The 72,089-nt window shown below is 40.2% G+C and overlaps 1 protein-coding gene across 1 annotated transcript; it reads right to left on the bottom strand.

The window, feature by feature from the left end:
* Positions 1-21,898: 21,898 nt before the first annotated feature.
* Positions 21,899-71,183, bottom strand: LOC122098180 (protocadherin Fat 4-like; the record flags this gene model as incomplete). The annotated part of the gene is made up of 12 exons (XM_042668673.1): positions 21,899-23,868; positions 25,306-25,567; positions 29,336-29,553; positions 30,855-30,979; positions 34,155-34,334; positions 35,360-35,445; positions 36,329-36,636; positions 42,116-42,220; positions 53,727-58,076; positions 60,033-60,283; positions 70,226-70,406; positions 71,093-71,183. Coding segments are annotated over 12 exons (8,016 nt in total), but the record flags the coding sequence as incomplete, so codon positions are not given.
* Between the last annotated feature and the right edge of the window lie 906 nt (positions 71,184-72,089).

The raw sequence follows: 72,089 nt of genomic DNA, 5'->3' as shown, positions 1-72,089 counted from the left end.
GTTTTTATGGTCAAGGTGTGTCTCTTTTTTAAAAATTAAGTTTTTTATTGTGAAAATACTGCACAAGGGGGTTATAGTTACATGAGCAAGGTAATGAGTACATTTCTTATCCAGCATTGTTGCATCCTCCTTTGTTTTTCTCCTACCATCCCTTCCCACCCACCTCCTCTGTCTCTTGAAGGCAATAGATAGAAGGATCTTGTTTTTTGATCCAACTAGACAGCCGATGTCCCTTAATTGGAGAATTAAGTCCATTAATATTGAGAGTTAGGACTGAGAAATATTTGGTAGTTCCTGCCATGTTATCCACCTTCTTGAGGGCTGTGCCAACTGGGTTCGTCCTGTAATTCTTGTAATCTTTGTTTAGGGGCTGTTTCTTGTCCTTTGTTGTACTCTTGTTAGTTTTCTATGTTTAGGACATCTTTAAGTATCTTTTGAAGGGCTGGAGCTCCCCTATGACCCAGAAATCCCACTTTGGGGCATTTACCCAAATGATCATAAACAAGGCTATACTAAATCTATCAGCACAACTGTGTTTATCGCAACATTATTTACAATACCTAGGATATGGAACCAATCCAGACATGCTTCAGCAGATGAATGGATTAAGAAAATGTGATACACACACACACACAATGAAATTCTATGCTTCCATCAGAAACAATGTCATTGCCCCATTCTTTAGGAAACAGAAAAAACTTGGAAAAAATTATATTAAGTGAACTAAGCCAGGCCCAAAGAAATATAGGTCCCATGGTTTCCCTTATTTACAATAACTAGTGTAAGTTGAGGACAAGCAGAAAAGGTCAAAAGCTATGTACATATGACCATATAAGATGATGTTAAGTGAAATGAACCCCAAGATAGGGATACACTTTTTTTCTTTTTTGCTATTGTTTTTAATGCTAAATGTACTATGTGATATTTTTGTTTGTCTTATAGGTTCTTCCTCCCACAGTATAAGCCCTGTTTTCACTGTATTTGATGTTGGTGCCCTGTATGTTTTATATACATTTTTCTAATTTGGGGAGAGGAAGGGAAATAACAAATGCTGAAACAAGGATACAGGTTGACCCATTTTAACAATGAGATGTACAAGACACTATGTAGAAAATGAACTTTACGATTTGGGAGGGTAAGGGGGAGTTGGGGAAGTGGGGAGGGAAGGGATGGTAGAGGAAAAGGAAAGGAGGAGGTAACAATGCTCAATAAGAAATGTACTCATTTCTTTACACATGTTACTGTAACCCCTCTGTACACTATTTTTACACAAAAAAACATTTAAAAAAGGAAAATGTGGTGTATATGTGTATATATATATATATATATATATATAATGGAATTATATGCTTCCATCAGAAAGAATGACATTGCCCCATTTGTAAGGAAATGGAAAGACTTGGAAAAAATTTTTCTAAGAGAAGTCACACCTAAAGAAGCATAAGCTGCATGCTTTCCCTCATTTGTAATAACTAGAATGTGCCCATAAATCTACAAGTATATCCAATGGGTAATAAAAGGACAAATAATTAAACCTGGACATAATTAAACAGTAATCTAAACATTCATACCGTGAGAACATAGGAGGATATTCTTAGAAGAAAATTACAAGGGCTCAATAGCTATGTGCCTATGACCATATGAAATGATATTTATCAAAATGAACTCCAAGAAATGGAAATAAGGTTTTTTATTATACTTTTTGCAGTTCCTTTTCTTTTTTTGTCTTCCTTTTTTTCTTTAGTTTATTCCCTTCTGTCATTGCTTTTTATTTCTGTACCCTATGTCTTGTATATAAGTTTGTTTTGAGGAGGTGAAGGAAAAGCACAGAAATAGTGGAACAAAGGGTAAACCAATTCAGCAGTGATCTCACTAGACACTCTGTTGGAAATGAACATTGGAGGGAGAGAAGCTGGGAGGGAAAAACTGGGATAGAATGAGAGAGGGGGGATGGCACTGTTCAAAAGGAAATGTACTCATTACCTGACTCATGTAACTGAAACCCCTCTGTGTATCACATTTACAGTAAAAAAAATTTTTTTAAGAATCAATGAAAGTTTGATATAAGATACTTCGCTGAGCACAGGCAGCCCACCTAGCCAAACTTCTAGCCCTGGTGTCACCAACAGCTAAGTTTTCAAAGAATCTGAGCATCCCTTCTCTGCCAGAGACTCCTTCCACTGATGAGAACATTCTAAGAAGGAAATGACTTCAAGATTTCCTTTCCTTTGGTTTTTAGAAAGCTGCAAATTGATTCCAGCTCATTTTAGGACCCAGCTTACCAACTTGTAGTAAATGACAGTCACTCAGCTTACCTGTTCCCACGACCGTTGAGCCTGAGGGAGCTGATAAATAAACTTGATGTGTTGAGCTCCACGAAGTGACATCGCAGCCTGTTTTTACTAATATTTCATTCAGTTCTTTGTGGAATGTGACTGGCAAAACCTATCATAAAGTCATGAATCTGACATTGTTAGCTTAATACACACAAATAGAAGCACTGCTACAAATGCACATGATGCTCTTATTTATGTAATCCATTAAGAAAACCAAGCATCTGGTTATTCTATATTTATCACCATATCTTGACAGATTTTTTTCAATTACTGTTAATTTGTGTGTGTGTGAGTGTGTGTGTGTGTGTGTTGTGTGTGCGTGCACACATGTGCACCTATTCTGGGCTTGAACTCCAGGCCTGGGTGCTGCCCCTGCAGGATATTTTGCTCAGGGCCAGAGCTTTACAACTTGAACTACTGCTCCACTTCTGGCCTTTTGGTAGTTACTAGGAGGAAAGAGTCTCAGGGACTTTCCTGCTTCAAATCTCTATCCTCAGATCTCAGTCTCCTGAATAGCTAAGATTACAGGCGTGAGACACCAGTGCTCGGCTACTGTTCATTTTTAACTCTGATTCTGAAGATTTGTTTGGCTTTTTTAAAATTGTAACTTACATTTTTGTTCAAAGAAATAGTTTATATATTGAAATGTATTTGGCACAGTGCATAAGGATTGTAAAGCTACATTATTTTACTTGTTGATGAATACTTTGCCAGTGTTGGTTTATTAATATTATTTTGAGTGCCAATGAAGAGGCTGGAATTCAATGTCTTGCAATCTCATGGGGATTAGTTGGTTGTCTAGGACTCTACTACGTATGCAATGCTTCCTTCTGGTCTCATATTTTGCTAATCTTACAGATTTTTCTGCCCAGCCAAGCTTGCTTCAAATCTTGTCTCAACTTCCTGAGTAGCTAGGATTTCAAGTATGAACCACCAGCACCCATATTGTACCAGGTTTTAAAGTATATTTTTGTGCTTTCAAAATGATATGTAAAAATATTTCCTCTTTTTGTGGGAATATTTTATATCAACTTGAGTTTTTCCAAAAAGTATTGTTTGTGTCTATGTTTAAAAATTTTGGCATTTGTTAAAGTGACCTTATTTCTTCAACAATGATCTAAAGGTCAAGAATTCTTTTTCATACTGTGACTGCTAAGTCATTACGAAGCTGCAAAAGCTCTGTTTAGGGGATTTCATCTTACAAACACAATATTTCACAAATCCATGTGAAATCAGGGTATGATAGCGAGAGTAGATACAAACTGTCAGGTGGTCACAGCATCATATATTGACTTGGTTTTCTCTTCAGTACTGTGGACCAAATCTGAGATGTTACATAAACAAGGCTTGTGTCCTACCACCATGCCATGTTCCTCTCCTTAAAAGTGGACTCCTTCGTAAGAGCAAAACTACCCTGGCGGTGATGCCTAATCAGCACTAATGAGGCAGAGGTGCAAGGAAGGAGAGTTCAAGGCCAGCCAGGGTTGGAGGCAAAACCCCAGACTGGATCCTCAGCATGGTCTAATAAAACAAAACAGAACTGTGAAACAAAACAAAAAGTGATTGTTTTCCATCTAAAGAGTATAATGATCAAGGAAAGGGAACAAATGAGGCAAAACCCCAGACTGGATCCTCAGCATGGTCTAATAAAACAAAACAGAACTGTGAAACAAAACAACAAGTGATTGTTTTCCATCTAAAGTGTATAATGATCAAGGAAAGGGAACAAATATCTGAAAAGTCAAATGAGGCCTGCCAGCAGGGTTCACATCTGTAACCCCAGCTATGCAGGAGGCTGAGATCTGAGGATCATGGTTTAAAGCCAGCTCAGGCAAAAAAGTCTGTGAGACTCTTATGCCCAATTAACCAATAAGAAGCCAGAAGTGGAAGTGTGGCTCAAGTGGTAGAGCTCTAGCTTGAGTAAAAAGCTAATGGACAGTGTCTAGGCCCCAAATTCAAGACCCAATACTGGCTCACACATGTATGTGTGCATTGCACAAGTGTGAGCACTCACATGTGTGTGCACACACAAATTAATGTGTCATAGGACTATTTTGCTATTTACCAAAAAACAATGTAATGTGTCCAAGTATGCATTTCAAATTAGTTTGATTTAAGCCAACCATATTCAACAGGCATGAATTTATCTTGAAAAAAAAGTGACTAAATACAGGTAAATTGGAAGAAGAAAGAAAGATCAATTGGCATTGGCATTATGATTAAATTGTCTTCTTCTGAATTCATAGTGATCTGGTGTGAAAAATAAAATTGAAAATCACCGAGAATTGTTATTCAAAAATATTTTCTCAATGGACTGGAAGTGTGACTCAAGTGGTAGAGCACCAGTCATGAGCACAGAAATGATTTCAGAAATTGACACCTTGAGTTCAAGCTCCAGTACAGGCATAAGAACAACTTTTTTTTTTGTCAAAACATCACTGTGCTTTTGCTGTTTTTATTGGCACAGTGGTAGTGGGTTTGAACTCAGGACTTCACACCCATTGTCTGGACTGGCAATCTATCACTCAAGCCACCAGCGTGGCTGCTCTCTGCTCACTGACTAGAGATAGAGGTCAGCAGACTTTGCTGTCAGGTTAGGTTTGAACCCCAGGCCTCTGGACCTCAGCCTCCTAAGTAGCTGATAATACAGATGTGAGCCACTAAGCTAGAAGTTAACTTTTTGAGCCTCTTTGTTGTAAGGCTTAAATTCCTTGAACTTTTAAATAACAAATACAATTAGTTAATTTAAATCCCATTTTATGGAGGCACAATCTCTACTACAAGATTCTTTGGTGAGTTGGTGACTACTCTGTCATTCATGGAGTCACTGGGGAAATTAGTATATCAGGGAAAAAAAAGAAATTCTGTAATTTTGATTCTTCACCAAGGAAAAGTCTGAACATTATGACAGTTCAGAGAAAATTCAAGTCCATGAGGAGCCATAATCTCTTGCTCTGTCTGAATTAATTGTTCAGTTCAGAAAATCAGTTTCTTCTGCTCCAGCCTAAGTGTACTTACTAAATTTTGGAAGTAGTACAAGTATTATTACTTCACATAAAACATAGGCAGCTAATTAGCCTCTGTTGAATATTTTAATATGTTCCTCTGTAATACTGTTTTTAATGACAGAAATAAATTAAACTTATATTACAGGAAGAAGGAGAATCTACAGTCTGTTGCTTTTCAATTGTTGCCCAAGGAAATTTAACAATCTCCCATGGATTCACAGACAGAATTAATAATTCAGTGGGCAGATGGCTATGTGGACCATTGAAAAATGCTGAAAAAATCATTCTCATTCTCTCTCATCTATTGGGAGGCAAAAGTAGAATTACAAGTCTATGCTAACCCTGAATTATTTTCCTCATAGGCCAGGATGATGTAGTAGAACAAACTAATACATGAAGATAATTTAATGTATTATTCTGTAATTATTCTACCTCTTCTTTTTTTTCTTGATTTTATTTTGCAGTTTTATTTATTATTTTGTACCAGTACTGGGGATTGAATTCAGGGCTCTTATTCTCTCTGGACTTTTTTACTGAAGGCTAGTACTGTACCACTTGAGTTATAGCTCCACTTGTAGCTTGTTTTTTTGCTGATTACTTGAAGACATACATCTCATGTATTTTTCAGCACATGCTGTCTCTGAACCCCAATCCTTACACTTTAACCTCCTGTATAGCTACGATTTCATAATGAACCACAAATGCCGGGCTTAATTTGTTTATTTTTACATTTTTTTCTTCATTATCTTTAAGTCTTTGTATAGGGGATTTGATTTCAGCTGCTAGTTTGTGACTACAATGCATCTTGATCAACATTATCCCTCCCATCGTTCTTCCTTGTCTCACCCAACCCACCCATCCCTCCAGTTACCTGGTTCCATTTTCATATATGTACATTGAATAGTTTGACTGAATACTCCCTTCCTTCTCTCCTGTCTTCCCACTTCCCTCCCCATGACGTCCTCCCCTCTTTACAATTCAGGTCCCAGCTTTCTGATGTTCATTCTGTGAACTGTAAGTTGGTTGTTCAAAGAAAAAGGAATACTGCATGCTTGTCAATGTGTGTGTGTGTACATATGCATACAGTCCTGAGTATATTGTCACATATGTTTATAACTTAGATCCAACATCCATATATGGGAGAAAAACGCTTGGCCTTTGTCAATCTGGGTCTGACTGATGTCATTTAACATAGTTCTTTAAGGATTCATACATTTCCCTGCAAGTGGTGCAGTGTTCTTCTTGATGGATAAGCAAAATTCCACTGTGTGTGTAAGTATGCATGTGCACATATTTACATACACATATATGTACATGTGCCTACACACATATGTGAACATGTGCTAGCATATGCATGCATGCATTTTGTGCACACATATGCATCCACACATGTATATGTAATATTCATACACTTACACGTTTCTCACATTTCTTGATTTGTTCATCTATTGCAAGAAATTTTGGTAGGCAATCTTAGACTCTGAAAAGTTACATTCTGAATAACTCATATCTCTATTTCATTGGTTTTTTAGCATGGGTCAGCTGTCAGTAGGTCTGCTGGTGACAAATGTCCCTGTGACCCTAGGGATCCACAGTGGCTCAGTCATACTAGCCTTTGCTTCTGTCCTGTGCCAGCTCTTCACATGGCAGCACGATGATAGTGAATGATAGTGAATCTAGATGATTCTCACCCAGATTCTCCTCAAGAGCACAACACACACTTTTAACTGATCAGGGTGTCCCTGGCCATATATTAGATGCCAAAGGGATGATAAGTTACACTGCTGTAGTCGAAGTCCCCACCAGAGGCTACAGCAAAAGATAACATCATGTATAGTTCAATCCCTGACATATTTGCCTAAAACCAATTTGCAATATTTTTTATGATCCTGGAATGCAAAACGAGGAAGAATGACTAAGTAGGTGACTCTGACCAAGGTATATTTTATACCTCCACAAGCATGTTCAGAGGAAGTCTCATTCTACAACTAATTGATGACAATAAAAACAGTCTATGAGGCTGGGAAGGTGGCTCAGTGATAGAGCAATCGCCTTGCATGCTCAAGGCCCTGGGTTCAATTCCTCAGCACCACATAAGAAAAAAGCCAGAAGTGGCGCTGTGGCTCAAGTGGTAGAGTGCTAGCCTTGAGCTGAAGAACTGAGGGACAGCGCCCAGGCCCAGAGTTCAGGCCCCACGACCGGAACACCCCCCCCCCCCCCAAAAAAAAAACAGTCTATGATCTTGACATGAAGTAAGCTATTCAGAAAGCTGTTGAGTAGATATGGCAAATCAATAAAGAAATATTTAACTGATCATTTTTTAAAACCACCTACATATTCTCATATCTCTGAGTTAGGCAAAATTTCTTAAGAATGGGGTGCCAGTGGCTCCAACCTATAATCACAGCTCCTCAGGAGATGGAGCTTTGGAAGATCCTACTTTGAGGCCAGACTGGGCAGAGAAATCTTGCTAGACCTCATTGCCAAAAACGCAGGGCAGAGAGTATGGGACCCAAGTGGTGGAGTGTGAGAACAAGGCACTGAATTCAAACCCCAGACCAAGCAAAAGAAAAAAAAAGAACTGGATATAATCATTCACATATCTGTAATGTCTAACATAGGGGCAGAGTATGTGTGCACGTGCATGTGTGTGCATGTGTATGTGGTGTGTGTTGGTCCTGGAGCTGGAAATCATCAAGGCCTGTGCACTGTCCCTGAGCTTTTTTGCTCAAGAATGGTGTTCCACCATGTGAACCATATCTTCACTTCTGGCTTTTCTTGGTAGTTCATTGGAGAAAAGAGTCTCACAGATTTTCTTTCCCCAGGCTGGCTTCACATTATGATTCTCACAAATCAGCCTCCTAATTAGATAGGATTACAGGTGTGAGCCACTGTGCCCAGATGGACAGATATTTTGACAAAATTATTCTACATTCAAGCTTGTTTCAAAACACTGGCATGTTATGCTTGTAAAGTAAATTGGTTTACTTGCTCTTCTGATTGTACACTCAGCAACATAGATAAATTTGCAGATAAATCACCTAAATGAATTTATGCATTATTTATAAGTTTGGAAATATAGAAAAAGGTATTCTTATTATTGAATTAAGGAAGTACTCAGAATTTCATTTCTGATTAATTCCTGTAATATCACTGGCAACATTTTAAGAACATCTTTCTGTTTACTAATTCTAAGTATTCCCAAAGCAGAACAATATTGTTCCAAGTATGAAGTCATCACTACAGCCAACAAATATACCATGCAGAAAACCCAAGAATAGAGAATCGTTTTACCGCTCAAAAAGTATGGCTGGCAACAAGCTATCACCAAAGTAAGGATGGAATTCCAGTAACACTCTTAGCCAGGAAGAAACTTCTGCCAATCTACATGTGACTACACATGTTAGAAGAAGAACAAAGTAGCTGGGCACCAGTGGCTCATGCCTGTAATTATAGCTATCAGGAGGCTGAGATCTAAGGATTATGTTCAAACTCACTCCAGGCAGAAAAGTCTATGAGATTCCAATTAACCACCAGAAAATGGGAACAGAGTGTGTGTGTGTGTGTGTGTGTGTGTGTGTGTGAGAGAGAGAGAGAGAGAGAGAGAGAGAGAGAGAGAGAGAGAAAGAGAGAGTGTGGTTGTGTGTGTGTGTATGTCTACTTTCTTGAATTGCTAAAATATAAACCTCATCTCCAAAATACTAACAAAAGCCAGACTGTAATGTGTGGCCCAAGTGAAAGAGCACCACCTAAGCAAGCAGTTCCACACCTTGATCGCTTATGGTTAGTGCTGATCCATTTGAGCCAAATCTAGGCTTAATTTTTTCTGGTTATTTTAGAGAAGGATTCTCACAGACTTTTCTGTCATGATTGGCTTTTAACTTTGATCCTCTGAATCTCAGCCTCTTGAGTAGCTAGTATTAAAGGGATGAGTTTCTTATACCTGGAGATATGTGTGTTTAAATTAAAAGCAAATACATGACAGTTGTTAGTTTTCTTTTCTCAAAAGCCATAGTAAACCTTGGTCTCTATACTATTTTTATCTGCTTTCTTTTTCTTTTTTTTCTTTACATTCTAAACTCCAAGCATTTATATTTTTAGTCAAAAACAATAAGAAAATAGACAGTCATTGCTGGTTTTTGTTTGTTCATTTGTTTGTCTTTTCTTAATTTAGTCCTAACAGTGTGAAAATTGCTATGTAGCCCAGGTTGACCTCAGATGATTGACATAGTAGTTTTGTTTTTTGGATGCTGAGATTACAAGAATGTGCCACTATGTCTGGCACAGATATTTTGAAATACCCTCTTGCTGTTATTCATAGAGACTATATATTATGTAGCTTGAACAGTAAAGCACACTACCAATTATCCATTTTCTATTTTAACCTTTCTCTTTACACACATAAAATGTCCCAAACAAGAATATGCAAATTGTTACTTTGAAGCAAATTCTAAATAGATGTCTTAAATTATTCTCTTCTAAAATGAGAAATGATTTCTGTATTCTCTGAAAATATTGTATGTGTGTGTGTGTGTGTGTGTGTGTGTGTGTGTGTGTGTGTGTGTGTGTGTGCATGCACGAATGCACGTGCCATTACTGAGGCTTTAACTCAGAGCTTTGGTGCAGTCCCAATGCTTTTTTTGCTCAAAGCTAGTGCTCTGTCACTTGTGCCACAGCCCCACTTCTAATTTTTGCTGGTTAATTGGAGATAAGAGTATTATAGACTTTTCTTCCCTTGCTGACTTCAAACAATCCTCAGATCTCAGCCTCCTGAGTAGCTAGCATTTTAGGCATTAGTCAGCTGGCAATATGAGGATTTGTAAAGCTTACACTTAACGAAGGTATTAACTAGATTCTCCAGAAATCATTATGTTTTTGAACCCCCTCACCATTTCTGCATTGAACTTTTCTAGCTGCTACCTACAAAAAAAATCATTTTACCATAAGAGAAGGCTTAACTGTAGAACATTAAACAAATGCTTAAGCAAATGAGTAACAGGAAACTGAAAAGTGTTTTGACAGAAGGGAAAGGGAAGTTTAAGGGTGAAAAGACAGATGAATGGTAAGAAGAATGGGAGAATAGTTATTTTATTCAATATACATATGTGAACATGGAAACGGGCAAAGGGATGGGTGAGGTGGGAAGAGATGGAGGGCACAATGAAAGAGGTGACTTTGCTCAAGATGCCTTGTACTCATAAACTGATGTGTTGAACTGATACCTCCTTGTACAACTATTTAATAATCTTTAACAATATATAAGAATGTGTATTTAGTAAGAAATATTTGGAACTATAAACTCATTAGCTCAAATCCAAGAAGTCAGTAGGATATCTCAGGATTTAGATGGAAACCCCTAAGCTTCTCCCTTCAGAACAGAAATCCAGACCTCAGGCAGAGACCAACATAGTTGCTCATTAAATGTTCTGGAAGAATGGTTGGCTCCATCATCCTTATTGGTAAAGGACTTGATTGCCTAAGAGGCCCTTTATGTTCTAAGAAGTTTACATAAATTAGGGTATTTAATCTTCAGCTTCTCTAGAGTGGATGGGATTATCACTATTGTGGAACTCCTGAAGGACCAGAAGCCAGGATGGAATGGCCAAAAAGAACTGATTCATGATCAGCTTGCTAAGTAAGAAGAAAGAGAAGGTAGAAGTCATGCAGCTGAGACATGGTATGGGAAAATAGTAAAGATACACCATGTTAATATCAGTAGACATACATTAAGTACCATGTAACTGGGGGGAGACAAGCATTACTGGCCTGAAAATCAGGCCAGTAGTAAAGTTGACCTTAAACTCATGTAGGCTTTGTTCACGTTCTATTCTTTGTCTGTGATGACTTTGATAGCTGATGGGCATAGGTATAATTTCTTACATAGGTGGATGTTTTGATAGTTCTCTAGTATACAAAAGTTAAGTGTTTCATGAAAATTCAATGAGCATGTGAAAGAAAGATTCCTAGAATTTGTTCTTCAAAATATAAATCATCTCAATTTATGCTTCTTGTATTTTTGTAGGCATTACTCCATGAGTCTTATTAATCCTCATATCTCTTAAATTCTAATCTTCATCCATGATAATAATTTTTATTTGTTTGTTTGTTTGTAGTGCCAGTCTTGGGACTTAAACTCAGCCTGGGCGCTGTCCTTGAGCTCTTTTGCTAGCACTCTACCACTTGAGCCACAGCTCCAGCTTTTTGGGTGGTTAATTGAAGATGGAGTCTCATGAACTACCCTGCCCAGGCTCTAAGCCTCCTGAGTAACTAGGATTACAGGCATGAGCTGCTACTCAGCTCTTTTTCATAATTGATGAGATAGAAAAGAACACTGAATATGGTGTTAGCAACCTATTTTAAAAGAATCTCTGAAATTTATTATTGTTTGGTCATACCTACAGATGTGATACCTATTCAAATTAGACCAGTTGAAAAACTTTTGATCGTTGGAAATAGATTTGCATATAGTGAATTATAGGAAATGGGTGAACTGTGAAATCTACTACAAATTCAACAAAAACCCAGGCTCTTATTCATGCTAGTCAACAAGTTTACGTGCTATAGTTCTCCATAATTAGAATAAAATTAGAAAAAATAATATCAAAACCTTCTTGCTATTTTGTTGTTATTTTGGCATAAGTGACTTCTTGCTATACATCAAGCTGAGCTGGGAGCTGGTGGCTTATGCCTATAATTCTAGTGGTTCAGCAGGCTGAGAGATGAGGATTATGAGAGCAAAGTCATTCTGGGCAAAAAATTTGAAGACAGTTATCTCCAATGAACTAGCAAAAATGTGGAAGTTGAGGTGGGACTCAAGTTATATAGTGCCAGCCTTGAGTGAACAACCTAAGGAACAGGCCCCCTGAGTTCAAGCCCCAGTACCGGCGTGAAAACAATTTTTTTTAAAAAAGGTAGGTCACAGATGGTGATAATGGTACTCATGAAGCAAGCTGGAAAACTCATGATTTACAATTGCATATCAATTGTAAGCCATTAGCTTCAGGTATATTAACTTATGGCAAATTATGTGAGCTTATTAACTTATTGACTTATCTTACAGTAGCCTGCCTGAGAAAATTATTGAATAATTTTGTAGCTGCCATATGGTACACCTATTACATTTTCTGAGATTTCATCTATTGAAAAATAAATTGTAAAGCAAAGTTGACAAACATCATTTAGTAGTTATAAATTTTCATGCCTCTTAGAAAATGTATTATCAGAGCCGTGGATGGTTTGATAGTTCCGTGATACACAAATTAAGTTCTTCATGCATATTCAATGAGCATGTGAAAGAAAGACATTTGCAATAAAGATTTCTAGTGTTTGTCTTCAAAATACAAATCATCTCAGTTTGTGCTTCTTGCAGTTTTGTAACCATAACTCTGTGAGTCTTATTATCAATCCTTACATCTCTCCAAAGATTTTTTTTATTTAAAATGTGTTTTTCAACACTAACAGTATGATAGAGGGGAGAGGTGGCATGGGAGACAGGGGAGGATGCTGGAAGCAAAGGAGACATTGATCAAGAAGCTTTGTACTCAGAAAGTAACATATTGAGTCGGAACACCATGCACATCTTCTTGCAGATAACAACAGCAACAACAACAACAAAAAACCAAACCGAAACTAAAACAAAAAAACACATGCATTGTACTCATAAGCTAACATGCTGAATTGAAACTCCTTTGTATAACTATGTAAAGTTAATTTAATAACATTTTGAATGTGGTTTAGGTTCAACTATCTGTGTTGTCAAGAATATGTGAGCTAAATGAGAAAGATCCTCAAATGCATCACACAGTAGCAGGTGTGTGGGACTGCTTCCTGCTTCTCCCATGTACTCAGATTCTCTTTCTCTCTCTCTCTTTCTCTCCCTCTCTCTTCTACCTTCTTTCCTTTCTTCCCCCCTTCTTACTTCCTCTCTGTATGCACATACACACACAGACACTCACACTGCTTTCTCAGGATCTCTGGAATCTAGTTGCTCTTCCTTCTTAGATGCTGTCATATACTCAGGCCCCTTTGAGACCCGAGCTTTCATATTCTCTCTGCACAGGGTGATTGCCCTTCGCCCCTTACTTGTAAGTAATTTCCCTTCCCTACTTGATGCCAAATCTGAGATTAAACTCTCATCATTGTACAACTCAGAGAACTCTTAGTATACAGACTAAAATTCATTCTCTTTAAGTCTGTGTGTGTTTGTGTTTGGGTGATGTTCTTGAGCTTTTTGGCTCAAGACTAGTGCTCTACAACTTGAGCCATGATTCCATTTCCAGCTTTTTGATATTTTTGATTGGAGATAAGTGTCTGAGGGACTTTTTTTGCCTAAGCTGGCTTTGAACTATGATCCTCAGCTCTCAGCCTCCTGAATAGCTAGGCTTATAATCATGAGCCATTGTCACTAAACTCGTCTTTTTTTACTTTAAATATTGGAATGTTTGCTTATCTGAGTTGCATCACATTGTCAAAAACATTAAGCTTCAGTTTGAAAAACATATGTTTTGTATGCATGCAAGTGTGAGTCTGTATCTAACATCAGAATTCCACTGCTGCATAGCAATCTAAACTAAGAGATTTATTGCCACTTTCTCTTCCTCTGTGAGCTAGAACCAGGTTTCTATAGTGATACCCTAAATTGATTTTAATATTGGGCAAAATCCATTACCTCTATGAATTTGATATCAATTTTTTATCTCTACAATTGATTCCCAAATCTCAATTAGCTACAAAGTGGAGACCCATTATGAAACACACTATCAGAGTCACAATTTTAAACAATGATTAAAAAAATGTCTCCAATACTGGGCCCTACTGGCTCACATATGTAATCCTAGATATTCAGGAGGCTGAGATCTGAGGATCATGGTTATAGCCAGCTTGGGCAAGAAAATGTGTGAGACCATCATCTCCAATTAATTACCAAAAATCCCCAAAATGGAGATGTGGTTCAAGTGATGCACCAATAGCCTTGAGAAAAAAACTGTAGGAGAGTGCCCAGACCCTGAGTTTAAGCCCCATGACAGACAAAACATGGTAACAATGTGTATAGCCTGGTCACATTAGACTCGTTATTCAGGTTTTCATGGTGATCCTTGAATTTATATAAAATACATTGGCTACCTACTTAATAAAATATATGTGTGACTTGTTTAAATAAAATCATAAAATATTACATGAAATTAGGTTATGTTGGAGGAAATATTCAGGAAAACCAGGACACATAAGAAATATTTAGGGGCTGGGAAGGTGGCTCAGTGGTAGAGTGCTTGCCTTGCATGCCTGAGGCCCTGGGTTCGATTCCTCAGCACCACATAAGCAAAAAGAAAAAAAAAGCCAGAAGTGGCGCTGTGGCTCAAGTGGTAGAGCGTTAGCCTTGAGCTGAAGAACTGAGGGACAGCGCCCAGACCCAGAGTTCAGGCCCCACGACCAGACCCAAAAAATAAATAAATAAATAAATAAATATTTAGTGTTACCAAAGTAATCAGAAAAATTAAAAAATAGAAAAACACAAATGTCAGGGGAAAAAATGTGTCATTTGATTATTTTCCTCATAGTTTTGAATCCCTTCTTTCTGTAGTACAGAGTTAAACACACACACACAACAGGATCTAATAACAATTTGAATGGAGCCCAGAAAAATTAAAATGGAAAAATGATACCAGTGGAGCTGGAGCACACAGGGAATTTTGACACATTTAGACAAATGTCAGAAATCATTATTCAGTATTGTCAACCAATGCAGGCATTTGCCCTTTTAACCACAAACTCAGCAAAATGATCAGTCTGGGAAAACTCATATACTTGTTACTGGAGACAAAATACTGTGACAAAATATTAGCTGGCAGTCAGATGTACAAGCAACTAAATAAGTGAAGATATTATTTAATTCATGGCAATGACTTTCAAGTATCAGGAATTTTAATTGTCGTAAGTCATTAGAAAATGCAAGGACTACTGAAAACATTATGAATGTTTTATTATTATAAAATATTTTAGTCTTTATTATTTTATTAGTGTGTGTGTGTGTGTGTGTGTGTGTGTGTGTGTGTGTGTGTCTGTGTGGGGTGTGGGTGGATGGGGGACTGGTCCTAAGGCTTGAACTCAAGGCCTAGGAGCTGTCCCTGTACTTCTTTGCTCAACATTAGCACTCTACCACCTCAAGTGGATTTTTGGTGGCTTATTGCAGATAAGAGTCTCTTGGGACTTTCTTGATTGGTCCGGCTTTGAACCACGATCCTCAGATCTCAACCACCTGTGTACTAGGATTAGAGGCATGAGCTACTAGTATTCTGCTTATTATTTTATCATTATGAATTGTTATTTAAAACATGCCATTTGAAATTAATTTTGAAAATGCATTAGTTTGGGAATAATTGATTATATTTATTGCCTAGGTCCCTGTGTGTTGAACAGAGATGACTACAAATACCATTTCTCTGCAAGTATTTCACTAACTCTCTGAAAACAGAATTGTGAAAATATGAAAGCATTTTGTAAAAGAAAAGCTCAGAACTTGCAAGCTTTGTGAAAGCAAATGTCTTTTTGGGTTTTGTCAGTTCTGGGATTTGAACTTAAGACCTTGTTCAGGGGAGGTAAGGGCTCTGTTACTTGAGGCATACCTCCAATCCTAACGGTCACCTTTTAGGTGTGGCTATTTTGTAGTTAATATGTTACAAATATCTATTCAAGTGCTGTCATTTGATGCAGAATACCCTAGACATGATCTTTAGTTTGAATAGAAAGTGGCCTAAAATAATTGGTTTTGCTTTCTTCATCTCATTCTATTCTTAATTCAGTGTTGTAAATTAAAATAATTTCAAGTAAAAAGTATAATTTTAGCTATCCTAATTAAGTTCATAGTCCAAACTGTACATTTTCATGGGGCATTTGCAATTCTTAATGGCAATAAAGGTTGAAAAGAAAAAAAATATAGCTTAGCTTCACCCTTGAATGATGGATCTGTTTGTGTATCATGGGCTATCTCTCCAGTGTGTGTGTGTGTGTGTGTGTGTGTGCGCGCGTGCGCACGTGCGCTGTATGCACATGTGTGCCAATACTGGGCTTGAACTCAAAAGCCTTTTACTCTTGCTTTGCTTTTTTGCTCAAGGCTATCCATCTACCACTTGCACCACACCCTCACTTCTGGTTTTTTGGTGGTTAATTAGAGATGAGTCTGTCAGATTTTTCAGCTGGCTTCAAATCACAATCCTCAGATCTCAGCCTCCTGCGTGTCTGAGGATGGCAAGTGTGCGCCATCAGTACCCAGTTTAATCTTGCACTTTCTGTCTGAGTAGCACAGTGTTTTTAAGCCACAGAAGGTTTGCTGTTAAATAGAACTCCATTGTCAACTGTCCAGTGATGGCTATCAACACAGAAGAGGAGAATTTGCTTTTTTATTTCTGTTTATCAAAGGCATTTCTAAAATCCATCACTTACAATGAAGAATATGCCTTGTCACCCTACTTTTTGATTAGTATTTCCCCTGATTCAGTCAATACACAGTGACTTTCTTTTCCTGCAGACTGTAAAGTAATGAGCACTTTTCTGGAGTGGACTATGGAGTTCATTGTTTTAATCATACTGTGTTTTTTTATTTTACTTTTTGCTCTTAAAAGACCATTTCCTACACTGTTTCATTTTTTAGATCCAAAGATGTGGATGGCACAACTGTTTCCTAGGGCATCCTGATTCAGAAATGACAAGAAGCTCACAAGGAAACCAGAGGGAAGATGACAAGGTATGGGAAAATGGGAGTCTAAGTTTGTTCAGCATCTGTACCACAGAAAATATGGTTTCAATTTGACACAGAGAACCTGGCAACATTTCCAAGAAACTTTGTACATCACTGGGTATTTTATTTGTTCTAGAATGTTACATGAATCATGATCCTTATTTTCTATCAGGATATCATGGTGACTGATTTGGGAGTTGGAAAACCAATTTGTAAACTGACAGACTTGGAAGAATCCAACTGGGTCACCTGAGGATCACCTGCCTTCTCACAATGCTGCTTAAAACACTCTGTGTTTCTTCCCATTCCTTCAAGAATTCATCCTGGTGAATCAACTTTGAATATTCAATACCTGAAGATTTCATGAGTCAGTCCTTTGTCTAATATGTTCAGAATTTAGATTATCTGTACGTGTTTCAATTTACACATTTTAAGAACTTATAATTTCTGTGACTTCTGACACAATTATGGGTTCATCGTTTAGATGCTACTGACAAAAGATTTCTTCCAAGAGTTTTCATGGTTAATGTTAGAAATATATGTTTATATCACAATGCCACTTTAGGACACTATACATATATCCTACTGAAATAACAACAAGCTTTGAAAACAATTTATCAGTGATACAATAGTGGAGCCACCTATAAATTTTATCCATCAATAAAATCTATTCAAAGCCATTTGGGTGTAGTGGTAACACTTGCATTGACAAATCATTAAGACTTTTGGCTGATTTGCTGGGTACCATCCTAGCTTCTTAGGGGGCTAAGATCTGAGGATGGAGGGAAAGTCCGAGAGACTCACCTCCAATTAACCATACACACACACACACACACACACACACACACACACACACTAAACTACTGGCCATTATATAAGGGACATAAGCTTGATTAATGACAGATTGTAATGCTTTATTGCATACAGAAAGCCTAAATAATGTGCTAAAATATATTCCCTTTGTAGGCTTCCTTTTCATAAGGCAAATAATTTCAGTCATCTTGAAGTTATGACCCAAATAAAGTCGGAAAAAGAATAACAGCAAAACTTATTGATTCCAATATTTAAAATTCATTCTGAGGCTCACAGATTTATCATTGTGTGGGATTCCAGATAAATAAAATGCATTTATGTCACAATAGTGATTTATTCTTGATGGAATCTCAGGAACTAATAAAGTTTCAAGGGATGTAACTTAGTTTCCCTTACAAATAAAATATTTATAAAGAACCCAAGTTTCCACATTGAAAGCATTATGTTTCTCATCAATCTTGTTGTGCGTAAAGCATTTCGTTAATACTTTAACTGGGAGTTGTTCTCCAGGCTCTTCTAGTTCTCCATTTGTTAAAGTGGTTTTAATTTATCTTAATAAGCTATCCAAGAATCTGCTCATTTAGAAAATTCTGAAACAGCTTGATAGCCACAGCAAAGCTGTTGGTAAGAAGCAAGCAGAGTTCATGGTCTCTTAAGCCCAGTCCTCCAGACTATGATCACATGATCTACTCCCTGATCCTCACATGATCAGGACCAAATACCTGGGGTATTTTCAGTTTGCAGGCAATGTTTCTCTGGGAGAAGATGCAAGGGGTATTAAATGAGTGTGTATGCACCATGAAATCCCAAAAGACCTTTGAGGGACTGGGAGCAATTTGAATTCTAATGCTTGATTTTGTGTGTGAACCACAGTTCAGTACCATCCATTTATTTATGGAGATTGTTACTTTGTCAAATTGTTTACAATAATGCAGCCCAATTGTGTGTGCCACATTACTTCATAATTCAGTAAATTAATCTCCATTTTTTTTCTTTTTTTGGTTCTGGTATTGGGTCTTGAACTCAGGGCCTCTAGATTTCACTTAACTATTTTGCTCAAGACTGTTACTCTACCAAGAGTACCACAGTTCTACTTCCATCTTTTTGCTTGTTAATTTGAGATAAGAATCTCAGGGACTTTCCTTCAAAGTCCTGCAGGCTTTGAAGGACAGTCCTCAGATCACAGCCTCCTGAGTAGCTAGGATTGCAGGTGGGAGCACTTGTGCCTAACCATCTCTGTTTTCAGTGAAATCTTTTATTACATTTCTGATCTAGTTTGCTATAAATATTGTTCTTGCTTCACTGAAAAAGATTCTGTGAAGAAAAATACTAGGTGTTTTCCTATAAGAATACTATCTTGGTCCTGCACTCAGATCCATAATTCAAGAGAATTTGCTCTATCTCACAAAGCAATAAGAGAAAAAGAACACAAAAAACCCGGGCATCAAGTTAACTTCCCTGAGTGCTTCGATACTATCAACTCTGTTCTGAATTAGAGTTTATAACCTTGAGCACATTTAGATGTTTGGGAAGTTCTCCATAAAACAAAACAAAAACAAAAAAACACCATTGTTTCTAGTTACACAAAACATCAACATGTTCCCATATTTGGGGAATAAACTCATGATGCTGAAATTTCATAGGGAAACAAAAAAATTGAAACCATGTTGGCTCATCATAGGCGATCAAAAAATGAGAGATAGAAAATTAGTGTCCAACACTCAGTATCCAAACCACATTCAGCATATACTATGATTTTAGTATTTGACCTTTTTTTCTTCTGAAGCAAAAATAATTATGTCAGCATTATTAAGTGCCAAAATAATTGTCCTTATCTCAACTTGTTGGTGCTGATTTTAAAATATTTCCATTATAAAATGTTTTCCATGTACTCATTAGTGTAGAAATATGTTGTCCATAAATATTAAATTTGATGGAGATATCTGATTCTAAAATATTCTGCGGTTGCATGGTCTTTCCAGCAACTTTAACACCTCAGTGTGGCTACTTGAGAAACAATTCTCTCATGCTCTCTGCCGTTCTCTTCTGGGTTGTTTTCACTATTCAGGAATATTGGAAAATAGACTTGCCATTAGACAGCCTGTAGAATGTATTCAGAGAGATCCATAAATTAAAGATTAAAACATGGAAGAGATCGTTGACTGCTATGAAATTGAGCTGGGTTGGTGGAGGAAATGAGAACTAGGTGCTTCTCCAGATCAGTTTTAATTCACTGCTGCTTCTTTATGCCCAGCCTCAAGATGGCTTTCAGTGAAAATATTTTTTTTTTTTGGTCGGTTGTGGGGCTTGAACTCTGGGCCTGGGCGCTGTCCCTCAGCTCTTCAGCTCAAGGCGAGCGCTCTACCACTTGAGCTACAGCACCACTTCCGGTTTTCTGGTGGTTTATTGGAGATAAGAGTCTCACGGTCTCTCCTGCCCGGGCTGGCTTTGAACCGCCGATCCTCAGATCTCATCCTCCTGAGTAGCTAGGATTACAGGCGTGAGCCACCAGTGCTCGGCTTCAGTGAAAATATTCTAAGAAGAACTTACAAATATTCAATAGTGGAATATTTAATGTAGATTCCTAGTAATATCAGTCTTGTAAGACAAAATTAGTCTAGATTCCTCAAATCCCAGAAGAATCCACTAGCTCTGTGCTCATTTTAGTAGGAATGCACTAAAATGACCTTGTGGCATCTCTTCTGGAAAATGTCCCATAGTCCTGCTATTTTGCTCAAGGCTAGCACTTTACCGTTTGAGCCACATCTTCACTTAATTGACTTATTATTTATTTTTGCTGGTTAACTGAAGACTTTCTTGCTTAACCTGGCTTTGAACCATGATCCTCAGATCTCTATCTCCTGAGTAGCTAGGATTACAAACATGAGCCACTATGGTACTGTTTCAGTTTTTAAATGCTGCTGTCCCACTAAATTCAATATAACAGTCCCTATTTACAAGTACAGGACATGAATACAATGTATTTTAAATAAATATTTAATTCTATTGTTGGCATTTACAAAGTAGAAAGGCATACCATATGTTACAAATATCAAAAATGTGGAAAATAGGAATGTTACATAAGTAACAAATATAAAAAAAGTCTTTTCTTACCTTCCCTGAAAGTAAGAAAATCATTAGGCATAGGAAAATATCTATCAAAAACACAGCTCAGGTGTAAAAAAAAACAAAACAAAAATAAAAAAGACTTTACACACAGTATTAAAAACATGATCTACAAAAATCACAGGAAGTAAAAAGTATTGCAATTGGACTTTACATAAATTATTTTTTTAAACCTGGGTACTTGGGGTGAATGCTAAATGGATGGAAAATGTCAGTCCAATCATAGCTTTGTTTAATTCAATTTGTTAAATGTTAAAAGCATAGAACTTTTTTATTTCAATAAATAACTTTTAAAGGTTTCACACTAGGAAGGTAGCCATGTTTGGGGACAGAATACAGTCCTTGGTTCCTCGTGGAAGAGCGAGGAAAAGTCAGAGGGCCGCAACTGATCCGGAGAGGTGCGCATGTTTGAACACTCTTTCGTCAGAAAGCATGAAAGTGCTGACTTAACTTCAGTACCCAATGTCCCATTACACGCAAGCAAACTGAACCATTTCTAAGCACCACTGAATACGCAAGCTCTAGTTCTGAAAAGTGTTAATACGTAGTCTTCCACAAAACAAGTGGAAAGCTTTTTTCTATACTTTACAAGGGCCGGGCTGCATCTCAAGGATCTTGCCACGTAAAACGCAATCATAACAACACAATGGAAACCCTACCACATCCCCCGCCATTTCTGTAATGGTAACCGTTACTCATTAACCCCCAAAAAAGAAAAATCACAACAACCAAACACTGACTCATCAGCCAAACTTGCCCAACGTTGCAAGCCATGTGACTGGTTACCAAACACCACGCATGCAGGCAAAAAATACAACGGAACAGGATTGAATTAGGAGTCATTTCGAGTCTGTCTCAGCAGCCTGGGGTTTGCCCTCCCACGCGTCCGTCCACCGAGGGCCTCCGAGGGCCCTCTGTGAGTGGGGTCCACACTCGGTCCGCGATCGCCCCGCGGGTCGGGGTTCTGGCTTTCCCCTCCCCTGCCGGGCGCCTCATGCGCGCTGCTCGGCCTCGCCCTCCGCGGGGCCAGGCTTCGCGGCCCCGGCTTCTTCTTTGCCCGCCGCCTTTTCTGGGAGAGACGCCAAGTCGATGAAGACGTCAGCATAGTGGCCGAAGCCGGGCCCCCAGCTCAGGAGGCTGTCCCAGCTGAAGCCGCCCGCCGGCTGGCCCGGCCTCAGCGTGCCGTCGCCCGCGGCTGCCGCCTGGGGCCCCGCGGGGCCGCCCTCCGCCCGGCGCCCGTGGAACCGCCGAGGCTTCAGCCTGGCGCCGTAGTTGTCCTCGTCATCGGCGTCCGACTCGTTGACCTGGGAGAGCTTGGGCACCCTGGACATGTAGGCCATCGGCTTCTCGCGGTCGTACTCCATCTCCGAGCAGGTGAAGGACTCGTGCGAGTCGCTGTCGGAGGAAGACTCCGGAGCCGGAATACCGTCGGCCGGGTTCCGGGTTCTGGACAGCGGGCGTCGGCAGTCCTCCTCCGACGAGGACCTCCCGTGGTCGGCGCTGCAGATGCTGGGGTTCCGCGGGCGCGGGGTGTTCAGCCTCTCCACCTCTTCGATGGAGAGTCCCACCGGCGGGGAGGAGTCCAGCGGAATCTGCCCGATCGGCTGCTTGAGGCGACTCCCCGGTCTGGAGCCGTGAGCCACCATGGCCTGCGGACTCTTGCTCCTCCTCCCCAGCCTCGTGGCATAGTTGAAAAGGCCAGGTTGGCAGGTGTCGTGCATTTCCAACGTGTTTCCATCTCTCAGAGGAAGATGGAGCTCCCTGGCTGGGCTGTTACTGTAGAAAGTAGATGATTTGGAGAAAGGCGCTGGGCTGTGTCGAGACAGAGGGTTGGGGGTGGGACAAGCCGAGTGGCTGAGCGAGCCGCTTCTCAGCCCGGGCCCGTAGGGGGGCTGGTAGGTGAGGCTGCTGGCGCCCAGGGGCATGGGGGACTGCCGGGCGAAGCCCAGCGGGCTGTGCCTCTGGATGGAGAACTTGGGCGTGTGGCTGCGGAACTGCTTGTAGTGCTGGATGATGTCGGCGTCCGAGGGCGCGATGCTGCTGGCATTGTCGATGTCATAGTGCTCGATCTCCTGCTCCGGGGAGGCCAGGGGCGCGCTGGGCACGGTCTCCGCACCGTGGGGGAGCCCCGTCTCGTCGTAGATGAGATAGGGGTTCTCCCGCTCGATGATGTCCGGCTTGGGGTTCCCCTCGGGCTGCTTTCTCACTGTCAGGTCGTCCGCGTAGGAAGGGATGTTGTCTGGGTCATCGAAAGCGACGTTCTCGCTGCCTTTCTTCTTCTTTTTCTTCTTCTTCTTCTCCTTCGGTTTCTTGTCCTGCTTTGGACTCTTGCCTTTCTTCCCTCGGCACTGATTGCACACTATGAGGCTGAGGACCAAGAAGGCGAGGACGGTGGCGCAACTGCCCACGATGGCGGGCACGGCCCACAGGGGGAGCGAGATCTCCTCCGGGCTGGGGCTCAACACGCACACGTGCCCTCCGTGACTTCCAGCCTTGCACACTTTGCCCTGGGGGCACAGGATGCCCAGGCAGGCCACCACGGTCTCACAGGTCCGCCCCGTGTGCGACTCAGGGCAGCTGCAGGTGAAATCCGAGACGAGGCCAGGCTCGCAGCTGCCCCCGTTCTGGCATGGGTGGGAGGCGCAGTCCCCGGGAGGAACGCACTTGTATGCATACCACTGGTTCAGGCACAGCAGGTCGCCCCAGCAGGGGTTGCTGGCACAGATGTTGGGCCCGCGACAGCCGATCTTCACCGAGGGATCTGTTTTCGAGATGGAGGCCAAGCTGTGCTTCCCGCTGAAAGGGAGACTTTCACCTCCATATAACACCCAAGCAATGCAGCCGCTGAGCCCTGCAAGGAAGAGTAACGGAAGCTGAGAAGCCGCCCAATCACATCCTGAGAAGCCGCCCATACCGGATCCTTAGAAACTAGAGTTAATTCCGCCCTCCAGCTACAAGATCGGAAATCCATGCGAGTTGAGTCAGCAGGGTGAGTAAAGTTTCCCGGAAGTGCAGAAGGGACTGGTTTATACCACCTGAAGCCTTAGGAATTAGCCAAACAGACTTCAGTGTCTTCAATCTCTCTCTTGCTCGGTTTAATCATGTTCTGGCTCTGCTTTTGCAATCTGTGTACTTTAAATTGCTACTTAGAACTAAATCCAATTCTGGGTGCTGATGGCTCACCCTGTAATCTGAGCTATTCAGGGGGCTGAGATGGATAACTGTTCAAAGCCAGCCCAGGGAAAACTCTAATTAACCAGCCATAAGTTGGAACTGGAGGTGTGGCTCAAGTAGTAGAGCACCAGTCTTGAGTGGAAAAAGCCAAGTCAGAACACAAGGCTTTTGAGATCAAGCGCCTTGAAGGGAACACGGCACACAATCCAAATTATTTTTTAATCACTAACAACAGCAATACCACCAAAAAAAAAAAAAAAAAAAGTAGGCCAAGAGGTTCAGCTACAAGGTCATGCAATATCAACAGAGTGGGTGGAACACACAAGCATGAAAAAAAAAACACTAGTGATTTGTTTAACTTTCTAGAACACATCATGTCTCTCTCCTTTGTCTACTTTTTTTGTGGGGTCCTAGGGCATGAACTCAGGGGGTGGACACTGTTACTGAGCTTTCTGGTTTAAGGCTAGTGCTCTATCACTTGAGCCACATCTCCACTTATAGCTTCTTTCTGGTTAGCTGAAGATAAGAGTCTTTTCTGTTCAGGCTGGTTTGAACTGCCATCTGATTTCTCAGCATCCTGAATAGCAAATATTTCAGACATAATCACCAGCACCTGGCTTCATCATTCACATGTAAGTGTACAAAGGTTTCCATTACTTCCTTCACGTTCTCTTACTACTTTGCATCCATCCTTCACATCATTTTTGTTAAGTTAAAATACTATATTGATTTGTGTAAGGGTTTGATTAACATTTGTCTCCCTTTTCTCACATGCCCCATGGACAGCATAATTATGAATTCAGGAATGAGTAAACACTAGCTCAGCAGACAAGCAAAGCATAAAAACGGGTGAATTATGACCTTGGTAGAATAGATATAAGTGAATAAAGGAGATGATGGCCAGCATTTATTGTTTCTAAATTTTCTAAATGCACTTGAGGTGGTCTTAAAGCCATCTTCACTGGTGCTACTTTTGCAAAACCCTTTATTGCAACAAATCATCCTGAGTTGGGAGTTCCTGTTAAGTAAGCAAATTCTACCTGTTTGGTCACAAAAATTCCCAACTGAGAACATGTTTTTTCCCTTTCTTTCATGGCTATACTCAAGCAATTACCTGTTTGGGCATCTCTGTGAGCTTGGTTGGGTGGAATTCCACCAAGAGATATGGTGAGCACATCGAGACCACCAAAATCCTGAGTGGGGTGAAGGATATCTCTGCTATACATTCTGTCAATGGACAATACCGTGGCACTTCCATTCTTCCCAATTAAGAAAGTATGCCAGTGTCCATCCGCAACATAAACTTCAGGAATATTTCTCTCCACTTTCCCAGCAATCCCTGCATCAGAAGTGAAATGTACTTTCCCATTCTTGATCTGTCAAAAAAATTAATTAAAAATAAGACCAAATGAAATACATGTTTAAATATACAAACTTATAGAACTGAATCTGTGTGTGTGTGTACACGTGTGCATGTGTGCATGTGTACATGCCAGTCCTGTGACTTTTACTCAAGACCTGGAAGCTGTCTATGGGCATTTTTGCTCATAGTGGTAGTTCTCTACCACTCAAGCCACAGCTCTACTTCTGGCTTTTTCATTAGAGATAAGAGTCTCTTGAGCTTTCTTGCCCAGGCTGGCTTTGAACTGTGATACTCAGATCCCAGCCTCCTGAGTAGCTAGAATTATAGTCATGAGCCATTGGCAGCCAGCTTTAGAATTGAATTTTTAAAAGACTGATTCATCTAAGCAGTCTGCATAAAGAAAGTATCTCTGCTAGTATTAGACGGTGTTAGCATGTATCTTCTGCAATTTTAGGTAGTAACTTACTATTTAGTGTTTTCAGTAGTTTTCTTTTATTACATTTTACATTTATATTTGCATTACTGAAGCTACTCTTTGAATACATTGTTTGAGCATTAGTATGGTCCTATTTGTAAAGTATAACACAGTGTGCAAATCTTAAATAATTACTTTGTGTGTGTATGTGTGTTGGGACTAGGGTTTGAACTCAGGTTCTCATGCTCTTGAACTGCTAGGATTACAATCATCAATCACCAGCAACTGGCTTATATAATAACTTTTGAACAAGAAATTGAATGCAGTTGTTCTTCATATTCTCCATCAATAGCTTTTGTCTATATTTAGCTTCTTGAGATGCACAGAATTATTTTATAAGAACACGATTTAATAATGGAGTGAATAGCTATTTAGATAAATAACATCTTTTGGGAATACTCTATTTCAATATCAAATATTTCATGTATTTTATTTGTCTGGTTTGACAAATAGCCTATGGCCATCAAAAATGCTATTATCACTTGCAAAATATAAAATGAGTACTCAGTATAAAAGAAGTATAGTTGGAAAAATCAAGACCAAAATAAATTCTTTGCCCTCTCATCTATTACCCATTGGAAATTTAAGAAAGAAATGATGTGTATAATAATTTTAAGAAAGAAATGATGTGTTATTTCTTTTGGTACATGTATATGTGTAGGAGCTATGTCTTGAACTCAGGGCCTGGGCACTTATTCCTTAGCCTTTCCATTCAGTGCTGACGCTCTACCACTTGAGCCACAGCTCCACTTCCAGCATTTTGCTGGTTAATTGGAGGTAGGAGTCTCTTGGGCTTTTCTCCCTAGGCTAGCTTCAGAGAGTGATCCTCAGCTCTCAACCAATTAAATAGCTAGGCTATAACATTTCTTGGAATGAAGCTGAAGAGCAAAGAATGACTTGTTGATCATGGAAGGCTAGATGACTTTTTGGGTTGGGTTTGCTTTTTCATGTTTCCTAAGGTGTTAGTTTACCTCCCCTCCCCAGAGAAACCCAGAAGACACAGATGCCCTGCTCCTGCGAGCAGCCACCAAGCTCCCTTCCCTATGAGTAGACCAATTTAAAAAATGGAATAATTCATGAGCTAGATGAACATTTGTTTCAGGGAGCACAGTACCATTCCACTGCCAGATAAAGCTGGTGTCTTGGCGCTAGTGTGAGTGGCACCCTGCCTTGAATAGAGGAAATGGAAAGACAGAGCTGTTCACTGTGTGACTCAGATCAAATGTTGTTTCTCCATGCAATGTAGGCATCTGGGAGAGCTCCAAATCAGCACATTGGTACTTCATGCAAAATATGCTGAATGCATTTACGTACGTTGGTCATATAGTAATGTTTTATGAAAGACTCTTTCCAGATAGAATGTGTGTGTGTGTGTGTGTGTGTGTGTGTGTGTGTATCAATACCAAATTCACATAGCAGAAAAGATAGAGGAATTGAAGTTAAATAACATTTAACATAATTATAACAGTGAGCAGCAAGTAAGGATACATGATAGAAACAGCAATGTCTTTTTTCTTGTGTTGGTACTAGGGCTTGAACTCAAGGCTTCACAGTTTTGCTTAGCTTTTTTACTCAAATCTGGTGCTCTACCACTTGAACCACAATTCCTCTTCTGACATTTTACTGGCTAATTAGAGATATGACTCTCTTGGATTCATCTTCCCAGGCTGGCTTTGAACTGGGCTCAACAGATCTCAGCTTCCTGAGTATCTAGAATTGTAGGTATGAGCAACTAGTAATCAGAAAAGTCTGATTGGTTCTTCAACCAGCTGTGTGTGTCTCTCCTATGTATCTCTCCATCAATGAATGTCTATTAGAAGGGCATTTTCCATATGCCAAATGTATAAACAGACTGACAAGAAGAGAACTTCCCACACTAATGTTTTTAATGTTTATCTTCTCTCTTGCAGCATTCCACCTAACACAGCCTTCCTAATGTTCCAAATACTATCATGATGTTTTGCTGTTGTTTATATGATTATTAATTTATTTAGTTTTAAATTCATAGATCTGAGAATATATAATTTACCTTATATCTGCATTTATCTAAATAAACTTAGAGAAACAACAGAACTGCTTTGGAGCAAAGATATAGTCCAACACTGAGGATTATTAAAGTGCTCCACATGTAGGAGAATGATGGAGAGAGGACAAGTGCGCAAATAGAGTCATCATATTCAATGTGCATATGTGAAAATGGAACCCAGTCACTTGAGGGGTGGGTGAGGTTAGGAGAGATGAGGGAGGAGTTGGAAGGGGAGGGCTTCAATAGAGATGCATTGCACTCACAAACTGACATGGGGAATGTGAAACCACTCTGTATAGCTACTTAAAACTAAATAAAAAATATTTTTAAAGAAAGAGCTCAAGTGGTAAAGTATAGTTTGAGTAAAAAAGCACCTAGTCCTGATTTCAGGCCCAATTAATGACACACACAAATATAAGTAATTTACTAAAATTTATATATAATTGTTGGCATGTAGAATTATACAGCTAATGTTTTAACATTATTTGAAGAGATGAGGTGATCTGCTTTCAAGAAATCTCACATACAGGTAATTTCATAGTTTGCCTAGCTTGTGACTTGAACATATACTCCTGAATAAAGTTCTTAATCTGGAATATTTACTCTAATCATATAACAAACAACCTACTCTTCATGTTTATTTTCTAGTGGGGGCAAGGGATGAGCTTTCTATTTCAAAACCACAGCATGTCTTTTTTTTAATATAGCTGTACAATTTGCAGGGGAGTTTAATTCCACAAGTCAGCACTGTATGGTTTTCCTTTGCTTTGCTTAAAGCTAGGCAAAGCCCCACTATTAAAAATTTAATCAAGCAAAATAGACTCCCACAAAGCTCCATAATTGGTCTTGAAATCAGGGTCTCTTGCTCTTGCTTGGTTTTTCACTCAAGTCTAGCACTCTACCACTTAAGCCATACCTCCACTTCTGGCTTTTCGCTGGCCAGTTGGAGATAATGAGTCTCATGAACTTTTCTGCCCAGACTAGACTAGCTTTGAACCAAATCCTCAAATCTCAGCCTTCTGAGAAGCTGGGATTATGAGCTTTGCAATAAAGATTTGTGCTTTCCTATCCTGCATAGTTCTCTACTGTCAACCAATACTAAGTTGTTTAGAAAGCAATTTTTTCCGAGCTCTGTTGCTCTGGCTGATGCTTGGAGTCCTGCCTTGGTGAGCCCTTTAAGAGCTTGCAAAGAAAAGTCTAGACACTGTAAGAGGTGAGCAATGCCATGGGCAGTCCCCCCACTACCCCCATGATGAAGTCACCATAAGCGTTCATCCTACCTTAACTGTTGTGTAGTTGCTGCTTTCTTGGATGTGGATTAAAATTCCATTCTCACTTCTTGTCCTGAATTTGACTTCCAGACTGTTCACACCATAAGGTTCCACTGGGGCCCCTCGCAGGCTCTGCCTCAGCAGATGCTCCCTCTTCTCATTCTGGCTCATGTGGTAATCCAGACGTCCTTTGCCTTCTAAAGACAAGGCTGTGTCTGGAGTAATAGCTGAAAGACAGAGAAGAGCAAAAAAATGAGTCTCATATATAACCCATTTCTGGCAACACTTTCTTTCAGTTATAAAGCAAGGGTGGTAGTGGTAATGGGAATGTCATTGTTGTATCTTCACGCTCCATGCCTATATATGCTGGACTCCATTCAACCTCACCACCTCTAATACACACCCCTTTCACCCCCCAAAAGCCACCATTATCAGGTTTCCTTCTATTGGAGCACTTTCTATGCTGACAAAAATTAATACAAAGGACAATAGTAATTTCAGCATATATTCAAGTGCTGAAAATATGCACTTAAAAATTCCTTGGCTCATGCCTGTAATCCTAGCTACTCAGGAGTCTGAGACCTCAGGATCAAGATTCAAAGCCAGCCCTGGCAGAAAAGTTCATGAGGTTCTTACCTCCAATTAGCAACAAAAAACCTCACAGTAGAGCTGTGGCTCAAGTGTCAGCCTTGAGCACAAAAGACCCTAGAATTAAGCCCCAGGACTGACACATACACAAAAGATATCAGACACTTCCACTGAATTAAGTACTAAAAATTTACTTGAAAAAAATTATATATATGGTTATATATATATATAATCTTAATGAAAGAGGGCCCATTAGAGGTTGCTAATGTAATATACAGCTGGAAACCACCGAACTTCACTTTCTAACTATGGTTTGGATGTTATTACTGTCTTTATGACAAGAAAATCAGAGCATAAAAGACAAGAACTGATGAAAGAATTTAAGTTATTATTCAAAATGAATTAGTTCACTGCAAATTAAAATTGATATCTTGCCTTTCATATATTTTGTGGCTGTTGTGTGCTAGTTTTAGCTCAGTACTCAATGATTTAGTGGATATATCTAATACCCATATATATATATATATATATATATATATATATATATATATATATAAAAGTATATATGGTAAATATATATATAACATATCATATATATTATAAATAATGCATATTAAGTAAATCCACTAAAGAAATAACTAGAGAAATATCCCTAGATGATAAGCAACAATAAAGCACCACCTGAAAATTCTTTTAAAATTCTTAGCATTCCAGAAGATAACACACAAAGTAATAATATATTCAGAAAGAATCAGATGCAGTGACAATTCTTTCAAAGGTGTCACTCTTTTTCGTTTAAAGAAACTAATTAAATACGTCACTGTATTTGACCAACTGTTGTATGTTAAAAGAAGGCATGTTTAATACAAGGGCCTGGCTTTACTGACGCAGTGGTGTATTCAGATGCATATGTTCCCAGTGAGCAGGGCTGGACACCTACATTTCTCACAGTATTTCCCAGCCAGGCCCTCTCTGCAGCGACACTGCTGCCAGGACCAGTGGTCCACGCAGGTGCCACCATGCTGGCAAGGGGTGCGTGTGCAGGCTCCTTCTAGTCTGGGGCATCTAGAATAAAAGCACAGTGAAGAACTATGAAATACAAACAGGAAGGAAGAGGTTGATAAAAAAAAAATAGATGAGCTGGGTGGGCACCAGTGGCTTACACCTATAATCCTAATGAGGAGCTGAGATCTGAGACCCATAGCTCAAAGCTAGCCTGGGCATGAAGGTCTGTAGGATTCTTATCTCCAATTAACCACCAAAAAGTGGGAAGGAGAGCTGTGGACCAAGTGGTAGCACTAGAGTTAAGCACACACAAAAAATGGCTCAATGATAGCACCCAGGCCCTGAGTTTGAGAACCAGTGCTGGCGCGCGCGTGCACGCGCGCACACACACACACACACACACAAAGATGAACTTATACCAGGTGCCAGTAGTTCACCATGGCTGAGATCTGAAGATCACAGTTCAAAGCCAGCCTGGACAGGAAAGTCCATGAGACTCTTACCTTCAATAAACTACTAAAAAAAAAAAGCCAGAAGTGGCACTGTGGTGCAAGTGGTAAAACACTAGCCTTAAGCACAGAGAGGCTCAGAGACAGAGCCCAGGCCTTGAGTCCAAGCCCCAGGACCAGAAAAAAGGTAAAATCAAAAGAAGAGAAAACTAAGATGAACTAATTAACCTACTTAACTTCCAAGACTCAGTTATTAAGTTCAACTTACAACATTGAAATCCTGTAACATATAATTTGCTTCATATTAAAGAGAGGGTTTAATTTTTAAAATCTTATAAAGCAATAACAAACCAGGTAATGATTTCTGTTAAATACATAGTTTGTGAAGGCAATACTGAGGTTCAAACTCAGGCTTGAGCTCATATGCATGGTACTCTACAACCTGAACCATGCTTTTAGGCCTATTTTTTGTTTTTTGTTTTTGGAAATGGAGTCTTATGGACCTTTCTGTCCTAGCTAGCTTTGGCTTTGCACTGGCTCAACTTGCTTGCTCACAACTGGTGCTCAACACTTGAGCATGAACAGAGCCTTCATTTCAGCATTTTGCTGATTCCTTGGAGATGGAGTTTTCTGGACTGTTCTTGCTGGGTTAGCTTCAATTTCAATTCACTGCATCTCAGCATCTTAAGTAGCTAGGATTTACAGGTGTAAGCCATCAGTACCTGGCTTAAATTAGCTCTTTCTAAAACAGCATAACATGGTCAATGAAATCTTTTACTTACCAGAATCCAGCATCCAGAGTTTGATTAGATTTTTTGTGTGTGCCCACCCTGGGGTTTGAATTCAGGGCCTGGGAATTGTCCCTGAGCTTTTGTGCACAAGGCTAATGTTCTACCACTTGAGTCACAGCATCATTTCCAGCTTTTTATAGTTAATTGGAGAGACAAGACTTCCCTGCCCAGGTTGGCTTTGAACCTCAATCCTCATAGATCTCAGCCTCCTAAGTAGCTAGAATTGTAGGTGAATGCCTGTTCACGTTCAAGTTATTGTTGCAAGCATAAGTGTAAAAGCAACAAATACCAGGCACTTGCCTGTAATCCTAGCTACTCATGTGGCTGACATTTGATGATTCTGGTTCAAAGCTAGTCCAGACAGAAAAGTCCATGAGACTTAACCAATGAACCACTAAAAAAGCCAGAAATAGATCTATGGCTAAAGTGGTAGAGTGCAAGCCTTACGCAAAAAAGCTTAGGGACAGTTACCAGAGCCCTGAATTAAAAAAAAAAAATTATAAAGAAAAAAAATCCATGCATTCATGGAATAAGTTTTCTTTTCCTATCAGGTGACAGTGAACTCAAGACCTCATGTTTTTGCTTCTTTTTTTTCCACTCTAGGCTAGTGCTCTACTACTTGAGCCACAGATCCACTTTTGGCTTTTTGCTATAATTGAAGATAATAAGAATCGTATTGCTGAGCTGGCTTTAAACTGATCCTCAGATCTCAGCCTTCTGAGTTGGTAGGATTACAGGCCACCAGTGCCTGGCCACTATATAACACACAAATACACACATATTATACATATGTATGTGTGTGTAAGTATGTGTGATATTATATACAGCACTCAGGGCCTGGGTACTGTCCCTTAACTTTTTTGTTCAAGGCTAGCACTCTACCACTTGAGCCACAGGCTCCACTTCTGGCTTTTTTTGGTGCTTAATTAGAGATACGAGTCTCATAGACTTCCCTTCCCAGGCTGCCTTCAAAATGTGATCTCAGCCTCCTGAGTCACTAGAATTAGAATCATTAACCACTGGTGCTATACTTTTAAGAAGAAAAAAATTGAAATTAAAAGTGGAATAATATAGAAGGAAGTATGCCACAGTGTTAACAATGCCTAGCAACCTCCATTTTATATTTTTCTTTACTCCTGGACTAATGATAGTAATGACATTTTATTCTTTTTGTAACATAAAGCTATCAGTTTATAGAAAATAAAGGTAAACACCCAATTATATCACTTCTAAATATGTAGGATTATATGTGTGAGCACTAGTGCCTAGTCAATCTGAGTCTTAAGTACATGTAACAGCTGACATTGAGGTATCACAATGTGACAGCCATCTTCACCCTCTGACCTACCTGCTGACCACATTCAGCCTCCACAACTACTGTTCAAGGTGAGGTCAAGAAAATGTGTGCACGGGGGCTGGGAAGGTATAGGGGACCATGCAGATTGCAGCGCAGGAGAAAGATTATTGTAAGGTTTATTAGAGGGGCCATATCTCCCCATGAGAGGGAGCACATGGCTTAGGCCACTATCCCAGCTGTGGGCAGGTCTGGGTGGAAGGAAGTGAGGGCGGAAGTGAGTTAAGTGTGTGCCTAGGCCGAGAGGGAATGGCCAGCTGTATGGCAGAAACTCGAGGTCAGGGAGGAGCTCAGGTCTCGGTGGAGCTGAGGACCAAAGGTGGGGATAATACTAACAGATGTAACATTTGTTGTTATTGTTTTTGTGCTAGCTCTGGGTTTGAGCTAAGGATGTGGTGCTGTCCTTGAACTTTGTGTTTAAGGCTAGCACTTGAGCCATACATAGTTCCACTTCTGGCTTTTTGGTGGTTAATTGGATATCAGAGTCTTTCCTATCCAGGAAAGCTTTGAACTGCAGTCCTCAGATCTCAGCCTCCTGAGTAGTTAGGATTACAGGTGTGAGCAACTTCATCTTTTTTGATGCTCAATTACACGCACTTTTACATTTTTCCTTTAAAATATAGGACATAAAATCTCCTTACTGGTCTAGGAGGCCGTGGACTGCCAATGCCTGGCTGGGCTCCAGAGGCCTCCCATTGACTGCAAACTCCATGATGCAACCCACAAAATCATGGCTTTCCACATGCCCAGGCCTCTGCAGGATGGGCTCCAGGGATCGGAGGCCACCCACGGTCACGCGGTTGGGCTGCACATCCAGGGTCCTGAGTGAGAAAGGAGAGGAGAGCTGCTTGTGACAACCAAGTAGATTCCAGTTAAACAATTCATTTCCAAAGAACATCTGTGCTGGGTGTTGGTGGCTCATGGCTGGAATTAGCAACTCAGAATGCTGAAATCTGAGGATTGCAGTTCAAAGCCAGCCTGGACAGAAAAAGTCATGGGACTCATCACCTATTAGCCACCAAAAAGCCAATGGCAGGTTTGACATGTGTCGCCATGTTGAATTAACAAGAATTGGCTAGTAGTGTGTTGTCTGGAAAAGGTACATGTGTGTACCCCAGAGAGAGCACAAAGAGGTCTGTGTTTGCTGTCACCTCCACCTTACCTAACAGTGTGTGTGTGTGTGTGTGTGTGTGTGTGTGTTAGTACTGGGACTTGAACTCAGAGCTTCTGGGTCCCATTTGACCTTTTTGCTCTGTGCTGGGACTCTACAACTTGAGCCACACCTCCACTTCCAGCTTTTTGGGTGGCTAATTGGAGATAAGCATCTCACAGACTTTCATACATGGACTGGTTTTGAACCTTCATCCTAAGATCATAGCCTGCTTGAGTAGCTGGGATTACAGGCATGAGCCTTGAGTGTTTTGCTCTCACTCTTGTTTTTGAAAAGCTAATGCTATATTATAAGCTTCTGGTGCCTTTAAATTTAAGGAAAAGTATGTTAATTGTCACACAGTCTTTTAGATAATGTGTTTAAAAGACTTATCATCCCAACCCACACTGTTCTCAGGGCTTGGGTGTTTTGTGGCTATGCCATACCAACATTAAGCTTCTTTGTTTTATTTCATTTTACTCTTCTCATCACTCTCCTATAGTGTCTTTTTTTAAAATACACAAAAGTGACACAGAATTATAGTTGTAATTATTTTCATTGACAACAAGAAAATCCCTTTGAGGAGACTGAATTATCTTACCTATTTATGTAATATTTAGAAAAATATGATTACTTAAAAGGCATGTGGTTTAAAATTTCAAGTAAGATAAAGTTCTAAAGAATAATTTCACTCACCAGTCATCTGAGACAGCCACGTTGCTGACGGTGCAGTACCCTGGTTCCTGGTTCTCAGAGCAGGAGTCTACAGTTAGGGAGGCTGCCTGTGGAAAGAGAATGAGATTGTCACCAGTGGGTCCCTGGTGAACTCTGACCCTGGGAACCTCTCTGGCCAGCTCTGCCCAGAATTCATTTCTATTTCTATCTACCTGGGCTTGAACTCAGGGCCTCCCACTCTCTCTCAACTCTCACTCTCAGTTGGTACTCTACCAGTTGAGCCACACCGCCAGTCTACCTTTTTTGCTGGAAATGGAATGTTGTAAACTTTTCTGTCTGGGCTACCCTGGAACTCTGAGCTTCAGATCTTGATGTGTTGAGTAATTAGGATTACAGAACTGTAGAACACTGGCCCCCGGCTACTTTTAAAAAAAAAAACATTTTGAGATGCAACTAAATCATTGAATTCATGATTTTTTCAAATAGTTACTCGTGTCATTCAGTCTTCAGGATCAAATGTTCCTGTCAAAATTTTCTACCAGTTTCAATGTTAATTGAGAAATTTCTGTCCTGTACATGACTAAAAGTTTTGAGAGTAATAATTTTGCCAGTTCCTAACCAAACATTTGTTTTGAATTGTAGAAAAAAATTAAAATGAAATTTAAAAAATGGACTCAAAATCCCATAAGGGCCTTCTCTGGATATTTTTTTCCCTCTGGGCTGGCTTCAAATCATGATCCTCTAGATCTCAGCCTTATGAGTAGTTAAGATTACAGTAGTGGTCCACCAGTCCCCATTACTTGTTATTTATTTGGGACACGTGAGCAAAAGAAAAATGTTACTTGCAAGCCTTTATTTGAAGTTTATAATTCAATTGGTCAAGTAGCAAATATAATTTCACTCAACTAGTAGGTTTTTTTATACTTTATTTAAGGAATGAATTTAGCAGATATATGACAATAAAATTATTATTGCAAGGTGAAATCTTACCATTCCTGCTCTCCGGGCAATCACAGTGTGAAAATGTCCATCTGACACTTTCTTCATGGTGGTGAGCTTGTATGTACCACTACCTAAGTTATAAGAGAACCGTAGTCTTTCCTCAGCAATTTCAAGGGCCAAAAACTCAGCCCTCTCACCAGTCTGGTTGTCATAGTTGTAAAGCAATAATGCATGACTTTTGATGGTGGCAAATTTGACATAAATATAGTTGTTATTGGGATCCAAGCTTGGAAATTCCATGTATGACAGCTCCTCAAAGCCATAGCTGTTCAGCTCACAGTGTTTGCCAAAGACACCTGCATATGGGAAATTGACACATCCGACACATTAAATTCCAGACATGTTTTATTAAATTATTTTGACTAAAATGTTTGCATTTTACAATAGTGAACTAAAATGATGTAGACCAAATTGATACTCTTTGAAGCCTAAGCCAGAGAAGATAAACTTTCATGGAATTGGAAATAATTTTAATTCTGTCCCATTTTTTTTAAAGTGAGGGTTTTGTGTAATGGAACATGTTTGAAGTGACTTTGTCCTTGCAAAAACATTTTCAAAATGAGTTTGTTTGTGGTTGTAAGACTGGAATATATTGTAGTATCCAAGAGACTTTCTTTATAGTGCATGGTTCTTAAAAACAATTTTACTGCAATTGAAGATTTTAAATAAATTTAGTCCCCATACACATAGCATTTTTAAGGGTCACAGAATCAGGGAAGCAATCATTAAGTGTCTTAAATTCCATCTCTTATTTTATGCCCTCTTTAGAGATCATTTGCAACAGGATACTTTTAAATGACTTCATTTTTTTGTTGTTTGTGTATGTGAAAGCCTTTATATTTGCTTACGCTGATCTTTTATGTGACATGAAAAATTACAATGCTTTGCCAAAAGTCCTTTTCCAACAAATATTAAGAGATTGTGTACAGAAAATGATTGGAAAATTAACCCATGTGAAGAGAAGAATTGTTCATTTTCATTTTGGCTTAATTTTTTGATAAATGCATTAATTTTAAAAAATCAAAAGAATATTAAGCTCAAAAAATCATTACTACTATATAACAAAGTATTCAAAGTTTGTCTGTTTTCCATAGGGAAAACAGAAAAAAAATCGAAGTCCAATATTCTGGTGTAGTCTAGTAACATTGACTATATGTATTTTATATCAAAATATTCTCTCAAGTAGCCTACATGCTGCTATAAAAGCTGGTGTCATTTATTTTATAATTTTCTATCCAGGATGAGATAATATTTATATTCATTACAAATAAGTAATTCATATCCATCAATTTACCTATATCTGTATCTACTTATCTAAAACTTTATTTTAAACTTTAATTTCAGTTCAAAGAAATATATATAATATAGTACAGATATGTTTTAAAATCATAATTTCATATTTATCACACAATATTTATATTTCATATATATAAAACCTCAACAAATTATATATATTTATTTAAATTATATATATTATATACATGCTATTTCTTCATTCAGGAACAGTAACTGAAGTTAAATAAAAAGCAACAATAAAGTGCATGGCTGAAATAGATTATCAGAGAAAATCCTGTGTTTTTTTAGGTTTCTTCTGATTGTGTTGCAACTGTTTATAAAAATAGTTTAAAAACAATATATACATAGATAGATAGATAGATACTGTAGATGCTTTACATTGCTAGTCAAACTGATACATATTTTAAGTATAAAATATTTATAGAATTTATAGAATGTATAGTTCTTGCCTTTGAAAATATTAAGGGTTTTTATTGTTTCTATAGAAAAGTTGTTTCTTGCCTTTAAATATATTAATAACATCTTAAATTGTTCTTCTAAGTAGGATGCTATGAAATAAATCTAGAATGAAGGTCAAAGGAAATTATAAATTTACCCTAAGAAGGACATGAACCCACAATTTTCTATATTAAAGTAATTTATAAACATATAATAATTATGTATAATATATGCACACTAATGTTGTATGCTGTTATGTGCATGTACATAACAAATGCCATATATTCACAAACATACGTATTTCTTATGGAAGTAATTTTATATAAAGTACACAATGTGAATATACATATATAGCATTTGTGCTTATGTATAATATGTATTTAGCAATTCCAAAAACTGACGATTACATAGAATCAAACTCTTGTAAAGTGTGAAGCACATTGTTTTTTCTAAACCTTTTTAAAAAAAATCTAAGCCACTAAAAATACTTTTCAGATCCAAAGAGCATATTTTTTACTGATGGAAAGGTAAACAGAGCAAATTTTTCCCAAATTAAAAACAACAGTTAAAGTACAGTTTTATGGGATGCATGTGTAATGACCCACAGCTATTTTAAGGCATTCCATCAACTCTTATTATTTATGTGGTTCACCCACATTGAGTTTGAGAAGGAGAATGCTTGTTCTTTTAACGCCCTCTTTGCAGTCTCAAATTAAAACTTGGTATTTCAGGTGTTTGTTTTCTTCCCTAGCTTGTCAGCTGACCATGTCTGATTTCCAGTAGTGCAGTAGCGAGTTTGCCTTTGCAGATAGAAGGGAGAAATTAAAGTGGACATGGGCCGCCTGTGCCCACTTTAATTTATAGTTGTGGTTTCTGTGTCCCTGGGGTGACTGGCCATGAGGGAGGTGGAATGTCTGGCAATGGGGAAAAGTGGGGTGATTGGCAGTGTGGAGAAATGGGGGTATTTGGTAGCAGCAGTCTTGCAGCAGTACCCTCTCTCAGTTTCCCATTAATTAATTTTGCTTTGTAAAAGGATTTCTCAAACTGTAAACACCTCTGTCAGTCATCTGACAGTCATCCTTCCCCATTCCGCTCAAATTGCTTTTTCCACCATTCCCAAAGTGCAACCATGAAGGTTGCTTGTGGCCATATGAGAAAGCAGAACATTAAAACATTGAAACATAAAAAACCAGAACATTAAAATGAAGAGGCATCAGAAGACGTAAGTGGCACTTGATTTCCTTTTGGTGTATATTTTACTACCAAATAAGCATTTGTGTTTTCCAGTACGGGGGTTTGAACTTATGTTTACTAGAAATGTAGTCTCCTTCTTGAGCCAGGCCCTACCTAGCACGTTTTAATTCATTTCTTTTTTTTCAGATAGGGTAGTGTGCTATTTGCTTGGGCTGACTTCTAACTTCAATCCTTCTACCTAAAGCTGCCAAGTAGCTGTGATTATAGACACATGCCACCTTGCCCAGCTTGCTGGTTGAGAAGGGTCTCACTAACATTTTTCCATGCTAGCCTTTTTTTTTGGGGGGGGGGGGGGTGTCAGGTCGTGGGGCCTGAACTCTGGGCCTGGGCGCTGTTCCTCAGCTCTTCAGCTCAAGGCTAGCGCTCTACCACTTGGGCCACAGTGCCACTTCTGGCTTTTTTCTTCTTGCTTATGTGTTGCTGAGGAATCAAAATCAAGGCCTTATGCATGCAAGGCAAGCGCTCTACCACTGAGCCACCTTCCCAGCCCCTCCATGCTAGCCTTTCTATCTCCATCTCCTGAGTAGATTGGATTACGGGGGTAAACCATCCACTCGGCCTTATAAACATTTAAGATGAGAAAATAAATTTGTAATGGAGGGTTCTTTAGCTATTATTTTTGGTTGCTAACATTAAGATCTAGTCACTATGTCATTTTGACAGACTTGAATTATAATTTCATTATTTTGACTTTGGGTAAATCAATTTCTGGACCTCACTATCATTGTAACATGAACTTGGTTCACAATTACCTTTATATTGTTTCTCTATAATACCATTTTAATGTTATAGTTAAAAATAACCGGATAAGAGTCATAAATTTTTGTTTTTTAATGAATGACTACGTTTTATTGGTTACTACAAAATGAAGTTATATTTTTAACCAAAATAAATGAGCTTCGCTGCTCAGGTCTTATTACCATGGTAAAATGTACAACAGAGAAAAATGTGGGTCATCTGGAGATGATTCCAGACGGCTGTGTGTGGTGAAGTGAATAGTTTTAAGTCAATGGAATCGGCACAAATGTGTGTAATCATGGTGTTGTTGAAACCAAAGCTGTCCTTGAAGTCACAGCGTTGAGTAAGATTTGGGGAAGACCTGGAAAAATAATCCTTTATTTCATTCCACTAAGGTGACTAACTGTCTACTTGGGCAAAATTCTCTTGAACAACTCTTTGAGAGAACACACTAGTCTAAACGTGTGTGTGTGTGTGTGTGTGTGTGTGTGTGTGTGTCTGTGTCTGTGTCTGTGTGTGTCTGTGTGTGTCTGTGTTTGTGTCTGTGTGCTTTAACTCAGGAGTTTGAGCTCTCACATGGCTATTTTGCTCAAGGCTAGTGCTCTACCACATGAGCCACAGCTGTCCTTCCAGATTTGGGCTCGTTAATTGGACCTAAGACTCTCATAGACTTTTTTGCCCTAGCTGGCTTAGAACCTTGATCCTCAGATCTCAGACTCCTGAGTAGCTAGGATTACAGGCATGAGCAACCAGTGCCTAACTCTAAATACAAATCTTTCTTAGTTACACAAATTATCTAATAAGAGCCTTTCATGAAAATGAATGTCAAATGACTAAACCCTTCTAATACATGTAGTTTAATTAATGGAAGAAAAAGCAAAGAACTATGTTAACTGTTTCTAGAAATTAAAAATAGACAATGATGTCAAATAGTCTCAGAGGGGTATTTCATGAATAAGTTGTAGACTAAAAACAAATATCTGTAAATCTTTGGAAAAAACAATGTTCCCAGAGACAAATGAGACTCAGTTTTCTTGAATTGATCTGTTTTCTAGAAATAACTGAAGAGGATATCCAATAGTATTTTTAAAGTGCTGAATATTTAAGATTTTATATTATTACATGGTCACTGGTGGCTCACGCCTGTAATCCTAGCTACTCAGGAGGCTGAGATCTGAGGATCATGAGAGTCCGTGAGACTCTGATTTCCAATAAACCACTAGAAAACTGGAAGTGGTGCTGTGTCTCAAGAGGTAGAGCGCTCACTTTGAGCTGAAGAGCACAGGGACAACACCCAGGCCCAGAGTTCAAGCCCCACAACAGACAAAAAAATAATTTTATATTTTTATAATCACTGTGTAAAACAGTATCTTCTTAATTACTGATGACCATAAGGAAACAAAGCTGTTGGCCTGTGTGCCAAAATATTTGATTTATTTATGCCAATACTGGAGCTTGAACTTAAGGCCTCACTCTCTCTTTTGACTAATTCTCTCAAGGCTGGTGCTCTACCACTTGAAACACATCTCCACTTCCAGCATTCTGCTCATTCATTGGAAATGAGAGTCTCACAGATTGGTCTGCCTGGTCTGGCTTTGAACCTTAATCCTCAGATCTCAGACTCCTTAGTAACTGGGGTTACAGATATGAGCTACCAGGAGACAGCTAGATTGATATTTTATTTTATTCCTCCCCCCATTTTAGCATCAATTATTTGTACGAGGTTTTTTTTTGTAATTTTGACATGTTCATCTATGTATATAATGTATCTTAATCAGACTTGTCCCCTCCACCACTATCCCTCATTCCCCCCCCTGCCCCCATCCCTCCCTCCTCAAACCAATCTGAACAATTTTCCCTGTTCCATTAAAAAGCAAATTCTAACTGGGAGAGAGTGAGGGAAGGGATAACACCGTCCAAAAAGAAATGTATTGTTTACCTGACATCTGTAACTATAACTCCTTTGTATATCACCTTTATAATAACAATTACAAACTTAAAAAATATACATATATATATATTTACCTATTAAAAACAAATTGTACTTACCAAACGGACAATGGCAGTAGTATGTATCCATGCCACTTTGGCAAGAGCCACCATTGAAGCACGGGTTGCATTCACAGTAATTGACTGATGATTCACACATTTTCCCTAAAATACATTACATTTGTTTGTTTGTTTTCAAAAAAGTTATACATAAATTAATATGATCACAATGTTTTTTGTGTGTGTGTTATGTTGTTGTTGTTTTTTCAGTCATGGGGCTTGAACTCTGGGCCTGGGAGTTCTCCCTGAGCTCTTCAGCTCAAGGCTAGTGCACTGCCACTTGAGCCACAGTGCCACTTTTGGTTTTATGTTGGTTTATTGAAGAGTCTCATAGACTTTGCTGCCCTGGCTGGATTTGAACCACGATCCTCAGATTTAGGATTAGAGGCATGAGCCACTGGCGCCTGGCTCACAATGTAACTCTATGTAGTACTCTAGTCTGAGAGAAAGGAAACATAAGAACATTTTATTTGACATGAAGAATCAAAATAATAATATCAAAAATCTTATTTGGGTGTTCTGTTAGAAAGATATGCTTCATATTTAGAAAACAACATAATTCAACATCTTGGGAAAATTCTAACTTCCTGAAAATGACATAGTGAATATACTTAAATAGTTTCACTAATTTATTGTCTTTGTTGGTGTCCTGGCATCTTTTATGTTATATAGATTGAGAAGTGAGACTATTAATTTTTTCACTGGGTAGATTTCATTGAGTTGGCTTTCTCAAAAGTAAGAAGACATATTTAGCTTGTGAAATTCTATCTTCCTCCCCCTAAAGGACTGTCATTTATCTAAACCCTGTTGGAAACAGGATAAATAAAAAGGAAGCACATGAAACATACATTGAAATGCTTGCTAATTTGCTCATTGTGAGCTATCCATATTTTGCTTTTCGCTGAAATTACACTTAGATATTATATTTTCCAGTATTTTCCAGTATGCAAAGACTTTTCTCATACTTCATTGTGTGTGTGTGTGTGTGTGTGTGTGTGTGTGTGTGTGTGTGTGTGTGTGCTCATGCACACATATGCAGTACCCAGGGCTTAAACTTCCTTACATTCCTGGTTGGTAATTTTTGTTCTAGGCTGGCTCTCTATGACTTGAGTCACCCCTCCACTGCTAACTAGTTGCTGATAAATTAGAGATAAGAGTCTCACAAACATTTCTCCCTGGGCAGCTTTGAATCTGGATCCTCAGCACTCAGCCTCCTGAGCTCTAGAATTACAAGTGTGACCCACTTTACACCCAGCTCTCATGGTGCATCAAATCAAATCAATCCATGTCTTGTTTGTTCTGGAATCCAGTGTGTAAAGCAAGCAGCAAACTGAGATGTGGCATTTCCACTTTATGGGAAGTAATCCATAATGAAGAAATGAGTACACTTTCTGAGCGAAGGTGGAGAAACCACAATAACTTAAGAATAACTTGCTTGAAGATCATGAAACTATGGCACCAAACCATGCAGGTCCTATGCCTGTGTATTCATGTTCCAAAGTAAAGACGACGTTTGATCACTTGTTAGACAAAATTTAGGTTATGAGTCCTTTTTGGTTTTCTTTGCTTTATGTAACTTAAAATAAATTGTATTATCAGTGATATGTAAATAAAGGTTCAGAAATTTATTTATATATACACACCCAAAACTGTACATATATTTATATATTTAAGTATATGAATAAAATACATATAAAAATAAAAACCTGTATATTTAAATATATATTTTTTGAGTTTTTTGTTTTGTATTGTTTTGTTTTTGAGGGTGTTTATTGCTGGTCCTCAGCTTGCCTAGATGATATCCCTAAGCTTCATTTGCTGAAGCTCTAGCACTTTACCATGTTGAGCTACAGCTCCACTTCTGGCTTTTTTGGTAGTTTATTGGAGATTCACAGACTTTGAACCATGATCATCAGATCTCAGTCTCTTGAGTAGCTAAGATTACAGGCATGAGCCACCGGTACCAGCTCATTTGATTTTTTTTAATATAATCTCTAGTTTTCCAATTCCAAGAAAGAGTCAGATGCTACAGGTCTTATCTAGTAAATGTTGATCAATATGAAGCTTTTAATGACTATGGTTTTTGTTTCCACTTTCCAAAAATGAAGTGGGGGAAATGTGAAATGAGTCTCGGGGTGTAGAGAAGAGACAAGGTAGGGGTAGAATGATAGAAGAGAAGATAGAAGAGAAGACTGATCCAGAAGCCCTGAACACTTAAATGACCACCTTAAAATGTAATCCCTTGTACAAACTTTTGAAGTTCAAAAAGTAAAATTAAAAAATAATTGCACAAATACTTCATATATGTGATATACATGTTTTACATACCCAACTAGGCTTCATTTTGAACACAAGAATACATTGTATCACAATTACTTTGCTGTAAACATTGCCTAAGATTTTTTATTTTTATTTTTTCACTTAGTTGTGTTTCTGTGGTTGTATTCTGTAACCACAATTGTTCTGCTCTGAAATTATAAGCGTGAGTCAGGCCTCATGACAGTGCTAAGTAAGCCCATTTCTGTACGTCATCGGGTCCCAGGCAAACATTTTCCATTATAAATGTAATTGGTAACCTTTGCTGGGGAAAACACTGAGCTATGGAATTTTAGAATACCCTGCTATTCTAAGGGGAGACCATGAAAATAAACAGGTTCTTAATTTAGAAGGCAGAGAAATTAGGTTTTAAGGATGGTAGCAATGTGAGAACGAGGCCAGATAATTTCACATAAGTCTTGTGTTGGATTTTACACCAAAGTTGTTTCTTAGGGAGGTAAAGTTTTTATCTTAATTCAACACCAGTGTCACCCCCACAGAGAGAAAGTAGGCCCCTCAGACTAACTGTTCTCATTATTTTCATCAAGAAAGTCATTGTGGACTCCTGTTTTAAGAGAGAATACATATTTTCCACATAAGCTCATAAAACTAAGATACTTTTTGTATTCTGCAAATTTCTTTTAGAACAGTATTAAAAATGTATCTACCTATTTATCTGTCTACCTACACTCTATCTACATAGATATTTATTATTCTACCCAGATATTTATTATTCTACCTGCTTATTTAGGTAAATATATAGATATAAATAGATAATATAGACATTGATACAGGTATAGTTATCTAAATATCTTGATACTAACTCATAATAATGTGAAACACTTAGGCAGTGTGAAGAGTAGATACTACCAAATTCATTTAAATGGTCTTAAGGATAAATCTTCATAAAGGAAGTATTATCGAATTATATCCATTAAAAGGTAGTTAAACTATCTAGACAGATACATCTATATCTGTATCAACATATCTATAGAACTTTATATCTCTATCGATAGGTAAATATATCTGTATCTATCTAGATACAGTTCTCCCTAAATCTTTATCTAGAAAAAGATATCTTAATTACTTTAATAGCTATAACTCCACGATAGATTTTATACAGATTTATGCTGATGACCACTTAATTTGACAGAAAGTAGCTATTTTTTACACAGTAGCTAAATATTTCACATTATTAAGAAAGGTGTTTTTAAGATATTTAGTTCATCCAGGCACTGGTGGTTCATACCCATAACCCTAGATTCTCAAAAGGCTGAGATATGGTGGATCAAAATCTGAGGTTGGCTCAAGCAGAAAAATTTGCCAGACTCAATCTGCACAACAGTCAGCAAACAGCTAGGCTGGAGGCATGTGACCTGACTGCAAAGTCAGGAACCACCCAAAACAAACAACAACAAAGTATTTAGTTCATCTAAACATTGTGCTAAAAACATTATATGGTTTCTGACATTATTTTTTTGGTGTAGTGGAGTTTGAACTCAGGGTCTAGTGCTTAATGTCCAACCCATACTGTGACCCTCCTGTTTGTGCTTCACTGAATCATTGGCATGACCATGTGAACCTCAGCACCTAACCCTTGTGCACTCTGTGCAGCTGGGACAATAAATGTGCACCTTACTCAGCCATTGGAGTCCAGTGAACCCCCCCCCACACACACACACAAAGCTGTCCTCAAATTGTTACTCCTGAACTCTGTCTCCCAAGTAGACAGATAAGGATTACAGGCTTGTGTCATCACATAAAACTTTCACAATCGAATTTTTTGGTTGCCAGGTGCTGGTGACTCACATTGTAATCCTAGCTACACAGGAGGCTGAGATCTGAGGATCATGGCTGCAAGCCAGCCCAGGTAGGAAAAGTCCAATTCCAGAAGTGGAGCTGTGGCTCCAGTGGTAGAGCTCTAGCCTTGAGCAAAAGAGCTAAGGGACAGCACCCATGCCTCAAGCTCAAGCACCAGTGCTGGCACAAAAATAAATTAAATGACCAGAACCAAAAGAGCTTGAGGCCTGGCTCAAGTAGTAGAGTAATATCCTAGCAAACACAAAACTCTGAGTTCAAATCCTAGTACTACTAAATAATAAACAAACAAGCAAATGAATAAATCCAAGTTCTTATATGGGTCTTCCATTTTATGAGAGTAGACATTTTACAGAGCTTCTCAGAGAAGTCATTGCACACAACCTGTCAGTGACTCTGAACCCCAGGAGTCAGGGGATGAGCACTTATTCTGCCAATGGACACAGAGGAGATGAAAGGAGCAATCCATCTTCCCTGGAAATGGAGACTTCCTAGAGACCCTGCGAAGATTTCACCTGGCCCATGGAGCCAGGGAACAGGGGGTCAGAGGTCCCTGCACCCTCACTTTATGAGCAATCTTAATTTGTAGGTGCCAGTGCAGGCCACAGAACATGGAGGCCCCAGACAGCGGAGGGGGTGAAAAAGACACACACCCCACGTCATCTTCCTAACTGGACCCACCTCGCACAAGACATTCACTTTGTGCAGGGCACATGGATTTATACTTATTAGGCCCATGTTTTCTTGCCAGAATCCCTGGAATTCTGGGATATGAGAATCCAAAAGACATTAATATTTACAAATACATAACGACAGTTGATCAAAGTTTTTGGTATTTTATGAAAATCTCTTTCATATTTTCTATTTTGTGTACCATAATGACCCTTTTACTTTTCTGTACTTTCTTGCTTTCTTTGTCTCCTGTTTTTCTCTTCTTTTTTTCAGTGCTGTGGTTTGAACACAGAGACTTGCACTCATTCTGCTTACTTATTAGGTTAGCTCGGTGCTCTACAATGTGACTTACTCCTTCAGCCTGCCTTCTGCTAGTTATTTTGGAGACAGAGTCTACCAAACTTTTCCATCTGGGTTGGCCTTGAACTGCAGTCCTCCAGAACTCAGACTTCTGAGTAGCCAAGATTACAGGTGTGAGTCACCAGGACAGACTTTAAAACAAACTTTTCTAATCCTCTATGCAACAGCCAATCAACGATTCATCTAGTGATTTAACAGTGAAATTATAGGAAATTCTTCTTTTTTACTAGTTATGTCACACTTTCATTGTTTTAAATTGATTTTTTTTCTTCCAGTAAGAAAAAGATCGGGGAGGGAAGGAATGGTAGGGGAATAAACAAATGAGGACATAACAATGCTCGATAGGAAATGTACTCAATTACCTTACTCATGTAACTGTAACCCTTCTGTACAGTATCTTTAATAAAAATACATAATAAAAATAAAAAATAAATGAAGTACTATGGCACCAAAAAAAAGAAAGAAAAAGATCAGAAAACTAAATTATACAAATTCTCCCCTCTGTAAGACTCTAAGTCCCCTCTCTAAGTCACTGGCTCAGAAAAATGTTACTCTATACTTTGTATTCCCATAGTCACACTGAAAAAACAAGCTTTCAAAAATAAAAATTTGAGGAATAAAAACAAGAAATATAATCATTTTATTCCTTCATAACTTTGAATTCTATAATTTTCATTTTCATAGTTTTTTTTCTTTTTGTTGCTCTCACTTAGCTTTTTCACTCAGGGTTTTACAATGTGAGCCACAGCTCCATATTGACCTTTTTTTTTTTTTTGTCAGTCATAGGGATTGAACTAAGAGCCTGGGCACTGTCCTTGAGTTTTTTGCTCAAGGTCTGCACTCTACCACTTTGAGCCACAGTTCCACTGAGGGTTTTCTGGTGGTTAAGTGAAGAGAAGTGTCTCACAGACTTTCCTGCCCAGGTAGGCTCTGAACTGAGATCCTTGATCTTAGCCTCCTATGTAATTGGGATTACAGGCTTAAGCCATGAGCAGCTAGCTTTGTACTTGCATCTTTTTTTCTCTCTTCCTCCCTTTCCTTCCTTTTCTTTTCTCTTTCCTTCCTTTTCTTTCCTTTCCTTTCCCTTCCTTCCTTCCTTCTTTCCTTCCTTCCTTCCTTCCTTCCTTCCTTCCTTCCTTCTTTCCTTGCTTCCTTCCTTCCTACCTTCCTTCCCTTTCTTTCCTTCCTTCCTTCCTTCCTTCTTTCTCTTTCTTTCTTTCTTTCTTTCTTTCTTTCTTTCTTTCTTTCTTTCTTTCTTTCTTTTTCTTTCTTTCTTTCTTTCTTCCTTCCATTCTTCCTTTCTTTCTTTCGTTCTTCCTTTCCTTCTTTCTCTTTCTTCCTTTTGGTGCCAGGCTTGGAGTGGGTCCTAAGGGTCCCTAAACTTTCTCACTCAAGGTTAGCACTCTACCACTTGAGCCATACTTATCTTCTGGATTCTTGTCTTTTCTCTTTCTTCCTTCCTTCATTTATTTTTGTATAATTGGAGATAAGAGTATCACAAGCTTTCCTGCCAGTGATGGCATCTATTATCTTCAGATCTCAGCCTCCTGAGTAGCTGGGATTATAGGCATGGCACACAGTTGGCCCGCTTCCTATTTGTATCTTTACAAGATATTTTTCATGCAAAATCTTTGTGCAGCAAGCAATCACTCCCTGTGGGAAGTTCAGTCCACTGTACTTACACACTATATGCATTGGTATGTGTGAGAGAAACAGAGACAGAGACAGAGAGAGCCAGAGAGACACCGAAATACACTCACAGAGACAGTGAGACAGAGTAACAGGGACAAACCAAGATAGAAGGAGAGGCTGAGACCCAGGCTGTCACAGAAACATCTAAACAGCTTTGATTTGTAATTTCATAGACTTAAAACCCATAGACAAAATATAAGCAAAAGTCCACAAGTAAAAGTAGAATATGATAAAAATACATATGATTTAAAATAATTCCAATGACCAAAAATACTTGGTGAATATATGCAAACTTTGAAGAGATAAGACTCTACTAAACCCTAGTATTAAATTAACATAAATACCAGGAATATTTTCCTATTACCCACCCTCCTCTTCTCTCTCCACTTCCCAGTAATTACAGGCCTATGTACAGATCTATAACTTCCAAGTAAAGAGAGAACACGATAGTGATGTTTGTCTATTTGTGTCTGGTTTATGTCACTTAATCTAATGTCTTCTAATTCCCAACAAATACATTCAATTAATCTATGTCAGTTAAAAAAATTAAAATAGAGCAAGTCTAATATGGTGTTCTTCCAAAATTCATTTTGTAGGTCACATTTCAATATAGCATGGAATTTGTCTTGTGAGCAGCTCTTGAAGATATTTTGGTGCTATCAGCTCCATCTTCCTTAGTGGCGCTACCCTGTGATTCTAGCTGGGGGCTAATATGCTTTGCTTTGTCAGAAACCACACTGACAAGACCATTAAACAAGTGTAGAAACTTAACATATTTCTACCTGAGAATTTCCTTCCTTACTTCTATCTCTCCCTACCTCCCTTCCCTCCCTCCCTCCCTTCCTTCCTTCCTCCTTCCTTCCTTCTTTCCTTCCTTCTGTCCCTTCCTTCCCTTCCTCCCCTTCTTTCTTACTTTCCCTCAATTTCTCTCTCTCTTTTCTTTCTTGTCTTACTTTCTTTCCTTCCTCCCTCTCTCCTGTCCCTCCTTTCCTCCCTTCTTTTCTTCCTTTCTTCCTTCCTTTCTTCATTTCTCCCTCTTTCCCTCCCCACTCCCACCCCACCCCCTATTTCTTTCTGTGTGTAAGGACTATGGTTTGAACTCAAGGCCCAAGTGCTCTATTGTAGCATTTGTGCTCCAAGCTGATGCTGTACCATTTGAGTCATACTTCCAGTTCCATTTTTGTGAGTTTTTTCCTTGGTTTTGTTTTGTTTTGCTGGCTAATGGGAAATAAGAGCCCCATGAATTTCTGAATAGGCCAGCTTTGAACCTCAGGTCTCAGTCACCTTCATAGCTAGGATTGCAGGCATGAGTTGCTAGCATCTGGCTTATTATCAAGCTTTCTGTTAGATTACAAAATAAAGAAAAGAAATAAAGCAATCAGACTTTATCTGCTAGTTTTTCTAGATTGGTTGGAATTTGAAATAATGAAGTATATAATTTTTTAAATGTAAGATTCACATTACTCATTTGATTTTTTTTTGTTGTTGTTGTTGTTGGTTGTGGGGCCTGGGCACTGTCCCTCAGCTCTTCAGCTCAAGGGTAGTGCTCTACCACTTGAGCCACAGTACCTCTTCCAGCTTTTTCTGCTTATGTGGTGCTGAGGAATCAAACCCAGGGCCTCATGCATGCAAGGCAAGCACTCTACCACTGAGCCACTTTCCCAGCCCTAGTAATTTGATTTTATACTTGTTTATATAATAGCTGATCATCTGGATTATCTCCAGATATGCAAATGGAGACAGAAATGAACTCAGAGAAGTAGGTGGAACTAATGCTTGACTTCAAATAACCTTTCCTACAAAAAGAATTTATGGTATACTCATGGGAAGTTTAACCCTGAGGAAGTAGGTCCATTTCCTACAATTAAAATAGGAATTTTAATATCTTTCCTAATGACAGATATCATCTTTCCTTATTATTGTTTTTCTGTTCCTGGAACTGGAGTTTGAAATCGAGATCTCACACTTACTTGAATTATGCCTCCAGCCTGTCATTTTGCTGGTTATTTTGGAGATAGAGTCTTGCAGATTTTTCTGCCTGGGCTAGGTTCAAACCTCAATCTGGATGCCAGCTTCCTGTGGAGCTATGATCACAAGCATTGGCTGCTGGGGCTTGGCTCACATATTGTATCTCTCTGTACAGGTATTTTTCCTCTCTTTCTGCACAATAGAATAACGCACCAGTCTCCCTCTCCCTTGCCTCTTCCCAGTGCACCATTGGCTTGTAGGCAGCCAATGAAAGAGCAGTGAATGGCAGTGGAAGAGAAAGGCAGCAACTCTTCTCCCTGACCCCCTGAAGTTAGGGAGGTGACAAGTAGTGTGCCTCTGCTAACATCACTGGCGATTTCTCTGATTCTGCACTTAGTGTGGAGATTCTGCACACTACTACTTGCCATCTAACACCTCCTCCTGGACCAGGCTCTATCCAATACACTCTCACACAGGTTGGGGGGGGGTAATGTGAGGGGGAGGGGGAAAGGACACACGATTTTTTAAATAAAATAGTAAGAATTCCACTCTGGTTTTCTATAGCAAGAACAAATCAGTGAGGGAGGAAGTGGGGCTGTGATGGGCATACAAAGGCCAGGGCTTCAGACTCCAGCTGATGGGCACTTTCTGAGCCCCAGCTGGAGGCACTCCCTTAATCTCTTTTAATCCCCTAACAGCAGTGGGTTTTTTTCCTTGAAAGGAGAATAATGATTATATCCATCTCACAGAGCTCTGAGAATGCAATGTAATAGTGTCTACAGGGCCAAGAGTTTGAAAGCAGTTCTGTATATAACCTCTCAATAATCATAATCACTTTCATCTATCTATATAATCTATATGTGTGTCTATCAATCTGTCATGTATCTATCTATCATCTGTCTGTCTATGATGGTAAAAAGAGCAGTCTTAAAAGTTTAAGATACCACATTTAGAAAAATACACAAGATTAAACAAAGAAAGAAATGAGCTAGAAAGAGACATGCCAGGAGTTCAATGGGCTCAGTTCTCGGTGCCATGCACACAGCAGAGAGCCCATTCCTGCTCCCTTTGAAAATAAAGTGCATCCCCATGTCTTCATCCTGAGATTAAAGACAAACTTGCACTAAACATATATGTATGTAAGTGTATTGTTTTACAAATAGAATAAAGAGTTTTCAGTGATTAATTCCTAGCCAAGAAAGAATCTGGGAGGTGGTTGAAAAAGAATGCTGACATGCTGATCTCATAGCACATATATACAGGTGTGTGTATGTATCTATCCATATATATTATATATATATATATATGTGTGTGTGTATACATATACATACATATATATGTATACATATGTGTGTGTGTGTATGTATATATATACATACACACACACACACACACAAAATCTTTCCAAATTTAAAGAACTCTTTTAGGAAGACATTTCTTTTTCCTTTTTTTTTTTAACCTTTTATTTTACAGACGTTCTGAGGTTTACAATCAAGGCCTTGTATTTTTTTCTGGGCTTTCTACTCGCAGCTGATACTCTACCACTTGAGTCATAGTCTACTTCTGGCTTTTATGTGTGTTTGTGACAGTCCTGGGCCTTGAACTTAGGGTCTAGGCACTGTCCCTGAGATTCTTTTGCCCAAAGGTAGCACTCTACCACTTGATTTATAGTTCCACTCCTAGACTTTTTGGTAGTTTAGCAGAGATAAGACTCTTGCAGACTTTCTTGCCCGGCTAGCTTTAACCATGATCCTCAGATATTAGCCTCCTGAGTAGCTAGGATTACAGATGTGAGCCACCAGTGCCTGGCTCACTTCTGGCTTTATGCTGGTTAACTTGAGATGAGTCTCTTCAATTTGTTTGTCCAGGCTGGCTTCCAACCTCAATCCTCAGATCTCAGGCTCCTGAGTAGTTAGAATTATGGGTGTAAGCCATTAGTGTACTGCTCAGAACACACTAAACACACTATTTAAACTCTGGAGTGAACTATGTAGACTTGAATCAAGACAGTCCTGTGAATTAGATGTATCATCCTTCAAACACATAGTGGACTTTTCTATCCATTAAATTCCTTCTGTCTGAAAGCTTGAAAATACCCTTCTCTCACAGGTTTTCTTGTAAGAAGAAAATAAATTTCAACCCATATCAAGCGAGCAGACCAACATTTGAAGAACAGTGAAGACTTGAAAATATTTATGATTATGTTCACTATGGCGAAATGATATTTTTTTTTTTTTGGGTCCGGTCGTGGGGCCTGAACTCTGGGCCTGGGCGCTGTCCCTCAGCTCTTCAGCTCAAGGCTAGCGCTCTACCACTTGAGCCACAGTGCCACTTCCGGCTTTTTTCTTTTTGCTTATGTGGTGCTGAGGAATCGAACCCAGGGCCTCAGGCATGCAAGGCAAGCGCTCTACCACTGAGCCATCTTCCCAGCCCTGAAATGATATTTTAAAATGACAAAATTCACCCAGTGGCTCATACTAGCTTCTTAGGAAGCTGAGATCTGAGGGTCAAGATTGAAAGCCTGCTTGAGTAGAAAAAATTTTCAAGACTCCTTCTCCAATGAACCAGTAAGAAGCTGGGCTGGAGCAAGGCTCAAGTGTTAGAGCAAGAAAGCTGACTGTGAGAACTTGAGGCCCTGAGTTCTCTCTTCTCCCCCCACCCCTTTCTCTTTCTCTTTCTCTCACACACACAAATACAAAAACTTATTATTGTTGTTGTTGTCGTTACTATTCCCGACATAGCTAAAGTCTTGGGTTTGAGGAACAGAAGTGAAATAGGTTCATACCTGTATATCCAGTTTTGCAAACACAGTTGAAGCCTCCTGGAAAGTTCTGGCAGATGGCCCCGTTTTTGCAAGGGCTGGGCAGACATTCGTTGATATCTCTCTCACAGGCCCTCCCGGTGAAGCCCTCCGGACAGCTGCAGGAAAAGCCCCCCACCAAGTTGTGACAGGTTCCACCATTGTGGCACGGGGCCGGCAGGCACTCGTCGATGTCCGTCTCGCACCAGTTGCCGGCGTACCCCGGCAGACACCTGCAGAAGAACGGCTGGAGGGGCTCGTTCGCCACGAGGATGACGGGCAGGCTCTCCCGGCTCTGCAGGTCAGGGCTCACGGCCAGTCTCCGGATGCAGCTGCCCCCGTTCTGGCAGGGCCCCTGGGCGCAGGCGTCATGATCCACAGACTCGATCCTCACCCCGCTCTGCCGCAGGAGCACCTCCTGGATGCTCTCAAAGAAGGTGGCAACGCCGCTGGCACTGACATACTGGTTACTGTTTCTCTTCACCGCTGCCAGGAGAAATGTCCTGTTGTTTTCTTCGTAGGCCCCGTAGAGCTGGACAGCGGTTCCCAGGCCTGTCAGCTGCGAGCCGGCGGTGCGCAGGAAAGACACGTAATGGTTCGTCAGGAAATCCCTGACGGTGGGCACGGCCACGCGGAGCAAGATGCTGTTGTCCACCGTGGCGTTAGAGAAGCCGGAGAAGAGCACACGGACACTGCTGGTCACCGCGCTGTGCAGGCCGTCACTGCTGAGCACCGTCAGGTCGAAGGCCCCGTCGGAGGAGCGCGGCTGGGCGCTCAGCTCGCAGGCACCTGCGGGGATGCTGAAGAGGCCCGTGAGCCCCGAGGTCAGCGTGCAGCGGAAGCTGTCCAGCACGTCGGGGTCCTGCGGCTTCACCGAGCCCAGGATCCCGCCCGGAAACACCTTCCCGAAGTAGTGGACGAAGATGTCCAGGGCACGGGGCTGGGAGGGGTTGTCGTTCTGGTCCCGGACGGTGATGCGCACTGTCCCTGTGGAGGACATCTGTGGGATGCCCGAGTCCCGGGTGACCACCGACAGGCGGAAGGTGGCAATCTGCTCTCGGTCGATCTCCCTAGTGGTACTCAGGACCCCAGCTGAGCTCAGGCTGAAGTAGTTGGTGGCGGGGCCCGTGCTCAGGAGGTGGTAGGTGAAGGGGCCCTGGTTGGGCGGGAGGTCGGGGTCAGTGGAGCGGAGGGTGAGCACCAGGGTGCCCGGCCGCTGGTTTTCCGTCACCTCCCCCTCGCTGATGGCCAGCAGCGGCCCGTTATCATTGATGTCCTCCAGGGTGACCAGCAGGGCGGCACTGCCCGTGGCCGGCGGTGTCCCCGAGTCCACGGCCAGGACCGTGAGGTTGTACACGGGGCGGGCTTCACGGTCCAGCTCGGCCGTCACCGTGATCTGCCCGGTCTGGGGGTTCACGGAGAAGGCGCCCTGCTCGTTCCCTGGCCCCAGGACATAGGAGAAGCGGCTCCAGCTGGGCGTGGAGTCAGCGTCGAAGGCACTGACAAAGGTGACATGCGTACCTACCGGGACGCCCTCACTCACCTGCACCCGGTACACGTCCAGGCTGAACACGGGTGGGTCATTGGCGTCCAGCACCGTGACGTTCACCGTCACCTCGTCCACGTCCGCACCCCGGATGCTGCCGGCGTTCTTGGCCAGCACCTTCAAAGACACCCTTTCTTCTTTCTCTCTGTCCAGAAGCCCAGACACGTAGATCTGTCCCGTCTTCTTACTAATCTGCAAGCCTTTCTTTCGACTGCTGCCAAAAATTAAATAATGGACCTCGCCGTCGGAGCCCAGGTCCCGGTCACTGGCAAAGACCTCTCCCACCACGGTGCCCCGGGGCGCCGCCTCGGAGACTTCAAAGTAGTAGTGTTTGGAGACGAAGCGCGGCACGTATTCGTTGGTTCCCTCCAGCTGGACGGTGATGGAGGCGAAGCCACACCGATCCTCATCCGGCACGTTGAAGGCCTTCACAGTGAGGTGGTAACTCTGCTTGGTCTCGAAGTCCAGGAAGCCCTGGGTGGTGAGGATGCCGGTGTTGGGGTCGATGATGAAGAGGTCGCTGTCCGAGGCCTGCACACTGTACGCCACCACGGCGTTCATCCCAGCGTCCGCGTCCGTGGCGTTCAGGTGGACCACTGTCGTCCCACTCGGGGCATTTTCCAGAACAGTAAGGAAATACTCTTCGGGAACAAAAGCCGGAGAATTGTCATTCACGTCTGCCACGTGGACGGTCACACGGCAGAAGCCGGTTCTGACAACCCAGCCTCCGTCCGCGGCGCTGACGGTCAGCTCATGTTTCCGGCACAGCTCGTAATCGAGGGCTTTGGCTAAGGTCAGCACCCCTGTGGATGAGTTGATGGCAAAAGTGCCTTCTTCGTTCCCGGAGGAGATGCCGTACTGGATGGCGCCGTTCATGGCCGCGTCCCCGTCCCTGGCCGACAGCGTCCTGATGACGCCCCCGACGCCGTAGCTCTCGGGAACGGTGACCGTCACGTGGCTCTGGGAGAATTCAGGTGTGTGGTAGTTTTCTTCAGTGACAGTTATTTGCACCGTAGCTTGGGAAGAAAGAGGAGGGTTTCCTTTATCCTTCGCGGTGACTGTGATCAGAAAGTCCTGGTTCAAGTCGGAAATCAGCGAGGACGCGACAGAAATCCACCCTGTGTCTCTGTCCATCGTAAACCTCCCCGCCCTACTGTGGTCAGACATGAAATACTCCACCTGGGAGTTCAGCCCAAAGTCCTTGTCATCCACCGCAGTGACCTGGATCAGCCTGGCGCCCACACGCGCGGTTTTGGTGACCGGGGTGAAGTAACGGTCTTGGGGGAAGCGCGGCGCGTTGTCGTTGCTGTCCACGACGCGGATGGTGACGGTGGTCTCGCTGAGCAGGGCCGGCGCGCCCCGGTCCGACGCGGTCACCACGAAACTGTGTCTGTTGACGTTCACGTTTCCGATGCCGCTGACGTTCTGGTATTTTAAGGCCTGCTTGTTGAAGATCTCCCCGGTGGTGGCGTTAATCCTGAAGTACTCAGACTGAGACTTAATGAAGTAAACCACTTGTCCATTGGCGCCTTCGTCCGGATCGGCAGCCGAGACGCGCGCCACGCCGGCACCCACGTCCGTCAGTTCGGGGCAGTCCAGGTAGTAGGAGGGCCTGCCGAAGCGCGGGGCATTGTCGTTCACATCTGTCACGAAGATGGCCACGTCCGTGCTCACGGTCCACCCGGAATCGTGCGCCGAGACGCGGATTCGGTAGCGGTCCGTGTCCTCCCTGTCTAGAGGCCTGCTGACCACGATGTCGCCGGTGCTGGGGTTGATGGAGAATGGGAGGCTCTGGTCCGTGAGGGAGTACCTGCTGACCGCGTTGACGCCGATGTCCTCGTCGGACGTCGTGACCCGAGTCACAGTGAATCCCAGAGGCGAGTTTTCCGAAACGTGGGCTGTGAAGATCTGGGAAAACTTGGGGGCATTGTCGTTTTCATCCAGCACGGTGATGACGACTCTCACCGAGGTGCTCCGGGAAGGAGAGCCCTTATCGGAGGATCTCACGGTGAGAACGTAACGGGGGGTTTTTTCTCGGTCTAGGGGTCGGGTGCTTCTGATCTCCCCGGTGGCGTGGTGGATACTGAAGCTGTTTTCCGCGTTCCCGTCCACGATCTCATATCCTAACTGGCTGTTTGGCCCACTGTCCCTGTCCACCGCAGAGACGGTGAGTACTGTCCGAGGAGAAAGGTTTTCGAGGACAGCCGCTGCAAAGGGGTCTTCTCGAAAGGTGGGGGCATTGTCGTTAACATCCAAGACCGTGATGTCCAGTTTCTCATAAGAAGAGAAGGGCGGGAAGCCCGCGTCTCGAGCCTCTATCCACACCACGTACCTCTGTGTCCGCTCGAAGTCTAGGGGCCGCCGGATGGACACCTGGCCGGTCAGCGGGTCGATCTGGAAGGCGCCACCCAGGTTTCCACTGGCGATGTAGTAGGACAGTGCATCACCCCGCGGGGACGACCCGGTGACTGTGGTGGCCAGCGTGCCCACCGGCTGGTTCTCGGGAAACACCAGTGCCTGTTCTTTGGCTCGAACTTTGGGGAAATCTGCTTTGTTGGCAAACCTGACGGTCACCGTGGTGGAGTCGGCCCTAGGGAACGAGCCGCCATCTCTCACGTGCACAGAGAAGGTCACCTCAGAGACCCCACTCAGCGACCCAGCTGTGGTGATGGCGCCGCGCAGGGGGTCAATGCGGAACTTCTCAGAGTGTCCACCTGAGAGGGAATAATGCAGCTCTGAATTAGGTCCCACGTCGGCATCAGTGACTGTCACCGCAAAGACAAAGGCCCCTATTGAAAAAGCAAAAAAAAGAGGTGATGGAGAGTTTACAGTTACAATCCTGTGAAATCCAAATGAAACACCCACGGCCAGTTTGTGAACAGCAAACGCTCTCCTGCCTCACACTCTACAGAGAACAGCATCGCCAGTATTTTCTCTCAAGTTCCCAAATCAAATCTGCTTAATGATAGCTTTCAGAGAATGACCTTTAATTTTCTCACTGAAACCCACACAGTCTGCTGGATATCATATTTTTCAGTGTGCCTTTGAGAGAAGCACAGGAAAGAGAACTGGCTAATCATTCAAAATCGTGGCTTCTTGGAGAAAATCTGCACCTAAGAGAATATGCCCCCAGCCCAAAATGTGGTAATTTGTGAGCTATGCCAAGTGCCATCAATTGGTGTGAAAGTGTTCTTGTGCTCTGAGATTCCGTCACATGCCTTGGTATTACTAAATACACCATCTTGTCAACAAAAATGTTGCATAAATTTACTACCGTTACAGGGATCCAAATTCTTTGATTTTTGAGGTACTCTAATATGGAGATAAAATATACATACATTCAGTTAAATATATGTTTACGTATATAAACATGTACATATAAAATCAAACTAATTATAAAGTAATATGAAATAGAAATCAAGGAAGGATACTTAATTTAGATTTTGAAACATAGTACATAGAATGCATGCCAAGGCAACAGATTTTAGCAGAAATATGAAGAAAATCTTCCTTGAGGACATATCTTAAAAATATTCAGGCAGAAGAAAATCTTCCTTGAGGACATCTTTAAAATATTCAGGCAGACACTCTGTCAAAACACTCTCACTGAAGAGATAGTTAACAAAGTGAAACATCTTAAATTTATTTTTTAAAGGCTAGGAATACTTATTAATAATGCAAATGTAATGAGGACAAGGACCCTCATGTTGTATGAGAGACTCCGCACTGCATGACCACACATCAGATGCAATTAGAATCATGCCTGCCAGCCCCATTTTGTCTAAAGACTCTCAGGAGGGACACAGGACTTGAGTTCACAGATATGGTGCTTTCAATTGGCATTGACTAGACCATTCTCAACTTGAGAAGATCAAAGATCACTAAGAGAAGGAAAACTAAATCCTTTCCTCCAATTTAAATTCTTTTTAAGCAAAGAAGATTGAATTAAACATAAGCTATATTAGTACATTTTCTTGTTTAAATAAGAATGGATTGGGATGTAGCTCACTGGCAAGGTATTTTCCAAACAAATGCACCATCCTGGATTTGATCCCCAGTACCAAGAAGATAAGACAAAAAACAATACAAGCAAAGATGCACAGTTTTTGAGAGTATGTCATTGTGAGTCAATGATATCAGACTACATGTAAAAGGTAAAATAATACAGATGTTTTTAATTTTTAAAATGGCCATTTATAGAGGCTAATCAAATTTTTTTCTTTCAGCAAGACTGGACTAACAATATATCATTTTGAATTATCCAGTTATTAAACAGTTTTTTCATGTATCTATAAAGTATTGAAGAAATATTTGTTTTCAATGAACCATTATGTTTGAATATCTAGTACCTCCCAGATGGGACATGAAAAAAATAGAAAATTCTCTCCACATTTAAGTATAGTTTAGGGCAGAACCTATATCCACTAGGAAGTAATATCTAAACATTTACCATACATTAATATGGAAGATATGGCTTTTTTAGGAATTATATGTACTCAACTTAATAGAAGATAAAGATCACAACCATCTCTAAATTCTTTTATAAAACTTTGGAGTTAAAGGACTCGATTTGTTAGAATGAAATTCAAGTTGTCTTCCATATTGTTGGGAAAAACAATTTGAATTTTAGAGGATTTCTAAAAGTATGTTATTTCAGAAACACAAATAATGGAAAAAAATGCTCATAGGAAACATCTGATGCACAGCTTGCCTATCTCCATGGAGCCTTGGCTTTAGTCAATTACCTGGTGGAGCAGGAGATGGGATGTGGGTGACATATGGATGGTGCTGAAATCTTGGTGGATTATCATTGACATCGGCCACAGTGACCAGCACACTGGTGGAACTGGAGAGAGACTCTGGGGACCCGGCATCACTGGCGACCACCACTAAAGTATAGTTATCTTTGGTTTCCCTGTCTAGCAATGCACTGGTGATGATTTGTCCTGTGGATGGGTTGATGGTGAACTGAGCGTCTCCACCCATGATGCTGTAACTAAAGCAGAGATGAGAGAGAGGCAATCATTCTTTTAGTTACGAGATTGTAACGTCTTTTTTATGAAGCTTTAAACATGGAGGCAGAAGTGTAGAGGAGATCACAGCACAGTGCAGGAATATGAGATGACTACTTCAAATTTTGTATGACCATCACATTGGCAGCATTTATTTAAAAAATGCCCAGTGACCTCAAACAATTCTCTGAAAAGTTTTCAGGTCTGTGAAGGCATATGGGGACACAAAAGAAATGAAGAACAGTGCTGTATTTTAAATGAATGTGGTTGGAAGTATACGTTATGGCTTTTGTACTAGTATTGTGGTGAGTGGCCAAGATTACAAATGAATATTCTTTATTTTTTTATTTATTTTTTTGCCAGTTCTGGGCTTGAACTCTGGGCCTGGGCACTGCCTCTGAGCTCTTCAGCTCAAGGCAAGCACTCTACCACTTGAGCCACAGTGCCACTTCTGGCTTTTTCTGCTTATGTGGTGCTGAGGAATTGAACCCAGGGCTTTATGCATGCAAGGCAAGCACTCTACCACTGAGCAACCTTCCCAGCCCACAAATGAATATTTTTTAAATCAAGCTTAAAAATTATTTTTCTGCTGTACACCATATTAAACCAGGAGAAATCAGTTGAAGATCTTATTCTTTAAAGACAAAACACTATATTTGGCAGTACTGTCCATTCAGAGCAGCTAACGATCCAATTATTTACACAGAGACATTCCTGTATACTAATTCTCTCATTGGTCATTCCTCATATGGCTATGTCAGGAGAATTTGACACCTTCATGGACAGTTTGATGCTAGCCAGACTGGTTAACCAGAAAGAATTTCCACTGAGAATATCTTCTTTCTTCTTTTAGAAGCACTTATTTATGGTGCTGTGTTTGAGATGAGATTCCCAGAGATTAAGCTATTAATTAATAAATAAATAAAAAGCAGCTCAACTCGAAGGATCAAAATCATTTATGGAGGTTAAGAAGAAAATAGATGTACTTAACATCTTTTCCTCTTTATATCAACAAAGATATTGGTGTTTTAGATAGAGCTAAGAATATGTTTTGGTAGCAAGAGGACCTGTCTCAGAAACTCAGGAAAGAAAGTAAAGTTCATCTTGTGATGTGTTCATTCCTTTCTTATACTCACAGTCTAAAACAAGCATTTTAGTGTTTTACCATATTTTATTGAAATACTGAAAGTTGGAAGCTGATTTTTTAAAAAATAGAATTCCTAAAAAAGTATAACCCCCAAAAGGAGGAAAGAAGGAGTTTAGCTGAGAAATGACATCAGTTCTGATGAGACACTAGGCATTGCACAGATTTTAACACTTTGGGGCACAGCCAAAAGGCAGAATCACTTCCTAGGCCAGAAATGGCTTTCTACAAAGTACAATGACTGCCCTGATAAACGGTAGCTATTTTCCTTATCAAGCTAAAAATCAAAAACTTGCTGCTATCAATAGATGTAGACATTATTAAGTAATTTAATAATTAAAAAGATATTCTTAAAGCTATGAATGTTTCTAACACTTTTCTGACAACAAAGTTCAAAGCAATAGTTTTTTGCCTAAAAATTTACAAGCACCAATAAAAATGAATAATAAAATATGCAAATTTGTGCCTGGATCTTTCCTATACATCAAGAACACAATGTTATAGAGGAAGTAATGGATTGAAAGGCAAATGGCAAATGATGTGGTGTCTGCTCCAGGTCTCACAAAATAATCATATAATCAGGGAACATTTATATTGTTTGCCATTAGTGGGTCTTACACTCAGGGTCTTGTGCTCTCATTTAGTTTTTTGCTCAAGGCTGGTGCTCTACCACTTGAGCCACACTTCCACTTCTGTCTTTTTGGTGGTTAATTGGAGATAAGAGCCTCATGGACTTTCCTGTCTGGGCTGGTTTTGAGCCACAATATTCAGATCTCAGACACTGAATAGGATTACAGGAGTGAGCCACTAGGGCCTGGTTGGGAATCTTATTCTATAAATTTGCATTTTTTATTTTATGCTATTGTGCAAGCTAATATGATTTTCTGCTTAAAAGCAGATGACATATTTAAGTGTTGTTGAAGATTAAAATAGTTATGACCTTTTTGAGATAGTCTATATCACCACGGGATTGCACATTTATAGTTTTAATTTAAAATAATGACTGAAAAGAAGTAAAAACATCTCTGTAAATGGTCTCTAAGCTACAACCTATGTCCAGGTTTTAGCCACCTCTCATATATGGAGCTGATTCACTTCTCATGACTATAGTCTTTATCTATTATTGTAAGGCTATAAACTTTTTTAGATTGTACTGTGATATCTTCTTAACAGTTAAACACATCGATGGTGATCTTTAAATATTTCCATCATGTTGATAACTTTTTAATTTATACTGAATACACTGAATATGTATATATGTATATATAGCCTAGAATATAATTTATATAGAGAATATATATACATCTATTTATATTAAATAATTTTATATAAATGTATATTTATACATAAGTATATAATATATATATATATTCTCACATTTAAAACTCATAATGAGAGTTGGGCACCAGTGGCTCAGGCCTGTAATCCTAGCTACTTAGGGGGCTGCAATATACAGACTGCAGTTCATAGTCAGCACAGGCAGGAGAGTTCATAAGATTCCTACCTCCAAAATAAATGTTCAAAAAGTCAGAAATAGAATTGTGGCTCAAGTGAAAGAGCAGTAGTCTTAAACAGAAAAGCTTGGGGACAAAGCCCAGACCCTGAGATCAAGTACTAGTACTAGCCTAAAACCAAAACCCTCCCAATTAGCCTAAGGACTTATTTTCAGCTTTGGATTTGTTGTTGATTGTTCATTTGTTGTTTGTTTTGTACATACTACATCTAAATCTAAGAAAAATTAACAAAAAATGCACAGTAGATAAATGGCACATATGGAGTCCAATTTCTGTCTTTATGACTTCAACATGCTAATTTCCCATTACACTATGTTGTGAGGAAGGTCTAACTCAGCTGAGGGACTTGAGTAAAGACAAGCTATGCTGTACATGAGGGCTGAGGGCAGTGCACTCTTGCTTAAGGTACATCAATGTAGTATTGCTTTACAGTACTTTACTTCAATGCAAATCAGCAAATGTGTTCACCTACTTGCTGAACAGTAAGACATCGCTGCTTCAAATAATATACACAGATTGAGAGTAGTCACCACCCTAAGACTCTTGTGCTGAATTCGTTCGGGTAAGTCATCTCCAGTGGATGTTCTTAGCATCACTGCTGGGTGAATATTGTCACTGAGTAATGATGAAGAGGCAGAACTTTTACATACAGTTCACTTGGGCATAAGGTTAACCCCACCAACAACATGTAAATTCATCAAATTTCTTACCATTTTTCTTTCTTTCTCTGTCTATAAAGTAGTGATCACATTTATACTCATTAGGAGTATTGATGGAATTCTTTTATGAAAAGGAATTGGCAAAAAAAACTGACACATGGTAAGCACTCCAAAATCTAGTTTTATATACATAAAAGAACATATGTAGGGTGTAGTTATAAAGTTGATGTTAGAGGAATGAACCCCAAGATAAGTATTCAAATGTTTTTTTCCTTTCATGCAATTGTTTCTAACATATTTATAAGATGATTTCTATGTTGCTTTGTATGTCCCTCCCCCACGGTATAATCCATACTTTCACTGTATTTGATGTTGGTATAATTTGTGGAGGGGAAGGGCAAAAACAATCTTTTAACTAGGGATAAAGGTGGACCCATTGCAACAATGAGATGTACAAGTCGTTATGTGGAAAAACAAACTTTACAACTTTGGTGGGGGATTGGGGGGAGGATCGAGTTGGGGGAGAGGGGAGGATGGGAAGGGATGGGAAGGGGAAACAAAGGAGGAGGCTACAATGCTTGATAAGAAATGTACTCGTTATCTTGCCCATGAAACTGTAACTCCTCTGTATGGTATTCTCACAATAAACATAAATAAATATCCTCTCTGTGTTCTTTTCTAGCGCTCTCTGCTCTCTCTGCTCTCGGCTCTGGCTCTCTCTGCTCTCTCTCTTCTCTCTCTCTGCTCTCTCACTGCTCTTTTCTAGCTCTCTCTGTTCTCTCTCTCTGCTCTTTCCTTGCTCTCTCTGCTCTTTTCTAGCTCTTTCCTCTCTTTTTCCTCTCTTTCCCAGCTCTCTCTCATTCCCAGGCCTTTCCCAGCCACGTGGAGTGCTAACCTTGCCTGGTTCCAGCAGGTCTACCCCTTAAAAAAATAAAAATAAATAAATAAATAATGTACAAAAGAACTGCAATAATCTTCAATAAAGAGGAAATAGACCAGAAAAAAATAAAATCTATTATATATAATGTATCATACCGCATCTATATATTTTGATAGTTAAATGGCTAGACAAACTAAAAAGCAGACATGGATTAGTAAATCTAAAATAAAACATTGTTTCAAGATTAGCTCCTAAATGGAGATACAACACATAGAAAGTGAAGAAAAGGACACCTTTTGAAATTGTTAAAAAGTGATAAATTGGGAACATAACATACACAAACACTTAACAAACATGATTCAAATTAAGCCTTCTTTGGACAAGAAAAGTTTAGAGTAAATATTGTGTGTGTGTGTGTGTGTGTGTGTGTGTGTGTCTGTGTGTCTGTGTGTCTGTGTTTGTGTGTGTATGTGTGCTAGTCCCAGGGCTTGAACTCAAGGCCTAAGGTCCCTTAACTATATTGTTCAAGGATATTGCCCTACTACTTGAACCACTGCTCCACTACCTTTTTGGTGGTTGGATTTGAGTCTCACAGAGTTTCCTACTAGGGCTGGCTTTGAACTGTGATCCTTTGTTCTCGGCCTCCTGAGTACCAAGGATTAAAAGTGTGGACTAGGGGCACCCAGGAATGTTAAATTTTGAACAGCTACTTACCTTAGAATGTTGTTGCAAAGTGAGAAAAACTGCCACAGGCCGGGGTGGGCAAAGCGTTTTGGTAAACTTAGTAAGAATCAATATTAGCTTGGTAGGTCATGAGATCTTTGTTGCTATCTGAAGCCCACCACAGCAGTGCAGAGCCAGCCACACAGGGCACAAAGCAGTGGGCATGGGTGTGGTTCAATCATACTTCATTTACAAAAGCAGGATCTGGGCCAAATCAGGTCAGCAAGTAGTATTTTTCTTAGCACTAATCTATGCTATAGAAGGATTTTAACACAGCTCTAAGGCTTAGGAAAACTCTGACTCCTTTTGCAGGAGCAGAAAATGATCAGAGATGAAATGTGGGCTATTTGGGAATTTGTGGAAGATAAGCACTGGAAGACAAACTGCCATTTATAGGGTGACTGGGTTAGACTGCCATAGACAATTGGAGTTGGGAGATTATTGATTGACTGATTATTGATTGACATTCAATCATCAATTGATTGATTTATTGATTGATGTGTGTCAGTGCTAGGGCTTGAACTAAGCTCTTGGACATTGTCCTTTAGCTTCTCTTGCTCAAAGCTGGGACTCTACCACTTGAGATACAGCTCCACTTCTGGCTTTTTTTTTTACTGGTTAACTGGAGATGAGAGTTTCTCAGCCTCTCCAGCCTGGTCTGGTTTTGCACTGCAATCCTCAGATCTCAGCCTCCTCATTGTCTAGATTACAGGTTTGAATCACTGCTGTGGTTGGCTAAATTGGGAGACTCTGAGAGGAGGGAGCGCATCGTTGGTAAAATGGAGCCAGTGGGTGCAACTTCAAACAATTTTGTATTGTAGCCATGGACTCTCCAAGCCCAGAATCTGTCTTAATCTCCTCTAAATTACTACAACATCTAGAGATAATCATTTGTCCCTATTCAGCAATTAGTAATTATTTAAGTCCACACTGCTTGATTATATGACTCAACTTGCAACATGCAACTGGAGATTTTGGACCAAATCTCAGGTTATGGATTTCATTGTCTGTATTTTGCATAGGGTGTTTCTAAGCCTTTTGAGGTTTATCCCTAGGAAAATTTTGACCATGCCTTACTCCTGGATATGTTAAGCTAAATAACACACAGGCTTATAGATGACAATGGACAGAATTTCTCTGAGTATCAGACTAATTTCTGTCTATAGTCAAGGATTGAATTCTTTTGTCCTCTAGGAGGGGAAAATCTCACTTAGAGCTAGGCCCTGGCCTCTGAAGAGAGCTGGTGTGCTATTGTTTCCTTTCACAATGACTGTAAACAACCCTTCCAGATTTCTTTCCTATATCTCTGGCCAGCCCTTCCGAACTCCCTCCACAGGTTTTCCTTTGGGGAAAAAGAAACCACCATTTATGTATTGAAAAAATTTTAAGAACAAATTCTAGTTTCTTTTTCTCATTACACTTTCTTCTAATGTATTTCATTCAATTCCCTGGTTTTAAATGTCCTCTAAACACTGATGACTCCTCTGTCTCCCCTCTCTTCTCTCCTGTTGTCTTTTTCTCCTATCTCTTCTCATCCTTCTCTCCTCTCTTCTCATCTTTCTCTCCTCCTTTCCTCTCTTCTCCTCTTCTCTGTGTGTTTCTACTCACTCCTCCTCTCCTCTCCACTTTCTCTCCTCTTCCTTTTTTTCTCATCTTCTTCCTCCTCCTCCTTCTCCTCTTCCTCCTCCTTCTCTTCCTCCTCCTTCACATTATCCTCCTCTACCTCCTCCTCCTCCTCCTCTTCTTTCTTCTTCTTCTTCCTTCTTCTTCTTCCTCTTCTTCTTCTTCTTCTTCTTCTTCTTCTTCTTCTTCTTCTTCTTCTTCTTCTTCTTCTTCTTCTTCTCCTTCTCCTCCTCCTCCTCCTCCTCCTCCTCCTCCTCCTCCTCCTCCTCCTCCTTCTCCTCTTCCTCTTCTCTCCTCTTCCTCTTCTTCTTTCTTCTTCTTCCTTCTCCTTCTTCTTCTCCTTCTTCTCCTTCTTCTCCTTCTTCTCCTTCTTCTCCTTCTTCTCCTTCTTCTCCTTCTTCTCCTTCTTCTTCTCCTTCTTCTCCTTCTCCTCCTTCTCCTCCTCCTCCTCCTCCTCCTCCTCCTCCTCCTCCTCCTCCTCCTCCTCCTCCTCCTCCTCCTCCTCCTCCTCCTCCTCCTCCTCCTTCTTCTTCCTCTTCTCCTCCTCCTCCTCCTCCTTCTCCTCTTCCTCTTCTCTCTTCTTCCTCTTCTTCTTTCTTCTTCTTCCTTCTCCTTCTCCTTCTTCTTCTTCTCCTTCTTCTTCTTCTCCTTCTCCTCCTCCTCCTTCCTCTCTCTCCCTCTCTCTATCCAGTTCAGATGCAGAAAGTTTATGTATTTCCATAGTTTTTTAAACACCCCAATGGTTTCCTACTTATACTTAAAGTTAAAATCCTAATTCCTCACCATATGGTCTGTATGATCTGGCAGTCTCTGGTCTCTCTCTGTCCCCTTTATCCTTTGTATCCAGATACTCTGGCTTTCTTAGATAAAAGCACCGAGCTCATCCTTCACCCTTCCTGATATTTAACTTAAAGATCACTACCTTGGAGTGGTATCATTTATTAGGATCTGTGTGTGTCTTCCCCAATTCACTGATTGTTAATTGAGAATTTAATAGCTGATGTGATAGTAGTAAGTAGTGAATAGGTCAGGACAGCAGAGCTTGCATGGGTCAGCCAAGGTCTTTCACAAAGGGATTTGAATGATTCGATTTTCTACATGTGAAGACACTGCCTTTGCTGGGCACAAGTGGCTCACACCTGTAATCTTAGCTGCTCAGCAAGCTGACATCTGAGGATCACTGTTTGAAGCCAGCCTGGGAAGGAAAGCCTCTGAGACTCTTATCCAGAAGTGGAGCTGTGGCTCCAGTAGTAGAGCACCAGAGCAAAACATGCTAAAGGAGAGTTCCCAGGCCTTGATTTCAGCACCAAAAAGAAAAAGAAAAAGGAAAAAAGAAACTAAGACATAGACTGCATCCCTGTAGAGGGTGCAGTAAAAAGACATCACCTTCACAGCAAAAGCAACTCTGTCTATACATGAAACTGACAATACTTGCTCTTCAATTCCCAACAAGCAATAAAGCTATGGTACTTACTAAGGGCTTAGTTTTCATTTCTAAGATCTCTTCAATGCACTACTGTACTGGGATGGGCCAGTACAGTGGAGGGGATCAATAACACTTGCCTCAGGGCCTGCCATGAGGGCATTTATAGAGATATGTCCTGAGGGCTCAGACCTGACCAATGGCTTCTTGCATTCATAGAGACAAACAAAACTGTGCCAGAATGTTTATATGGGATGAGTCTGTGGAAGGGGAATGTCTTCACCTTAACTCTGAGCCCAGTCCAGGACTTCTTCCTGCATCCTGGCTGCCATGCGATGGTCAGTCTCCTCTTTCACAAGCTCTAGCCACCATGATGCTCTAACTTTGATTTTAAGAACACAGAATCACTGCCCCACAGACTGAGGCCACGGAGACCATAAGCCAAAACAAATTGTTCCCCTAGTGGAATTCCTTCAGGTATTTACACAGCAAGAATGGCAAAAACTGATGAATATGACACCAACCACAAGATCAAATCTAAAAGCCTTCTTTGATAGTATCTATTTTGATACCCTGTTTTATTTAGTTTTTATTATTTTGTTTTATTCCCAGACTATCATCATTATCTGAAACCATCATATTTATTTGCATTTGGTTTTCTACCTTACAAAGAATGATGTGTTGAAGACAGCAGATACCTTATCATGCTTGGCAAATGCTTTTGTCAATAAAGTCAGAAAGTGTTCATTAATTGAAAGAAAAAAGACCTCAAGCTTCCTACTCTAACTCAGTCATCTTTGCCAATAGCAAAACACTAATTAAAGATGGTTTTCTGAGATGACTTTCTTAATTGGAAATTAGTAGCAAGGAACAAAACTACCAATCAAGTTGTTACAATATTCATTCATGTTCCACGTTTGACTACAATTTCCCCACTCTCTTCAGATAATGCTCTACTTTGAACTTTCTCACATTTGAATTTAAGTAACACCCACACACAACACACACTAAGGTTGTGTGTGTAAAAATGTTTGTATTATTGATATTTTCCCTAGAAAATTAGAAAATCTGTTTTGTGTTTGTGTGTGTGTGTGTGTGTGTGTGTGTGTGTGTGTGTGTGTGTGTGCCAGTACAGAATCTTGAATTCAGGCCTTCAAACTGTTGCTTGTTTTTTTTTCCCTCTAGTCTTGAAACTTTTTTGCTCAGGCTGGCCTTGAACCATGATCCTCAGATTGCAGCCTCCTGAGCAGCTAGCAGTGCAGCAATGAGCCACAGGTGACCAGATTGGAAAATCTTATCTTGTAAATTCAGAACGCATGCAGAAGACGACAAATTAGTTCAGTCAACTGAAATAATTCAGCTGCTTTACCATTCTCTAAATAATCCTCAATATTAAGAGCATTTACATAGAGTAAAATAAACTTTTACACTAAGAAATATTCTTATTAGGTTTGGCAGTAAATTGTAAATAATTGGTTGTCCCATAAAGAGTTAGATATATTTTGCCTCACAGTGACTCTGGGCTGGTGATGGTAGCTTTGCCCAATTATCATTGTGAACTTGACACGAGGTGACTTGTGAACCTGACACACCCTGGCTGCATTTCCTAAACAGTACACTCACTGGGTGCAGAGTCCACTGATGAATGGAGAAACAAACAGTTACCCATACCTGTGACCGAGTTACTCAAGAGTCTGAGAACTAGATCACAGTTTCAAGTGAGCCTAAGAAAGGAAAGTCTATGAAACTCTTATCTCTAATTAATTATTAAAAAGCCAGAAGTGAATCTCTAGCTCTTGCTTTGAGCAAAATAGCCAAGGGAGAGCACCTAAGCTCTTGGCTTAAGCATACCATGAACACACATGTGAATACACACACACACACACACACACACACACACACACACACACACACACACACACACACACACAACAATGTCCACAAAATCAAATGCACTGACCTTATGACTGCATTTGTTGATGCATCTGCATCTGAAGCATTTACCAACAACACATCGGTTCCAGTGGGTGCATCTTCAGAAATCTCTGTGAAATACATTTTGCTGGCAAAAGTGGGGACATTGTCATTGATGTCATCTATGATGACATTGATTGTTCCAGTTCCAGTCAGGGCAGGGGATCCTAGAAAAAAAAGAAAATCAACTCTTAGCCCTTTATGAATAGTTCACTATAGACAGAATTCCAGAAGAGATTTCTGGAAACATCCAAGCAAAATTTCTGAACACCTAAGACAAACAACTGAGTGATTTTTTTAAAAAACTTCCTCTACAAGTACAAGGTTTTCCTTGATAACCTATGATTTGAACTTTGCTGAGCCCACTCCAGAAGCAAACATGTTCTCTCATGAAGGGTTGATTTGACAATATGGTGTGATAGTATCTTTAAACACATTAACCACAAAGGAGACACTAAATCACAAAGAAGACACTACTGGCCATTTCTCTGAAATGACATAAAGAAATGTAGAACAAACCTGCAGCAACCCAGGACTTGGAACAGCTGTCCAACAAACTAAGTGTTGTTGACAATCCCTTTACTATTAGAATTTCCAAAACAACCTCTGATGGGGTTAAATCTCATTTTCTGTGTTCTATTTGTGTTAGTTAGAGAAAAAAGGTTTGTGTTATATCTCCATATTGTAATTTCTCCAATTTATGACTATATGTTTACATCAATGAGTTGACATAGAGGCATTATTGCACTCTTTTATACTTAATGAAATAATTCATTTTACTTTCAGCTTTAGATATGTTGTTATCGATGACACACAGTTATAAATCCAACATTTAACAAAGCTTGGAGCTTACTCTCCATAAACACAATGTTAGCCGATTCATTCTGTGGTGAAGGCCAGACTGCATTCATATTTGGCGAGAATGCTGTGGGCTGTCCTCGTAACTACAGGGAAAATTACATCCTTGGGTTGTGTGCTCAAAACCATTCATGAACCTTAACCCTTCAAAGTTAAAGCAGTGAAAATTCATTCAGTTGCACTTGTCTAAATTAAAATAAAACCCAGATACATTCTTTTTCTCTTTGTGTTGATATTTTACCTTCCATAGAGTTTTTTCTCTTTATGGAAAGCTTCAATCTTACTTATTTCTACAACTTGGTTTCCTATAAAGCCATCCATTCATGCATCTGTAAGGTGCTTATAAAATAAATGCTCTTAACACAGAACAATGCTGAGATCCACAGCCTTCCAGAATGGTTATTTTTCTGATAATTTTGTGATTTTCTGATGCTTCTGTTGCCACTACTCAAACATTTTTTTTCTAATTGTAGATTGTAGTTACTGATAGCAAAATACCAATCACCTTTTGTGTTCAGATGGATATGAAGCCGAAGCCACATCCTAGAAAAGTACAGAGCAAAAGGCTGGGGTGATCAGGGGCATGAGTGATGTCTACAATGCTGGAACCTCAGATTTTACACCAGAGATTTTATATCAGCTGAGGTGAATACTGTGAAAAGTAGATATTTGTGCAACTAAACTTAGGTTGCAGGTTAATCATTTTGTATGTATATGTTTATATACATCGTGATCATATATAGAGAGATATATGTGTGAATAAAATCATCAAGTTAAAATGCTTCACATTCCTGCTAGGTGCTGGTGGTTCATACCTGTAACCTAGCTATAGAGGGGGCTGAGATCTGAGGATCATGATTCAAAGCCAGCATGGACAGGAAAGACCACGAGATTCTTACCTATAAGAAAAAGTTTTTCCTTACCACAGAAAAAGCTGGACATGGTGCTGTGGCTTTTCTTACCACAGAAAAAGCTGGATATGGTGCTGTGGT

Source organism: Dipodomys spectabilis, unplaced genomic scaffold (assembly GCF_019054845.1).
Source record: "Dipodomys spectabilis isolate Male_0828 unplaced genomic scaffold, ASM1905484v1 ptg000463l, whole genome shotgun sequence".
NCBI classification, from domain to species: domain Eukaryota; kingdom Metazoa; phylum Chordata; class Mammalia; order Rodentia; family Heteromyidae; genus Dipodomys; species Dipodomys spectabilis.
Note: the sequence above shows the minus strand (reverse complement) of the source record. Positions and strands in the feature narration are given on the sequence as shown.